General features: G+C 40.2%; 1 protein-coding gene across 1 annotated transcript; it reads right to left on the reverse strand.

The window, feature by feature from the left end:
* Positions 1-4,852: 4,852 nt before the first annotated feature.
* On the reverse strand, positions 4,853-51,950 carry LOC306846272 (zinc finger SWIM domain-containing protein 5-like). Its single transcript, XM_079379521.1, has 14 exons — positions 51,440-51,950; positions 20,712-21,068; positions 19,253-19,401; positions 18,671-18,821; positions 17,404-17,580; positions 17,130-17,306; positions 14,033-14,179; positions 13,614-13,751; positions 11,864-12,121; positions 11,112-11,247; positions 9,680-9,837; positions 9,407-9,570; positions 8,819-8,900; positions 4,853-8,415 (listed from the first exon to the last, which is right to left on the reverse strand). The coding sequence occupies exons 1-14, from the start codon at positions 51,936-51,938 to the stop codon at positions 7,553-7,555; spliced, it is 3,456 nt and encodes a 1,151-aa protein (XP_079235647.1). The 5' UTR covers positions 51,939-51,950; the 3' UTR covers positions 4,853-7,552.
* Between the last annotated feature and the right edge of the window lie 20,139 nt (positions 51,951-72,089).

A 72,089-nucleotide genomic window follows, 5' to 3' on the forward strand; every position in this document is an offset into this window, starting at 1 on the left:
TATTGGAATTACTATACATTTTTCAATCGTGTTAGTGCTTTCTGAACCCCGTTTGTGTATATGAAACTGCATAGTTTTGATACGAGCTTGCAAATCTGTCATTTGTTAGCATAACAGAATGATTACTAATTCATTTTCGGTTAAAGTTGTTTACTATCTGTTTTACAAGCAACCACAGACTGTAAATTGAAACAACATGATGGATGTTTTTCCCCACTCGCATACGGTCATTTAGTGTGAAATGGTGGCAGCTGCAGCCCTCTTTTACCCTCATCCGCCAGTGTGCGGTGTTGTCAATGCCGGATCAGTCTGGCCTTGATTGTGTGTTAGGTGCTGAAAGAAGAAACGTCCTGTAATCAATTTGCTGATTAGTGTTTTTGGATTTTTAAGCCCCTGTCGCTCGCCGCTAGTTTGTGTCCATGGAGCACAGCTGTGATTGGGGGGCTGGACCCTCTTCCTAGTGAGGCACAAGCGCATACACACACGTGCACACACTTATTCTGCGATGCCTCAAGGGGCTCCTGGCATTATTTTTAATTGCGACAATGAATCCACTAAAAAAAAAAAAAAAAGCTGAATCCCCCAAGGTCTCCTTTAGGAAGGCACAAGGGGGATGAAAGTGGGGATTTGGGCTCAATCTCTCAGCAAATCAGCAGGCCTGAAAATCCAATATGTTCCTGAAGACAGCAGGCTGTACATCATTTGTCAGGTCCTGGCACTATCACTGCTTTATCAGATGGGAGGGTTTTGGGGGGCTTGGCCTAAGATTGATTTGAAATTTTGGGGACTGTTTTCAAGTTGGTGTCAGTATCCACCAGTCCAACTTGTAAAATCGAAATGATTGATCATTAAAAATTAGTTTATTCCAGGCTGCTTTTCTTACAATGCCATGTTAACAAAACCAAAGTGTGATCATGTAAGTGAACTTTTGTTGGGAAAAAAGGTTCATTATTTGAAGCAATGTATGAGGCACAACTTGCACAGAAGTCACTTTCAATAAAAGCAGGTTTCTTTCAGGGTTGCCAGGTTTTCACAACAAAACCCACCCAATTGCTACTGAAAACTAGCCCAATCGTGTTTTGAGGTGGGTCCACAGGTAAAAACAGTGTTCCGAGGGTAACATATGTTTTTAGCGCGGTTCCCCTGGTAAAGTTTGAATTTTAGGGTCTTAATATCATGTTATTGGGGTCACTTAAACCCGCGGACCAACTCTAATTCGATGCAAAATCTGCATGGGGAAATGTTTCACCCTCAAATGACATTCCCAAATGCGTGTTACTCAGTGTATAGAACCAAATGCTTGAGTGAGTGAATAATGCAACGACTTAAAAACGTTTGTTGCCACTAATGGCATATTACCCCTATATCCCCAGTTACCGCTGCCTACTCTCTGAGCATGGGATGCTGTTAAAATTACTTCACTTGATAAAATGTGCACACAGACGAAACAACAGGAGTGCATATTAGGTGTAATGCTATAATTCTGGAAATAAAATGTAAACCATACTTTAATATACATGTGTATAATACATCCAAGTGCATCTGTTTAACTATTCAGTTGTTAAAGGGATATTGCACCCAAAAATAAAAATTGTGTCATTAACTACTCACCCTCATGTCGTTCCAAACTCGTAAGACCTTCATTCAGCTTTCTGACCCTTAAGCAACAAGGGTCCTACCACGTTCTCGTAGCGTCATAAAATTACAGTTAAGCCACTGATGTCACATGGACTATTTTGTCATTCTTGGTACCTTTCTGGAACTTGTGGTAGTTCCGCTGCTATCTGTGGAGGGTCAGAAAGCTCTCAGATTTCATCAAAATATTTTAATTTGTGTTCCGAAGATGAATGAAGGTCTTATGGGTTTTGTGAGTGCTTAATGACACAAATTTTCATTTTTGGGTGAACTATCCCTTTAATGACTTGATTTATAAAAAAAAAAAAAAAAAATTTTTTTTCACCACCTTTGTTTTATTCAATCTTCTTCAAGTGCTGGAGAGTGAGGACTGGTGGATAAATTTCCCTCTCTACTTCCTCTTCCCTTATTCCCCGTGCCATTCGCAGGGACATTTGAACTGAACATGTTCATTCCCCTCAGAATGGAATCTCACTTTAAAAGGTTAGTTCACCCAAAAATGAAAATTCTGTCATTAATTACTCACCCTCATGTCGTTCCAAACCCGTAAGACCTTTTGTTGATCTTTGGAACACAAATTGAGATATTTTTGATGAAATCCGAGAGCTTTCTGACCCTGCATATAGACAGCAACGCAACTGCCACATTCAAGGCCCAGAAAGGTAGCAAGGGCATCGTTAAAATAGTCCATGTGACATCAGTGGTTCAACCTTAATTTTATGAGGCTGCGAGAATACTTTTTTGTGTGCAAAGAAAAGAAATATAACTTTATTCAACATTTTCTTCTCTTCTGTGTCAATCTTCGTTCAGGAGAGTACTATGATGCATGTGTGTTCATTCCTCTGCTTGCAAACAAGACGCAGCGAATCCAGGTTCTCTGTCAAAACGCCGGCTTCAAAGACTGACACAGGGAAGAAGAAATATTTGAATAATGGTATTCTTGTTTTCTTTGTGCACAAAAAGTATTCTCATAGCTTCATAAAATTAAGGTTGAACTACTGATGCATTTATAACACTATAGGCTTACTTGGTATTACCTTTGCATCAAATAACAAAACACAAAAAAAACTAGTGGGAGTTTCTGGCTGTGGGAGAATCTGACATAATTTTCTCCGAATGTTATCAATCTCTCACTATTTCCCTGTCTTAAATTGAAGACAAAAACAGTACTTTTAGATTTTTGGAACTCCGCTCAGCCAAGCAAATTCGAGGACTGGAAGTAATTTGTATAATTTTACATTAACCACTGTATTGTGTACATGAATTAACAATGAATATTTATAGACATCCATAAACTTAGATTAATAAATGTAATTGTTATTTTAAAAAATGTAACCAGTTACACATACCACAGCTGTTCAACTTGATCCTTTATTCTGTTCATCTCAAAATATGTTCTTTCTTCCATAATCCACTTCAGCTCCATTCCCACTCAGCCCACCCCACCTCCCACCTAAAAAAAAGTCCCAAGCTGCCCCACCCCTCCTCATCCAGTCTTCCAACACCCCAATTACAGAGGGATTCTGGGAAAATCAGAGCAGCAGAACAAAGCTCTGCAAATCAGCTCCCCTATGAACACAATACGTGATTACGCTGACAGCAGAACCTGCCATGCAGGGTGCAAAGGACAAAGCTTCCTCTCACTGCACAAACCTGCCCAGAAGCACAACCGTTCTCAGAGTTGCCTGACAGGCTCGTGTGCTCCATGACTACGTTTAGACGTCCTCCATCTCCCGTCTCAAGATGGGTTGGGTTCCAATTAAAGAAAAGCCTCCGTAACATTGTTACACTTATAAACAATGCTTGTTTTCCCCCACCAAGCCCAACACCTACTCCTCGCTCCAATCTGACAGACTCAGCCCGCGCTGGAAGCTCACAACAAGGTGGGAATGCCAATTACTCGTCTCTCTTTTCCTGGCGTGTCACTTCTGCACTGAGCTAAGGAAATGCCTTCTCTTTGCAGCGTGTCTAACAGAGCCAACCCCATCCATATTTCAGCCGGCAGCACTGCCATGCTTGACAAACACTTACTCAGTGGTCCTCACAGGAGCGCGGCGCTGCATTGGGTCCAAGACACAATGAAGAGCAGCAGCTGTGACCCTGATGGATGGGATAGTTTGTATAAGCAGGCCCAAAGAGCATTGTTCCTGTCGACTGCATCTCTAACACAGTCGATCACTCTGACACAAGGTTTTCCTGGAGTTTATTGTGATTCAGACGCTGAGGTTCTAAAGAGGAGACAGGATGAGAGTTGGAGATGTAGTCTGAACAAGATGTGAGGTGGTATCAAGCTTTTTTTTTTTTGCATAACTGCAGTGATATTTCTGACCTCATGACACCAAAATTGGAGACGTGTGTTATAGTGGCATATGTGTTCAAAGCTAAAACAAAATACATTTTTAAATGCTTACTTCTGCTCAAGTTTTCTTAATTTTTTTCAGCATTTCTCTCCAGGGGAAATGGGGTACAAAAAAAAAAAAGATCCCCTTTCACACACTACCATTCAGATTTTAGGGTTGGTCACTAAAAAAAAATAAAAAGTATATTTCTTACTAGTTTTTAAAATAATTTTTCTATTTCGATATATTTTAAGATGTAATTTAGTCCTGTGATGGAAAAGCCATTACTCTCGTCTTCAGTGTCACATTTATTCTAATATGAATTATCAGTTTTAAAAATTTGTGGCCTTGGAATTATAAAGTTCTATCAGACATCTTTGTCAAAATTGAGTTATTCACATTCTTATTCTGTGACAGCTTATTTACATTGTGAGGTTTCTTTTGGAAGCTGTGAACATTATGGACCTTTTTTTTTTTTTTTTTTAGAAAAAAAGGGTTCTACAGAATTTACAGTATACGGAACGCAAAAACTTTGAAGCTCAATCTCTCAAAACTGCTCAGAATGCAGATAGAACCTTTTAATTCCAAGGTGGCGAATTGTGCTGTGACCACAATATATTTATTTTACAGAATACTTTGATGAATAGAAAGTTCAAAAGAACCGCATTTAATTTATTTGCAGCCCCGGTAGCAGTAAATGCTACTATTGCAAGAGTCTCATATAATGGGTTTAGCATCTACACATCTATTAATTAAAAAATATTTAAATACAAGCCCTTTAATGTGCCAATTTCCTGCTTCAAGAGGAAAACATCACAGGAATAAAAGTTGCACTTGAGCTAGCTGTATATCATATTACATTTAAAAAGAGGCAAAGACGTGTTTCACACTTTATTCATAGAAAAGCACTGAAATTCAACACAAATTATATAAAATGGTAGTAGCATTACATAAATAGTAATAAATTTTTGTTTATAGACATTAGCTCAAGAGGTTGCACAAACAAAAAGTGTTGATGAACTATACTTTTGTGGCAACAAATACTGGATACCTTTTTATAATTCAGTAGCACAAAGAGGCGACAAACACTTTCCCTTAAATTAAAACGAAACAAAATCAAACAGTAGATGAACTAGTGAACAATCTCTACCAGCGAATATTTTTTTCCTTCTAAACTCTAGGGACAGATCAAAACACTGGTACAACACATACAGACACTTAAGAGTATGGAAGAGAGAAATCAAAAGCCAGAGGAGGTTATTCTCTTTTTGCAATGCCATTGGACCAACTAGTTAGCTACAGAAAATGCTCGTTTTTTTACCTTTTTGTTTTTTTTTATTTTTGTATATTTTTATTGTTTTTTAAATCGAACAGGCAGCACTATTATCTTTCTGAAGATGCGTTTATATTAAAAAAAAAATAATAATAATCCCTAATCTGTTAGCTTTCTCTCGGGTCCGTCCACTGAGCTCCCTGATGGAGCTGGTTGAGGAACAAGGGCTGCATAATGTGACTAACACCTTGTGGTTCGAGTATGCCACAGTTGAGGCAACTATTATAAACTTTGAAAACAAACCTCTGTGAACAAAACTAACCAAAAGTGGAAACCAGCAAACCATTTAAATGAAAGTGACCAACCTTAACCAACAACATAGAGAAATCTCCTCAAGATTTAGCCATTAATGAAGCATCTATCAAAGTCTCGATTAGGCAATGGTAAGTCGCAACCTCAAAACAGACCTTATTACCCTCAAAAAGCCCCAATACAAGATAATCACGACCCTAAAGTAAGTGGACCGTGTCAAAGCGAAGGAGAATAGAATAGCGGATGCCCTTCATCCTTGTTCGGGCCAGTCGAAGGTGTAGGTCCGTTTTCTCTGTGCTGTACTCCACTGACATTGGCAACACAATGTCCTGAAACACATGCAGTGCTTTCAGAGAAGACTATAAGGCTTCAAAGTAAAGAGTTGTACATAGATCAAAGGCAAAGTCCATCCAAACTCGAAGCTCGTGCAGATTACTTTACTTACAAGATACAAACAGTTGAATTTTGGGAGAGCGCCCCCACCCCCGAGCCAAACAAGGAGAAAAGACGGAGGAAGATCGGGGTGAAGAGGGCAAATCGTGAAGTGGTTCTGCATAGTCTGTTCATAAACATTTGTCCTCTCCTTTCTTCTTTACATGCGTCCTCTTGCAAAAATGTATTACAAAAAAAATCTAATAAAATGGAGGATACAAATAAAACAGTAAATCAGAAATGTACACAGGAGCACCTGAGAAATGTTTCTGAAGTCTTTCCTCTTACTGTCGTCACATTCCCAGCCCAACAAATTCAAGTATCCCAAAAGAAAAACATACAGTTATCATAAATAATTATAACTTTACAATTTTTTGAATTGACACTTTCATATTTACAATATCTTAAATGCTTATGCTACTATTTTTTTCTGTTTTGTTTCTTTAAGTGATTCCCTGAGAACGGAGTTGAGCATCTCTTTTCTCGTTTTCCTTCAGATGGAAGCCGCGGAGTGCATTCTAAGTGTTCGGATCCACTGGGGCACTTGTGGAGGGCGGAGGTCATGGAATGTGGAAGATATTACGGTACAGTTTAAAGCCAGCTAATTCCTCGCTCTGCCAATATAGCTGTTTTTGCATCTATACAATGCATCTATACAATTCACCTAATTTGTACACAGTAAGTAATTGCTGATCCGAATGTGTCGTGTAGGGGATGGAATTTAATGAAGTGCTAGTACATATATATTATTACTGCTACTCAATCTCACATAAGTCTTTTTGTTTCTGTTTTCGTTTTTCCACTGAGAGGTAACAGATAAACATGTATGGCTGATATTGATGGGTAAATATCTCTGTTTCATTCAAACTCAGCAAGACCAGGAAACAGCACGGAAGAACCGAGCACACTGTCTTCCTCGCGCTGAATCTTCGAACAGAGATTAAGATGAGCCGCTAGAAACAAACACAGGAGAGAGGGGAGGACTCACGTCTTATGGCTCGCTCGAGTCGTGGTTAGGAGGTTCAGCAGAGTGTAAGTTTGAGGTTATGTGCCCATCTCACTCTTAAAATCAGGCCTTTTCCAGAGAGAGAGAGAGAGAGAGAGAGAGTTAAAGCTGATCCGTAAAATACGATCGAGGTATGAAAATAACACTATATGCGAGTGTTTCAGGAATGACCGTTTTGATTCGAGTGTTCAAGCCCCTTCCAAAACCAACCAAACGCCTCCCCCACGCTCAAAATTTACCACAATAATCATTTGGTTTCTCTTTATGTGCCACTTTTACATTATCACAATATCTTGATTAAACGAAATCAAGAACGAGCCAAAACAAAAACATAAATGGTCATAATTACAGTTGTTCTTCTCCCCTCCACAGGTTTGACCTGGTAGAATAATTTAGTGAACAGGAATTGTTCACAATAAAAAAAAAAACCGAGAAAAACAGATCAAAATAAACGAATAAAACTTAATTTCACCAAAGAGGACCAAAAAAAAAAAAAGAAGAATAAAATAATGCCTTAAATAAATGAAGAATGAAAGAAGAACGAGTTCCCCGAAATCAACCGAAACGTTCCCGTACCAACATCATGAGTTTCTTCTTGCCCTTATAGATCTGTTTGAGGTTGTCTATAAACTGGGCGAACTGAATGTGACCGTCTTGGGCCAAAAGAAAGGTCTCGCGTGCCTTACTAAGGAACTCGATGAACTCTCCGTAGTGGCGAGGACTGATGTGCGTGAGGCGGGAGTGGGTGGTGTTGATGTAGGCGCTGATGGTGGCGTCCAGTAGCTGTCTCAATGGGGCTTTGTCAGTGCTCATAAGCTTGCCCGAGTTACGTCTGCCAGGGATGCCGGCCAGGCCGGGGGCCGTCATTGTGCAGCGCCGCAAAATGTCCGAGAGCACCGTGGCGCAGTGAACGCTCTTGACCACCAGAGGGATGATGGCGGCCAGCTCGTTCTTACCCAGCGAGTGGCTGAGAGCACAAGCCCACAGCACGTCGTTAATGGCCGGATGCGTGTCTTGGTTGTAGGCCAGGTTCAAGTGGGTCATGGCGAGAGACGCCAGTTTGAAGGCTCGAAGGGGGTAGCCGCGGTGCTCCATGTAGCGGGCGATGGTGAAGAGCTGAGAGTAGGTCATGCCCGTGGAGGCGGCGTCGATGACAATCTGGTAAGCTGTCTCGAAGGCGATGTGGTCCTTCTCGCAGAGGGTGAGAGCGGACAGGGCACAGTTTTGGGGGTCCTTCATGGCGCACTGCAGGGCCAAGGTACGCGCGCAGCTGGCCAACTCCTCACGCTGAGGGTAGTCGAGGCTCAGGCGCAGGATGGTGTTGTGGGACATCACTGTGGCTGCCACTATGCTGGTCGCTTCGGTGGGGGTGAAGAGAGTGTACCAGCTCTGCAATATGCTAACCAAAGCTCTCAGACCTGGAATGAGACAAAAGAATCAATCAGAAAAAGTTTTGCTTGTGCTTCTACATGCATTTAGTAACCACATGATAAACTACCCAAGCCATGCAACTTATCTCCAATTTCAGGGAAACAATCGAGTTTTTGAAGGATTAAATACACATCGGGCGTCACCTTGTGAAGAGGTCAACTGTAGTCTGATTAATGTGCATACATGCTGAACAAAGCTGAGCTACAGTTGCATTATTTAGGTCACTTAGTTTGAGTTTGACAAAATGGATTTCAGTCAAACTGCAGGGTTTACATGACATTTTAAAAAGACAAAAACTATTAAAGTGCATGTCAGTGCCTTGAAATGAGTGTTAATTTAAACCTGGCAGGAAAAAAAAATTATAATAATAAAAATAAAATTGATACAGACCGACTTCAGTAGCACATGTGACTAACCAACGAACCATCTCCCGCCGCCTCCAGTTGAGTGTGGAAAGAGTCATCCTCATCACCTGCAGAGAAATGTCATATTGCATTAGACAAAAGATTAGTGTATTGGAACTAATACACGCAGTGTACATAAAAACACTGAAAACTATTAAAAATAAGAGCATTATATAAAATGAGACAATAAAAGGTTCAAATTGTAATGACAGTATTACTGAATCTTTACTGTATCAAATAAATGCAGTCTTGATGAATATGAGAAACTTATGCCAAAAGCATATTTCTAAAAAAAGCTTCTTTTTTTTCTTTTTTAATGTTAAAAATGTACACACATGCACATTAAGTTAAACATCAGAGCATCAAAAAAGGTTTTTATGCAGACAACCAGACGATAATGGGGCAAAAAAAAATAAAAATTTCACTCTGGGCTCACTGAAACATTTTTAGGGCGACCTTAATTTGATTACAACATGCATACTTGATGTAGGATCACACATTTGAACACACTCACTGATGAACGAAATAAACCAGACACCACATAAAGATAAATTTAAAGGGGAAATAGATTTACCTGAAGGCCGAGCTCCAGTGCTACATTGAGCAGTGTGATGTCAGGAGGGTTATCTGCAGGAGTAGCGATTTTAAAGGCATCCTGGGCCAGTTTGAAGATGAGGGAAGAGGAGTGGATGTGCTTCTGAATGGCCTCCAAAACAGTCCGCAATCTCAACATGTCACCTAAGACACAACACAGACTTCTCTTAGCTAAACACTGGCACAGCATAAAAGTTTGTTTAAAGTGAACCTCACATGACTTGTCACGAGCGATCGTGTGTGTAGCGCTCACCCTTAGCAGCAGTAAGCATGGTGGAGGCCAGTTCACACTGCTGAGACTCCAAGTGGCCCAGTGTGAACCAGCGTGGATATCTGCTGGGCACTATGGAGATGCCATGGTGAGGGTGTCCTACATCACCTGAGGGAGCTGTGGACTCCAGCACTGGAAGCCTGCAGTGGAACATGATTATTCTGGATTATTCACACATATAAGACTCTAGTTATTCACATAGCCTATAACAAGACTGATATATAAGCTGAACTTCTGTTGCTATGCATTGTTTTCTATACTCGGTTTACCCAGACATGATTAGCAGAATACGGTGTGCTATTTTCTGCTAGCTCTGTCTGATGACAAGTGATTAGAAATAGTCCTCTACGCTCTGCTACTCCTGCCTGAGAAAACATATTAGACCACACCACACACACACTCGCTGAAGGTGTGCAGAGGGAGCAGTGCTATTGATTGTGTATTAGTGAGGACTGTGATGAGCTAGACTCAGATAATGATGCCTCAGTGCAGATATACAGTAATAAGGTCCCACAGAGGCTTTATATGGCTGGAGTCAGTAAGGGTAACATCATGTGGCGATTCAGTCTAATGTGAGGAAATGTGCTCAATAAATAAAAGGTGAAAATGCACACATTTCAAATGAACATGATAAACATGACAAAAAATCTCCAACACTCTTTTGCAAGTTGCTGCATGATGGTGTGACTTATAAATGCAAGTTTTCTTTCCAGTTCTGATATACACTACTGTTGACAGTAGTAATGTTTAGGTTAGTATGTTTTTTTTTTTAAGAAATAAAGTTTAATTCAGCAATGATGCACTAAATTGCTCAAAACTGACACTTTTCAACATTGATGATAATAAGAGCAGCAAATCAGCATATTAGAATGACTTCTAAAGGATAATGTGACACTGAACATTAGATTATTGGCTGCAGAAAATTTAGCTTTAAATCACAAACAAATTACATTTTACAATTAATTAAAATAGAAAAAAGTTATTTGGAATTGTAATAATATTTCAGAATAATGTTTAACTGTATGTTTTATCAAACACATACAGCCTTGGTGAGCATAAGAGACTTTAAAACCATAAAAAAAAAATAAAAAAAAAATATTTGAAAGAGGAAGTCTGTGTGGGGCATTACAAAGCACTCTTCCCCCCCCCCTTTTTTTTTTAAAGGAAAAAATGAACTACTAAATTTATTTACATCACAGCCATTTGCTACTTGCTAGTAAGTTGCAGGTGTTTTAGGGAGAGGGACATTCTCATCCTAGAGAGAATTTGAGTCGACATCCTGTTTTGGACCGTTTTCCCACATAAGACAGATTGAAGCGCTAAGTGAATTTTGTAAATAATTAGGATATTAGAATATAAAAAAAAAACATAGCTAATACACATGGACTTTAGATGGAGAGAAAAAGAGTCCCACCTCATTGCACGAAGGCCCAGTTTGTACGCCAGGTCTGTGTCGTGCGGCAGGAGGGCGGTGAAGAGGTACTTGGCAAACGTGTGCATGGGAACGCTCTCTCTGTGGATGACCTCCCCCAGACCACTGAAGGGACCACCTGGACATACAGAGAGAGAAAGAGAACAGCACATCAGAACTGAGCTGTCCATCATATCAGATTGCAGGGTTGAGTCAGGCTTGATGGACAGGAGGCTGGTGAGTCAGTGAGGGCACACACAGCAAGTGAGAGAGAAATCTGAGTGGAGCGTATCGCTGGGACGGCTGGGGAGGACGATGAGAAGGCAAACAGGCGGCAAGGCCTCATGGGCTTTGACAGAGTCCGTCCTCCCTAGTAGCAGCGCAGATGTCTGCTCTAAGGTTACACCGCGTGTCAGTGGGAGGCTCAGATGCAGGGTGGCCTGTTTTGGGGAAGGGAGTTGGGGACACTGCAGAGGCCAGCTTGCAGATCTTTTTACAGGCACAGCACTCCCTCTCTCTCTCACTCTCTCACACACACACACACACACACACACACACACACATAACCAGGCTAGAGATAGAGGAGGAAAAGATAAAAGTAGACAGCGATCCACATGGGGGAAAAGGTTGTGGGAAAAGCAAGAGAACAGTAAGGGGAGGAAACAGCTCCACTCAGGGAGGAAAAGGCCTACAGGGTGATGACAAGAGCAAAAGGTTGAAAAGTAGACGTGATATTGAGAACAAAGAGTTTGTACCTTCTAAAAGGAGGATGGCTTGTTTGCGGAGTGTCTGCACTAATACGTCATCTAGCTCCATCTCTTGCAGCTTGGCCACGATCTGCTCCTCGTTCCGGCACACCTTGTCCTGGGCGTACAAGCCCTCGGGCATTAGCCGCTGCTGCCCCATACCCATCAGTGCCACCTCTAGTGCCAGCACCAGGTACGACTCCCCTCCATCTGGACATCCCCACACCGGCACATGCTGGTACACTGGAGGCTTGGGCTCACCGGAATCTATTTGACACAAAGTGGTGTTTGTCAATGTCAGTTTATAGCTTGTTGAAAATGTTCTTTTTGTAAAGAAAAAGCAATAAAGAAATAAAGCAAGTACATATAGACTACCATTCAAAAGTTTGGGGATGGTATGATTTTTAAAATGTTAAAATGTCTCTAATGCTCACTAAGGCTTTATATCAAATCAAATATACAGTAAAACTAATATTGTGAAATATTATTAATATTATTATCAAGTTACATTCCTTAACAGTGATGAAAAATTAGCTGCTTAATATTTTTGATACTTTTTTCAGAATTCTTTGATGAATAGTTAATTCAAAAGAACAGCATTTATTTGAAATTCCTGTAACAATTAAAACAAATGATAAATTACTGTTGCAATTTTTAATCAATTTAATGCATCTGCCTAGCTGAATAAAAGTATTTCTTTCAAAAATAAATAAATAAATAAAAGCTCTCACTGACCCCAATCTAAGGTAACATATAAAACACCACAGACTAAGTCATCTGTATCAATGTCTAAGGATATCTGCATAAAAACACCATCTGTTTGGTAAGAATTTAGACCCTCATCACCAGCTCTCTTAAATCCCCCTGGCAAATGTATCCTGTTGGCCAATCCTGTTTGTACAGTGAGCAACAGACAGGGATCAATGGGTTCACCGCCATTCTTGCTACACTGGAAAACAAGATCTCTACTGGTATCTCACAATCATCCCACACAAAACTATTTAACCAAGTTACGGTGTCCTATCCAGTGATTTGGTTTACAGTAAACCACCTAAGTAGTAAAGCAGAGGGGTTAGAGAGAGCATTGTTTTGGCTTTCCACACTGCTGCTGCCGCTACAGCTGCTGTTGCTAGTCCTGCTAAGCTAAGATTCTGACCTTCAGACGTTCTGATTGGATAAAAACAAGAGTCTGCCCCCATCCCAGCACATGCCAGATGTTTCCAACTGTGCAACAGAGTCAAACAAAGAGCTATGCTCTCTAGCACACATACAAACATACAGTGTAATGCACAACAGGCGCACACACAAGCCAACACGACCGCTACAGCGCTGTAGCCAAAAGGGGAGCGCTACGACGGGACAAGCGCACAGATATGCACAAACTCTTCCAAGTCACAGTACCATTTGCCAGTATTATTCAGGCACACAATGCCTCTCTGTGGGTTCCTCACCACAGGAATACAATGGCCAACACTTTCCATTGGCCTGAGCTGGGAGGGATGTATGGAATGCAAATGCTGATTGATTTTATACGTTTTACACCACTGAGTGGGCAGAATGACCTTTCTGATACAATGGCACCCCTTAACACTGCTCAGAAAAGGAAGGCAATTGTAAAGCGCGAGGAGATGGGGCTCCAGCAGACTGAATGAAGCTCTCAAAGACACAGGCCAGTTGCTGAGCGAGGAACCGAATAATGCCCAAAGCGTCTTTGAGTCGTAAAAGGACAGAAGCCCAATGACAGCCTATAATTGTGTACCTCCAGTATCCATGGTATTGTCATCCTCCACTCGACACGTCTCTGTGAGGGTGGCGAAAAGGCAGCCAATGGGGTCGAGGGGGTGGCCCACCCAGCCCTCCAGATTGGTGGTGTTGGTCATTCCCCTCTGCAGCAGTTCTGAGGACACACCAAGAGATATTTACTTGTATTAGGAACATATGCAGCATCAACATCTCAATACGTAAATTACCATGAAACAAGCACTCTTTTTAACACATGGCTATTCATAAAATTTCTGTTAAAAAATGAAAAGTCCTGCAGTTTTTTTTTTATGTCTACATATACACGTAAAAATGGTCACTCTCAAAAAGATAAGGCTTCTGATTAACAATAATGAATGTGTCATGCGTACTTTGAGTAAGGCCGTATGTTATGCAAATCAGATCAATGTGTGTTACCTTTCTTCTGATGCTTGTATATGTCTAATTGCCGTTGCTGTTGTAGCCGGAGGGTGTTGATTATGGCAACAGCCAATCGCAAGGCTTCTCTAGGGTAGCCATGCGAACGCAGAGCATCCACCCTGGCGCATGCTGTAGGCACGTGATCTGGAACGAGTCACATGACACAGTATAAACATGGTGGGGCTCCTTTCAGATGGGACGGTTTCAATTTCAGACAAAATTGTAATGGAAGCTCATGCAGTAGTGAAATCAGACAGATTACGACACACAGCAGGAAGTGTCTTACTGAGAGTGACATTTCCTCTCAGACTTAAAATGGAAGTGAAGCAGTCAGTCAAGTTTACATTATTTGGTAAAGCGATTTCCACTTTAATTAAATAATATACAACAAACACGGTTAATGTAACTATTTTAAAAGAAAAAAATATGTTTTGTTATAGCTTTTGGAGCAAGGGCGCTGCCATCTTGCAGTACCACCGCATGTGATGTCACAAGGTTGGTTCGCTCCGTTGGCCAGTAAATGTAATAAGTATATCTTTACATTATGTACACACGCTTGTTGAAATGGAGGAAGACAAATTTGAAAGGACTGTTGAGCCCATAATAAGTGCAATTGCTAATGCATTTGAGCCGATATGGCGAGGGAACCGAGCAGTACTGCCATCACGGTGGAAGAAGTTATGAACCTGCTCTGGTTTGGGGTGAAGAGCGGGTTGGAAACAAATCACGTTTACGTATTATTAATATTCGTCAAAACAGCCATGAACATAATATTCTATGCATTTGCTCAAGCAGATTAGAAAAAGGACTCAATTTGGTACTCGTGTGCAATCCGAGCGTTTTTTGCGTGTGTGTGCGCGTGTGCAAAGAAACAACGTCACAGTGGTGAGTACCGCATTGAAATCACTTTTGTGCTGACTCACTTTTGAATGTCTTAAAACTCTTTAATGTTTAAACTGACAAGGCTTAAAGGAGTCATATGATACAATTTCTTGTTTTCCTTTTCTTTAGTGTGTTATGTAACGTTTGTGCATGTATACGATCTGCAGAGTTACAAAGCTCAAAGTCTCCCACAAAAGGATTTATTCCATCTAAAAGAGAAGGCTGATCCAGACTGGGCTAAAACATCTCATTAAAACACACCCCCACATGTCTACGTCACGATGTGGAAAAATGTGTAATGCCATGACACATGACACATGTCATGAATCTGAAGGTTTTTTTATGCATGTTTATGACAACTGTCATAAGGTGTCATTCGCAAATGACATTGTTTGAGATGTCTTTGTTATGGGCTAGGGTTAGGGGTAAGGGTAGGAGTAGGGTTAGGTCAAATAATGTCATCTTTGCATTAAAATGAGCGAATGACACTTAATGACAGTTGTCATAAACATGCATAAAACCTCCTTCATATTCATGACATGTGTCATGCCATGATTATGAAGGAGTCATGTCAGTCTTATGCACACCCCTTCAAGTAAAGTTTTACCAGATTTGTTTACAACAGAACAACGCAACGCAAATGTTCGAATTTGTAGAACGCATTTTATGGTACAAGGCTGGCTGTGCACAAAGGCTATTTCTAACAAAAAAAAAGGGTCAATTCCCACTTTGCTATGACAATCTGGCACTTCTGAATCAGTGACTGTAAGTATGTTTTGTTATTGGTTTAAGTATTTGCAATTGACAGTTCAAAAGTTTTGCGCAATGTAGAGTAACGTGTCTCGTGTGTATGTGTGTGAGAGAGAGACAGGGTCACATAACAGTGGAGTCAGCTGTCTTAACCGCGGCTTGTGTACTGCAAATACAAACGAGCACCATCACTGTGTCTGTCATGCGACTCTGTTCCCTTCTCGGGCTTGAACTGATGGTAAAAGGACATTATTAACTGTCTTTATATTTACTTTTGAAAGCTGAAGCTCGTGATTATGGTAAGGGGCGTTACATTTCCGATGTGCACTTGTGGTGTTCGGCCAATCACAATGCACTGTCAGCTGGCTAATCAGAGCAGACTGCACTTGTCGGAAGGAAGGGCTTTGAAGAAAATGACGCGTTTGAGAGAGGCGGGGCATGGAGGAACTACAATAATGTACAGTATTTGAAAGATAATTAAAGCATGTCAACATATGTTACACCAAATCCACAAAATAACAATCTTTAAAATAGCATCATATGACCCCTTTAAAGCATGTGAGAATGATAAAGCAGCACTACAAGGTCTGACATAAGATGCCGTATGAACGATACTGTACGAAGCATTGTTTGTTTACATCACATTGTACCTTGCGTTATGAAAACAATGTTTGGGATACAATGATCAAAACTTTGTGATGAGGTGATGTATATGTTGATATTCATCCAAATTATGGTGAAAACCAAAACATTTGTGTGTTAAAATAACATGCGTGTTCAAAAGTAAAAGAAATGCTTATATTACTCTACTGTCCAGTGGAGCGAACCAAACCCGTGACGTCACACGTGGAGGTACTGCAAGATGGCAGCACCCTTGCTCCAAAAGCTATAACAAAACTAAAACAAATCTTTTTTTCTTTAAAACGGTTACATTAATCATGTTTATGTATTTTTTAATTAAAGTAGAAATTAATTTACTAAATAATGTAAACTTGATTGACTGCTTCACTTCCACTTTAAGGTTCCGTCACACCAAGAGCGAGAACTATGATAACTATATTAGTGTCCACACCAACCCAGCGTAACATTCTTTATATTTGAAGTGTGTGCTGCAGGTACGCCATCTGTTGATTTAAATGTTCAAGCTCATGTAGATTCTAAATGGCTGTCATTAGGGGCCAAGCACTGAAGGTGCGTAGGCACCTATTATTGTTTTTATTGTTCTTCAGCTGGAAAAGTGATTGCAACTATATTGTATCTCTGTCTCGTTATTGTTATAGCTGTGGTATGGACTTCCCTATTCTCATAGAATTTGAGTGATTATTAAAGCTTTATAGTGGTGGGGTCGTGCCTTTATTGTTAGAGTCTGCTGTAGGAAAAACTTGTATTGACTGGTTGCTCTGAACAGAATCAACATGGACAAACATAGCTTGAATTGCCTGAGAAGTATGTAAATATGTACCTAGCCACAGTGGCAGGCCCTGGGGGTTGAAGAGCAGGCTCTCTCCCTCTCTCTGGTAGGCCGGGGACATGTAGAAGTCACTACTGATGATTCTCTGCAAGTGACTATCCTGCCAGTGCAGGTCACAGGCCTCCATTGCTCTCGTGAATACCGTTCTTCTAGGCCGGGCCAGTGAGTCTACGCAGAGTAAAACATAGTAATGTGAGCAACAGACATTGAGATAAGTGGATAATTTCAGGTTAGGGTCAACTGGATCAACTGATCAGAGGCTTACCCTGAGCCAGGTTGCTCTGTGGCAGAGCGTTGGTGATGTTGGGCAGCTCGCTGCCGTAATTGCCGTCCTCTAGAGGGCAGATGTCCATGTCTCCCCATTTCTTCAGCTGTCTCAGCCAGCCACTCTTCTCTTCACTTTTACAGTGCGGGTTCAGCACGATACACACCCACAACGCACCTGCAAACCCACAGCGCACAGTCGTCTTTATAACTGAAGTGTGGCTTATAAATAAGCGAGGGAGAAACTAAAAAGGTAAAACGAGCATAAAAAGGAAAAAGAAAGGAGATTTTAGGTTGTCACTTTTCCCATTTTTTTACACTTTCTGGTTTAGCTTTGAACGCAGCTTTTAATTTGCTCCTAAATGTGAAATGGAAAATCGGCGCATTTAATAGATGAGGCTCTAGCGCATCAACGTCAAACACTGGCACTGGGGAGCATATGAAATTTGGCAGGTGTAGGGTTGTCTGGTGGGCTCGTGTAACTGGCGATGCCTTTTTGTATCTAGGTAACAGATGGCTGGCCTGTGTCTTTTTCCATTGCTGTCATGTACACGCAGCCCTGATTGGCCAAATTGCTGAGCTCCGGCCAATCAGCATGGCTGTCAACTAAAACACTGAACTGTCTTGCACATTTATTAGATGCTCACAGTGATGTGCCTGCTCTTGCAAAATCAGAATGCACGGTCAACCCATCAGGTGTGCCTTGTTTATAGCTACAACTGTTTCGAAGGAAAAGGAAGCCAGAGATGCAGTTCTCAAATGAGCCTCTTCAGGATGTGCTCTCATCAACCTCTTTAAATGGCCCAATCAATAGGAGGCAGCTTTAAAGCTCATTGAGCTGGCCCTTTCTTGCCATCCCATCCTTGCTGGTCCTCTGCATGTGCCTGCAGACTAAGTCGTGCACTGATCCACTTGCCCTGACTGAACTGCTGCAGGTCAGACGGTGCACATGCACGAATGTGCTTAAGGCTAAGGATATTGAACCAAGGAGCAGAAGAGCAAGTACTAATGATTAAGGTTTACAGAAGAGGGATGAGGATGGGGCTAATTGTGCTATGCTGCTCAAAAAATGTGATTTGGCCTAGTTGGACAGGTTCCTGGATCATTATGTGTTATTGTTGATAAAGGAACCACATCTTATTAAACAGCCATAGGTCAAACCTTCGATCTAACCCCAAAAATCTCTGATTGGTTGATAAGAATGTTGTTACAGGACAAACAAGGATGATGATTGAGAAACATGCCATACAGGTTAAGAAAAAACTCACCCAGCTCGTCCCAGAGTTGTCGGCATTTGTCGGTCATGCCTGTGCCCTGTTGTCGCCACAAAGATAGGCGCGGGTCAGCCATGAACTGCTCCGTGATGAGCGTGAGCATCCGTGCCCCATTTGAGTCGCGCATCCTCAGCATTTCCCTCACCTGCACAAAAATCCTGGTTTAACCTCAAGCATCACATGCAGGACTAACACGCACCTGTATCTAACACAAATCAGCATCATATTTTGAAGAAGAAAGCCAGTAATTAGTACATAAAGCACCATATATAGGGAAAACAGCACAAGTGTTTTAGCTGAAAGGATTATGAGATCAGAATATTTGTGTATGTGTTTATACTTTATACACTATATTCAGCATCAACATCAAATGCTGTAGTGCAGCCCTTCAAATCTTCAGATAGCAGACAGGTAAAGCAATGAACTGCGCTGGCTATTGAAAATAAGAGGCAGCTTGACATTTAATTAAAATACATTGATTTAAATGGGCCTCCTAGGATTTCATGGGCCCATAATTCACCATAATAGCACATTTCGCACTGAGCATTTCACACACAGAAAGCAAGAGCGTCTCACCTTGGCAAACATGGAGTTGAGCTGCTTGCCTGAGCCATAGTATCCTCCCTGAGAGAGGAACTGCTTGACCTGTTCCCTCACTTGCTCCTCGTCCAGGTGCCAGCAGTTCTCATCATCAATACTGGCCCCTGCTGTGGGATCCGGGGCCCCTGGGAGAGAAATACACCTGGTTAACTTTGGATACTTTCAGCAATAACGTATATCATTTATCGGCAGAAAAACAGAGAGGAAGCTTGGGTTATAACTTATAAGCTTATGCAATTCAACAATAGACGACAAAAATCTGCTTGTACACATTAACACTTTGAAAAACAGCAGCTCCTGAGCCTGCTTACTCTAAACCACAGCCGAAATCAATATCATCACTTCCTTTTGGTAGAATTTTTTTGTACCATTACAAACTGATAATACCACTGAGGTGAGTCAAATCATAGCTATCAAAGTTTGATTCTTAAAAGATTGCTTCCCATTGCCACTGTGATTTGCAAAAGAAAAAAAAAGGTAGAAAAGCCAAATGCATTAGAGGCAATCACTTTATCTGAGGAAGGTCTTACTGTATTTCCAATATGTCGATGCACTTTAGGTTTACAACCCCCCCATTGCAGAACAAAACACATCAGCACATTCAGCCCTATTGAATTCCACTTAAAGACACCATGAAGCTGCTTCATATACACACTGCACAGAGAGTTGATCTGCCTATTGGTCCCCTTTGGGTCCCCCTGTGGGTATTAAACGTATATAAACGCTATATATGGAAATGGAACGGTTGATTTTGCTTTGCTTGCACGTTTCCCTGTCCTTGGCATTTGTTATATGATAAGAAGATCCATCTTGAGTTAGAGATTAGCTCTTAAAAGGCTTGGGTGGACTTAGGGGAGCAATAATAACTTTCATACAGTAGATTATCATCAGTGTGTGACATAAGCATTGGTGTTATATACTACGTCCATATCTACAATGTACAGGATATCTATGGAGCCAGCTGTGCTGGATGTAAAGTGCTTTGAAATAAGAGCGCTTGTTGTAATGCTTTAGATTGCGGTAGACTGTAACCCTATTCAGCATAATAGTAAATTATTAGTGTACTTAATGGCTTTATAATGGCTGCAATGGGCTAGTGAGGTGCAAACTGCTATAAACAGAAGATGCTGTGTGTCCTTGTATAAGCAGGCCTCCAACGTAGGTGTCCTTTTGCACTTTTGATCCAACATCTTGGCAGGTTAACACATTCTGCACATTCCGGATTCAAAGTGTAGCCACTGATTAAACATTGATAAGTGGCTTCTGCCTGACCCCTTCATTCCTATTTAAAACAAGGTTAGAGGGCAAGAGGATGGACTTCCTGGTTTCGGAGGCTCCTTGGATAAACGACCAGGAAGAGGTGGTATTTATACAATGTGTTGAATAAAGCTTTCAAAAGGGTGGAAACATGTGACTCTTCGTTTATGCTGCTCACCATGTACTTGGTTGATCTCAGAGTTGGAGGACAGGATTTCATCTGCCAGTTTTTGGGCGGTGGGCAGCACTTCTGTGTGGTGGGCTGTGATAAGGTACTGCACCAGCTTTTGCAGCTGGTCTCTGTTCATCTGGAAGAGTGTCTCTGAGATGGGCAGCCGCAGTTTGACTTGCTCGGGTTTGCGGATGCGGTATAAGGACAGCGCCACCACGTGTGCGCAATAGAAGATGTCTCGGTTGCCACAGCCGCATGTTACTGACGTGATCTTACAGCGGTCGAAGCTGATGGCCACCTTATGTGTTGTCTCTGGCTCGGATTGCGTTGCCGGCTCTGTGACTGTGCCACTGAGGTGAAAACCTGCGTAAGAAGAAGCAGAGAGAAAAAGTTGAAGTTAATAATGACATCTGAGTAGCATATGTCTTTCAGTGGTCCTAAACAATTCTCTAGCTAACTGCGTGAACGTAAATGGATCTAGAGGTTGTAAGTCAAGATTGGTAACAGGAATGGGTAAAAGTAAATTAGGTTGCTACCACATCCACATCTGATTGTTTGACTGTACAAGAGAATAGTTTGGTAGCTAGTGGTTACCAAACCGCAAGATATGTGAGATGCTATCCAATTGCAGAGTGCTATCTCCAAATCCTAGTAGATCGTGCTACAGTAGAGCCCTATAGGAAATTGGTCCTTGACATGTCATTAAAAATCCATAACTTTACTCAAAATTTCCAAAATATATGAAGATACCTGTCTAAAGCCTTTTTTGGAGATGATTACATTAGACGATTATTTGATCTGCAACGTCCTAGAGAACCAAATAACTAAAAGCATGAAGGAAGAAAGACTGTACGCATGTCTTTGTGGCCAATAGGAGGGCTCATTCTTCACTTTGACCCTTAAATTATTAATAATGGAAGCCAAAGGAAGGGGGTTGGGGGACTAGAATTACTGTATCACTCTAAACCATTGCAATAGAGCCGTTCATCACAATGCCCAGGAAACTACATGGGTTCAGAGATCATATGAATCTCAAAGCTCTATGCACGCTTACAAGTGACAGAATCAGGATCCCATGTATCCTTGCAGAGTCAACAGCTGAAATGATTCAAGGAACAGGCTGTCGACAGGAACAGGCAGGGCAAGTCACATTCGTTACCACCCCATATGCCCAGAAATGTGTCCAGCTGATGAATAAAGCCTCCATGACGAGAACAAATTGCACCAGAGCTAGAAGGTGTCTTTACATGCGCCCACATGTATACACACATGTGCAGGGAAACAGACAACCGCACTCATCACAATTAATTCTAGGGTTCGGCTGGTGCGACAGGGGTGCCTAATAAGCATGAGCAAAGCCGGCTGTTCCCTTGCCAAATCCCACAAAAGGCTTTTCCAGACGAGTTCTTCTGAGAAGTCGGCCCCCTCCTCAGCCCTGAGATTTTGGAGAAAAGAAATCCGACGTCCAATTTACTGCCAAACCCTTTCAGGCACAGCCAACACAACAGAGCCATCTGATTAAGGGAGAGTTTATGGTGATGTCTGTTTTCATTTTGATAAAAGACAGAAAAGGAGAGGGAGTACCCCTATGTGTTGCAAATTACTTTTGGCACAATGCAGAGTTCAAAGTGAATTTGTTTAGAGAGACAAATGTCCACAGGAGTGTGTAAGAAGGGGGTGCATTTATAAGGTTCATTTTTCTTTTAAGGACTACGGACGGCAAGAATGATCAAACCGTGCATTTTCATCGTGCCACAACTGATGTTTCTTTATGAAGCTAGCGCAGCTCTGAGGCATCGATTGCAGGCGTGCTATAAGACTGATCCTGTTTGCAAAACATGACGTATGGAAGGGTTTTATGGTAATTTTTTTGGGGGCAAAAACTTCAAACGTGTTAGGCCTAATGCATGTTTGCAAGGCAAACAATGGATCATCTTGCCTACCACAACGTATGCAAAGACTGAATTGTTTTACATTTCAAAAATGCCCTAGTAAATGAGGGTGCCTTCATGTGAACCTTTGCATTATCAGATCATGCATTATCTTGGACTGCAAAAACTACAGTTGAGACTAAACAGGCCTGAATTTGAACTGGCTGTCACCATCAGTTTGCTTGATCTTTCCGACGGCCGAGTCGCATTAGTCACATGAAGGACACATCCCACCCAGTATCAAATGGAGCCGAGCGAGCCTCCCTACAATGATAATGTTTAACGGTAATGGTGGCTGAAATAAGCACATTTCCCAGCTGCTTTTAAGAGGAGTCATTCTGCTGTCCTGTGCTATCCGAGTCCACTCCGCCTGTGTTTCATCCTTTATCAGATACAAAATCGGCTTTTGATGACTTGGGGCTTTTATGTTCATAATAAAGAGTAAGAGACAAAGAAACAGGGAAATATAAAAGAGAGAGAATAAGAGTCTCATTCATGTCTACAGTACAAACAGTCACCCTTATACACTGAAATTTAATGCTCACATTTCAGGTTTTGTTTAAATATCGTAATAGTACCAATAATAACAACAACAACAACAGCAGCCTTAGTAAGAACAGCTATTACAAAATGTGCTGATCAGTGACAGTGGATTTCTGCATGACGTGTTAGGATCGGCCATGACGGGCATCTATGACGTGGTCGGTCGGTGAGGTTATGGAAGAGCAGATGAGCCCATAGGCTCATGTGACGGGTTGCATTGGCGAGAGCACGCATCTGCTACTGATGGACATGAAGAGCACTCCTTGTCTTTTTATTCTCTCTCTCATATTGCTAGCCCCCCCCCACCCTCTCCACCAGGCCTTTTGTTGCTCAGATGCAGCACTGAATGCTGCTCCACCATGCTCTCCACAACTGCTCTTTTCAGGCTAACCTCCATCATGGTACAAGGATAGATCGGACCCTCCCCCCACCTTTAGAGGCTTTTCGATCATTTTCTACCTGGGTGAGAGGAAGGGGGACAGATAAAGAGAGAAAAATGAACTGTGCTGGGAAATGGAGCAAGGATGGCTGTCATAAGCAGATGGAGTGCCGTTGTCAGTCAAAATGAGCCATGCAACGTCATCTAGAAGAAATAATGACACTGCTGTAGTTAATATCAGTCATTCTAACCACACAAAGAAACTCTTGAGCGTGTTTGCTGTGTCCGCACCAGGCACAACAGATGATTTTCTCATTTTTCAGAGGCCTGCTAAACTGTACAGAAGGTTTAAGGTCCATTCACGCCAAGAACAATAATTTTAACCATAACTATATTAGCATTAGGGTTGTGACGGTGAGGAAATTTCTCCACCGGTTAATCGACGGGTAACAACACCGATAATACTGGTATCAGCGTGGGGGGGGTTCCCTCTTTTTCTCGCTTTCCTTCGCTTTTAAATAGCCGGGTACACATTTTACTTTCACTTTAAAATTAGCGGCAATTCGGCATCAATTCAAGCAACAACAACATACAATGTCAAACTCACTTAGCCTATATATAAATCATAGAACTTTTCATAACAAAACGAATAAAAATACACCATGCTATAGGCTATGCCTAATATAAAATAACAAATAACTTCAAGTTTAAATAGGTATATTAAAAAAAATAAAATAAAATCAGCAAACAATGTGGAACCAAATAAATAGAAACGTAGCCGTTTATTAGCAAAGCGAATAAAAAAGCTTGGAGTCACGGCATACACCTTGATGTCAAATAAAACAAATAAATAAATAACACAAAGTTTAAATAAAATAAAAAACAGCAAACATTGTGGAAACAATTAAATAAGAAACAAATGTTTACAAAAACGTCCAAAATCACCTTAGATAAACGGCAAATGTCAACAGGCTTTTCAAAATCCAAAATATTGCCAAACAGGTGCTTTTGCATTTCATTTCGAAATTAAATCTTCTGCTGTCTTCTTGTCTGTCTCATCTCACTCTTCTTGTCGGTCAGCTCGACTCACTTCATGTGATAAATGAAATCTGATCTGTGATGCGACTGTCATTCGGCACGCTGCATTGAGCAGTCGCATTCAGTTTTTAATGGTAGTGTCTGTTCTCTAACTGAACGAAATGATTTTTATTACTATAAAAAAAAAAAAATTCAAAACAGTGATGGGCGGTGCGCCGCAGTGGGCAAGTTACATAACCGGTGTTAGGGCTTAACACCGGTATCACCACCAACTATCGCAGCAAGCCTAATTAGCGTCCATACCAACGCACCGTAAAACAATTATGTTGTCTGTTGGTTTAAATGCTCATTCTTTAAAGGGGTCATCGGATGCCCATTTTCCACAAGTTACGAGATGCAGCGTCTCGTTCCCTTCAGGGAACCAGGGTTACATGCGTAACCTGAGCCGTTCTTTAGGGTTTTAATGAAAAGACTATAACATACTTTGGTTAAAATTTCTCAATGGTAGTGTAAAAAAACACTGTCAATATCAGCTCTGTTTTCAGCAAGCTGTTTTTTAGTCCATGTTGCTTTAAATGCTAATCAGCTCTGCTAACCTCGCCCCTTTCTTCCGAGTAGTGACGAGCAGACTGTAAACCTCAGCCACGAAACTGGCTAACTAGCACATTATTAAGAAAAGCAATTAGCAAAGATTCATAAAAAACCCTTATACTCGCTTCTTCTGTAGGTGAGGCTGAATCACAAATGATTCGCGGGAACATAGATGCATTTAGGTAGATCGGGATCGGCTCATTCCCTTCAAAACTAAAGTAACAATCCTTACAAAAGTGTCTTCAGAGGCTCAGATGTTGGGAGTAAATGACGACTGCTATGTTCATTATTACATCCAACAACAAAACACCTCAATCGCTTAAATGGAGACAGTCTTCTCTTCCCCTGCACCGGAGTCGATACAATGGCGGACAGCTCTCAGCTCACTCAGGGCAGGTCTAAGGTAAGACGGCCTTGTCAGTCAACTATCGTGGGAGTGGTCTGTGCAGAACTATGTCATTCTGACAGGAATCTCAGAACAGCCTGATATGAGAAAGGGGATTTTAAAACAGGGATTGTCAATGTTGTTCTGGGATGTTATTCCAATAGTTAAGGTGTGGATATTGCTATTCTCATAGAATTGAAATGATTATCATAAGATGGAAGAGGTATTTTTTATGCCATTTCACCACCAAAATATACTATAAAAAGCAATAACAGACATACAATAGCCAAACTCTTAATAATGTGAACTTTAAACTGCCAGCAAAGGAAACTAGGTGAGAGACAACGTAGAAGAAACTAGAACATCAAACCAAACTCTAACGGCAGAAAAAGTGCTAAAAACAGATGTGCTTCCTTTGCTCATGCATGAGATGCAAACAAAAACCTTCAAAAGTAACTTCAAATTGATGTTCTTACACAGAGTTTGGGTGAAGTATGCGAGTACCGCATCTCTGGGAAAGGATTGCGGGCTTCCGTGTCGCCATCCATATGACAGGAGACTGTTTTCTCTCAGGAAACTACCCCAATTGGGCCGCCTCTAATCGCAGCGCCAAGCTTCGTGGCATCATCACGACACAACAGAGTCAGCTGGCCACGTTACGATTCTCTGTGTATGTGTAACAGTCAGAATTAATCCGCTGGCGATGCCCGCTAATGCACGCTCATCCAGCCTGAGCTTTCGGAGTCATTTTAGCCACTGAGCTCCAAAGGCCATCTGTTGGGGAGGGAGGCATATAGGGGGAGCTCACACCGCTGCAATGGCCACTGATCAGGGAACAGGAGAGGAGTCCCCCTCTTTCATTCATTTACTCGTAGCCTCACTCTATCCATGCCATCTGCCACCCCTCGGACACACCCACTTGAGAGCCTTTCGGCCAATCACGGCCGAGTCCCCACACACTCTTAAACCATTAACCTCTAATCAGCCGTGGAGGCCAAACGGGGTCCTGTACGGCAGGCACCGGGCCAACGCTGCATGCACTAGAGCCTCCCCCCTCCCGCCCTTTCCCTCCCCTCCTCTCCATCTTCCATCTGTCCCAGCAGCAATATGGTTAACACCGCATCAGCATCCTAGCTCCCCCCACCCATATATCTGCACACAACAGACATGCATATGCACAGGCACACACATTCAGAGCATGCACAGGGGCTTCTATCTGCCCTGATAAAGGCTTGATTGATTCATTTGTGATGTCCCTCAAACAGCAGCCCCCCCAAGTCATTTGTCACGATCACACATAATTGATTTCTGATCCACCGAATTGTGAAGCTCGAGAAAGAGGCGCGCGGGGCTCAATCAGCATCCCTTTCAGCGGGCTAGCGCCGAGCAGCAGGTCTGACGTCCATGGAATAGCAGATAAGACCCGGAGAGGAGTATGTGGTCTCCATTAGACGGAGCCATGCACATTGTGAATGAATTGAAGGGGGGAAATTAAAGCTGGGCTAATCATACAGCGCCGGGTAGTTCAAAACCAACAATTTAGCATCTGATGCAAACTAGGCCTGGCTGAAGAGCCTTTATTCTCAGATAATTCACCCGGCGAAGGCTGAAAACAAGCCGGAGAGGCGGATGAATTTGAAGGCAAACGGGGCGAAAAGGAGGAGATGAATCGCACTTTTGGACAGGCCATAAGCACAACCAGATGTCCTGCTTGAGATAAAAGCAGATGCACTTGAAGTGAAACCCATGCGGTGTGGAAAGAGAGGCGGGGGATATCCTTTCATTGTTATTTCTGTTCAAGGTTTTCTTCTATTGCATCTAAAAAAGCTGAATATGCATACATTTTCATTCGCCTGCTCAATAGGGAAAGCATGCTTCTCCAAAACCGTGTGCGGTACGCCAAGCGCACAAGATTGTAATTCTTGAGCTGTTCTTGTCTTTGTGCAGATGCTATAAAAGAAAGCAAATATGCCTCCCAAACACGTGACGCAAAAGAATGACGCTCAAAGACAATGTTGCGTTTTCTTTTGCTGGATGAATTGAAAAGATTATCAAACAATACCTGTCTCATGCAAAATAAGCCATTTTATTAAACTCCAGTCAGTATCAAGTCTCATCCAGACACTGTGCATGAATAGATAGCAGAGTTCTGGTATTGTTTTGTGAGCAGTCTGCATGTATAAGACAATCTGACAGCTAGGAAAGGTCACCGGCCTGCACATTCCCTGATCACTGATGGATTGTTTGTGAACAGCCAACCACCATCAGTCCTTGTGCATCAGCATGTGCCCTCCAAGACTTTCTGCGGCACTTTGGCCTTTTACCGCTCATTTCCCTAAATGCAGACTTGGTTGTGTTTAATATGCGAACATGTACAAACCATCTGCTGGCCTGCAATTGACAAGCTGCAGTCTGCTGGACACAATGGCTCTTTTGAGCTCTCTCCCACACTAGAAGCATAGCCTGCACCGATAGATAATGCTTTAAGAAGTTTATATTTCATGACTCATCCATTCAAAAAAAAAAAAAAAAAAATCCCCAATCAATACTAAGAAAGGAATGAAAACCGATTGACTGAGGAAACGGCTTTGCGCGTAACTCATGTAGGCCTCTCAGCGACAAGACTCTTTTTTGCTCTCCCACGGCATTCCATCTTAAACCGTTTCCTACGAGGAGGTATGACTTCAGTTTGCCCTGCAGCTGTAAAACCAGTATCAGATAAAAAAAATGGAAAAAAAAACTTCTGAGGACCAATAAGCTCACATCTGTTGTGTGCTTTGTGTTTTCATCTACAAGGTAAGAAAATGTCAATATGTACTCTGGGCTTGTCCCAGCAGCAATACCTCGCCTGCATTTCCTTCCTCTCCTGCTGCCTTCTAAACTGAACTATTCTTCCCTCTCTCTCATATAAAGCAGGGATGCACTGATATTTCAGACAAAAATGTGAACAAATCTTTAACGCCTAATAGCAGAACAAAAATTTCAAAATCATTTCATATTTGTGTTTCCTAGTTGTACAAGTCCCTATACCCTGAAGTGATCGCTCTCTTGGTTTAGCGTATTAATAAAGAATGCATTTTCCCATGTGGGGCCATTTAGTGCAACATCTCATCTAAGACATGAGAAGACTGTCTCTCATTTGAGAAGACAAAGAAACTGTTACTTAACAACCTGCCAACTTTCCTGAAAAAAAACAACTGCATATTCTTAACAAGATTTATAGTGATTTTATTAGCCAAAACTCATTTGTTACATCAATTTGAGTAAAAAAATAAATAAAAAATTACACAATACTTTTTAAAAAAACGTTGTTGGAGCGTAGATGCTATTTGGAAGGCTGCCTGAATGAAGAACAAGTGAAATCAAGTGAAAAGTGAAACTATACAACTAACAAGTTAAATTATAGTAATTAACAGGATTTGTTTCATTATTCCAAACAAAAATTAAAATGAGTGTTTAAGGCATTTAAGGCTTCCCAAATTTTGGTTTCAGTCAAGAATGATTATTTCAATTTACTGCTAAATAAAGAGGCCTTAATTGTGCTGAGAAAAGCAAACCATATTATCTTTTGAGTTTTCCATTAAATAGTGTGAAAACTCCACTTCTAATGAGCCCTTCCCTACAATGTCCTGCAGACAATGCTCATCAAACCAAACTAAGCATATGGACAAGGACAAAAAAAACAAGGGAGGGGGAATGCAAACACAATGGAATCGTTCTCGACAAGCTCTTCTGGCTTAGCTTTTGCATGCATTACGATGATGAGACCCTGAAGGTGTGCACAGCTAAGGAATCAGCTGAGGCACCAATGGCAGCATCTCTAATTACAAACGCTCCTCCAACTATCCCCCCACCTCCTCCTTAAACTGCCCATTGTCTGCAGCCTCCCTCCCTCAGTCTCTCTCAGGAGTGCCTTTTGAGCTGGCATGCACCCGTTAGCCCTGCACTGTGTTCCCCTCAGCTCTCTTAATCTGGCCCTGACCTGCTTTATTCCCCCTGCACCGGCTGCCCACTGGGCCTCTGATTCACAGGCCCCCTTTGTTGTCGACGGGTCTGTCTAGGCCTCAGGCTGGGGCCTGGCCTACCATTGTTGCCCACAAAGAACCAGCAGCAGTTAGCAGGCGTCAGCTTGGAAGCAGGGTCCTGTGCGACCACCGCTGCTGGGAGTTCGCCGGCCCAGACTGAGAGGAGAGGAGGACAGGAACGGACAGAATGTAGAGTAGGGACACTGCTGCCAGCACAAACTCCAGCACCCAAGGGGCCTGGAGTGCAATGGTGTTCTCTCAAAGCGAGACAATGTCCTTTTGTAAGTGCAGAATGGTTGCCCCTGGTGCACTGTTACCCCTTTTCCACCAAGGCAGTTCCAGTGCTGGTTCGGAGCCAGAGCCTAGTTTCAAACTGGTTCTTTGTTTTTCGACACCCAAAGCACCAGCTCCGAACCAGGAAAAGCAGTTTGTAAGTAGCACCAAAACATTGCTGGGCTAGAAGGAAGAACAGCTTGCGTCAGGGGCTGGGGGCGGGGTTACCGTGACCAACAAGACGAACAGAAACTTGGACTGCCATATTTGAAATAGCAGCTAAACGCGAACACGTTTGATTCGCCATGTTTGGATGCCGATGTAGGTTCGCAAAGCCATGAACATCAATAGCAATGCAACGTCCGCCATTGCTGATAGTTTGTTTAGGCTTGTTTGGGATGGATCGGCACTGCGCGGACCGGTCGGTGCGAGGCATCAGGGTGCTGCAGGAGCGACTGGAAAGCAGACGGCTCTTTATGCTTTTGGATCGCTCTCGCGGTGCTTTAGTGTGTTGTGTGCCGATCGATCGATCGGTCTGCGTGGCGCTGATGCACCTCGAACAAGCCTGCTGTGCCGCGCTAGTGAACCGTAACATGAAACGTATTGTGACGTAAGACCTGGCTCTGTATTGGCTCTCTAGCCTGTGGAAAAGCAACCGGTTCTTAAAGGGCTCGCCAGTCGAACCAACTAAGAACCGGCTACAGCACTGGCTCTGAACTAGCACCTGGTTCCAGCTGGTGGAAAGGGGGTATGTGACTATGCTTTTCCCAGTTTGGGGACAAACGATCAACATTAGAGAAAAGGCTAAAATTAAACATTTCTAATTAAATAATAATGATAATAAAATATTTAATAAATATATTTAAATAAAGTTTTATCACATCCTCTAATTCAATAAAGCAAGTTGATCAAGACAGAGCTGCTACTACTGCATTAAGTTCAATGTGACTGAATAAAATCACATTAAACTCATTGTTTAGTTCAGGTGTGCAAGTACACTGCCATATTAAAATAAAAAGGGAGGGACTGCTGACCACCTCCTTAAATGCCCCCTCATTTAGGAAAAACTAAAATATTCATCCCAAATAAGTAAAACCAGCTTATTTCAGACTGGGCTGTTTATAGGTTTTCATTGACATTCACATGCGCTCGCATTTAGAATAATAGGAAATGCTCTGTAAACAATACAACACAATGCACTTTGGCTGGGCTCTGTGTACAAAGAAAAGGCCTATTGCCAGATACCCATTCATGAAAACAGCCCTGAAGCTCTCAAAAGAGCAGCTCACCAATGACAACCTCTCTACAGCAAGCCAGGAGAGACACAAATGGTCAGGGCACTAACAGTTCCACAGAATCAGGTGAAATACATTGTATATTATCAATGCAGACAAACAACTATTCCATAGATGACTAATCGGAAAAAAGCATTTCAACACCTTCATATTTTCTCCAAAGCTTTGACAATGCACAATTGCTCTTCATTCAGGCTTTGTGTGACTGGACACTGACACAAGTGATTTAAAAACAGCCTTTGGCTGCTTTTAGCCAGAATATCTGAGTAGCTTTTCGACTGTTAGGATCCATTCTACAATGGCAGCTTGATTACTAAGTATGGCTCCTTTTCTTGAGAGTGTCAAAAAAGGAAAAGGCCATCTGAAAGGCACTTAAACACAAATTATGTAGATTTAAGCACTGCTTTTAGTAACCAAGGACAGCTGCATGAATATTCATAAATCACCCTCTGTTCCTGTTGGAGAGGGCAACCAAAGGAAGGTCTCTGTGAGAAAGCTGGCCAATAAGGTACTTGTGGTCTCTCAAGAAGTTCGCCAAACTCTGCAGACGTGCCCTGCTGTTCAAAAACACAACAGCAAATGTCAGAAAGCATGGAGAATTCAAAGCACGTATAGAGACGTTCAGCATTGTTGAACGAGAATAAAACTATCATGATGCAGTATCTACATGCACAGGCAACAATTACAGCTCGCACAATACAGCGTTTGTCACCTCGCTCTTTTGCCAAGGTCGTTGCCATCGCATACCTACTCAGGCCAATGACAAAACATTGTGCGACTGGGGCTGAATGCAGAGCGCAGTAAAACAAAGGGCTTTGCTTGTGCCAGCTGGACCCTTCGAAACTTGGCACCGCCACAGGCAAGCTGGAAAAACCCACCTTACCAGGTAGAGGCAAGGCCTCTGGAAGCCCTGAACATCCATCAACTCCAGAGCAGAGAAACACAAATGTGGTTTGCAGGACCAAAAAAAAACATCTCTCTCTCATTCAAATTGTGAATGTGAAGGATAAACCGGATGGAGACAGCTGGCACCTTTCTCTGGCCTGCTCCAGCAGCACTCTGATGGAAAGTGAAGGGTCTTTCTTCACCGCCTGAGATTAGAGGACCCAGCAGGGTCTAGCAGACCTTTAGACGAACCGTGGGCACTCTAGCAACAACAAACATAAAACAAACTCCTAAACCAAAGCATTCTGGCCCCTTCTCTTGACCGCCATGAGGGAGGATGAAATTCTGTACACCCCACACAAAAATGCCACTCTTTGGGGTTTCCCATTACACTGCTCGCACTCTAGCACTATCAGAGAGTTTTGTATGTTGGTGTACGATCCATAATGTTTTTTGTACTTAAGTATAGATATCTTTCCTGAGCTTTAGTAAAGTGGAAACCCAGCTGTGAAAGGTTCTTTTATCCCATGAGGTAAGCTGAGGAGGTGCTGCCCTACCAGAGGATCTGTTCAGACGGATCTCAGATAGAAAGCTTATGAAATGGAATCCCGGAAGCACATCCCACCACCAGATTAAATGTCCGTCTTTTCTCAAAATAACTGCTTTGCGGATGTGAGTATGTGCAAAGAAAATCAACAATGCTAGAACATAAAAGAGAAGGAGATGATAGTTTTATCGACCTGTTCAGTGTGACAGGCTGGAATGGAAGCAGTCAATCCAGCAATGCAGCTCATACAAACAAGGGATCCTGAGTCAGCAGGAGGCATCTGCCAAGGCCTGACGGAATCAGGCAGGGGGTGAGGGGTGGCAGGACACCCCATCTAGGGCCACGCGCCAAACATAATGACCCACACACACAACTGGCACAGCACTGGGTGGCAACAGGAGGGTTTTAATGTGCGTGCGAGGCAGAGGAGGGGTATCCAGTGGAATGCGTTACTTGAATTCCACGGGCACGCTGCCTCCTTTACTGCAGCCACAAAGAGCGGAGTGTGTGGACTTCACAGAGAGGAAAGGACAGCAGGAGGAGGGAGGGAGGGAGGAAGACATCAATGGAGAAAACCGGGCACAGAGCCAAACTCCAGTATTACAATGGAGGAGGGAGTAAAGTAAAAGAACGAGAGTAGGGAGCTGAGGGAGGAGATGTAGGAACCAGGCTTGAGGTCTCTTCCAGGGGTGATGGCAATTCTATTACCAGAGTATGGATAGAGGTCCGATGAGACTCTCTCTAGAGGATGAGCCATGGTGCTTGGATCAAATAATATCTACTTGAGCGTAAAGAACAGTTAACATTGAGAAAACGGGTAGACTCATTAAAGAATAGGTGGAAGGAGGAGGAAAATATCGATGAGGCTACCATGGATCTAACAATGTCAATAATTTGAGGTAGAAATGCAAAACATATCTCTACTATATTATCAATTTACCAGTTTCTTTTAAATCAGTAAGTCATGATGTAACAGAGGTTGCAGCAGATCTGTTCTTCCGCACATGACATGCATCCCTGAGAAATTTCAAAATGAAACATATGCATATCTGAATTTACCAGTTAACAGCACATTAAAATGATTAGCAGCTTATCTTATCGGCCGCATTGTAATGTAGTGCATCCCTAATATGCACATATTTTCTCTGACAGTAAGGAAACATCAGAGGAGCTACCTTTACACACCTGGAGTTGGAAACATCAGCAGATATTTGAAATCAAACTGGCACTTGAATATAAAAATGTGACAACAGTATCAATCGATATGCCTTCACAAACCAGTACAAGCAACGCTACAGCTACAGCTTCCCCTCTCCCAAGTGCTGATCCAGGTGCACAAAAATAAGCCCATCCAAGATCTTCCCATCGTAACTGCAGAATAACACAAAAATACAGTGTGTTACAGATGATCCTGCCAAGCCGGCTGCAGCAGACACCGTTGCAGTCTGTCTCCCAAGGCTGGGAGCAGGTGCCGGAGAGCTAGCAGCATGAGGTTCCTCTCCGTCAGGGCTTTATTTGCATGACCTCAGAGGCAAGTGGACCGAACAGCCTCACAACCTCATAAAACAAGGCAGCTCCCTAGATCTTCCCGACTGCCGCAGTGCTGAGAGAGACAAGATCGGCATGTTCAGGAAAGGCGGGGGTGACAGCCAAATGCTCAAATCCAGGTGCGAATGGTCTATGAAATTGCACAGCTACAGCCTAAAACATTAAAAACTACAAAGCAAAAGCCTTGTACTGATGCAAACAGCCTCAGCACTCTATCCCAACATGCTCCACTCCATTGTGTTTGACATGTCCAAGCAAAGTCCCATCTGTGCTGTAGCTAGGGTGTTCAACACAGCTCATTACTCTCGATCTCGCTCGTATTATGCGGACAGCACATGAGTTATGACCATGACACTGGACTCTGGACCTTAGGGTCGCGGGCATGAATCTTCATTGGGCTGCTTTTTCCTGTCCTTGAGACTAGGCTTCAGTGTTTCAGAAATGGAGCCTATAGATTGTCATTGTGAGTGCTTGCTTCAGTTAATCAGCTACATTTACAAGTTTAAGCAAGCATAGCTCCTTTAACTATTTCTTAACTTGGATTCTTTTAGCAATGTTTCTCATACATTCTGTTAGGGCTAATCCTGTTATATATGCCCTAACAATAAAGGGAATGCATGACAAGCAGGTTTTGTGGTCCGAAGGAAGCTTAAAGAAAGAAGGAAACAGTATGGGGATCGGGCATAGCAGGGATACAGACAATGAAACTGTCACTGTAGCATGGTCTGATGTGGTTTGTCTTAGCAGTATGTGTGGGGGTCCTCATTTGAGCATCTCTTTATTTAAAGTTGCCCCAGGGAAAGAGGAAGGTTTTAATCAGTGCATGAAGGCAGATTCATCAGATATGCTAATCAGAGATCTTACCTGAACAAATACCCTCAAGAGCAGTCTCATCCATCTTAATTGGGGGAGGGCTCGTTAATAATGCAAGGAAGGAGGCTTGGAAAAGAAATATTAATGGAAGAATGGGGGGGGGGGGGGGGGGGGGGGGGGCTGTCTTTTCTGTCTAATCAGCACAGACTGGGAAAAAACATTTCTCAACCAAGACAGACAAGGCAAATCTTTTGAGCATCTCAGGGCACCTGTCAAGAAGGTCTCATGGATGCTGGTACTGTTACACATTAGAACAACAGGTTCTAATGGAGCACTAGACCGAAGGAAACACAATGTTTTCCTAAAGCAAAATTTCCATAGTTGATACCAATATGGGTAATTTTGGTATCATAGCAAAAACAGCTGGAAATATTTAACCTTTTATATAATTATTGTTATCATTCAAAATGAACTAATTTAACAAGTAAATAACATTAAAAAAGCATGTGACCTTCAAATATTTGTAAGTAAACATTGCTTTAAAAAGGTCCAGTGAAAACCAACATGAAAAATAAAACTTTAAATCAAATTGTGCATGGGTTATATATCAAAGATTATAGAATACCCAAGACATGTCACTCGTATAGTTTTAAATGGGACAAATGCAACACTCAATATGGCTGCTCAATCGCAGGAAGCCCCACCTTCTGAACGAAAGAGCCAATCGCTAATCAGTAAAGTCCCCGCAGCTGCCGTTAGAAGTCCTGGTTGTTATAGAAACAGTCAGCGCTCTGAGACGCGCGCTCAGGACTGTGCATGCACACTGGCTGATCTAGCCTGAAAATTAAGCTTTTTATAATGCTATTTGAGCAAAAGAAACAATATTTATGATACAGTTGTTATCAGATTTCTTTGGTGATTCCAAATATGAAATTTAATCGTAAGCTTAGGGAATAGTATTGGAGAATTTGATGTTTCCCCATTCAAAGAGCTAGGAGCTGCACTTGGATGGCCGAGAGGCGTTTCAAAGATGGCTGCCGAGTGACATGACTTGTCTTAAAGGGAATATACAGAAATCAAACAAAGAGCACTCCCTTTATCAATGTACGTCAAAGGAAACTAAGCTACAAATGATAAATGGCCCACATTAAAATTCTACATTATTTTGTCTAAATTAATTTAAAATAAAACATTTTAAAAAAGCTACATTGTTTTAAATGCTACAAGTGAATTTAGGCATTATGCATTAAACTGTACAATATGAAAAATGGATATTAATTTTGAGATGAGGTAAATATTACATTTTAGGCTGTTGATACACGGAGCAACTTTTTGAGCAATGTCGCTTGGGCATTTTCCAACTGAGAATTTGTAACAAATTTCTATGTGAATACATTAAATCGGTCGTGGGCCCCGTGTCACACCTGGTTGCCCAGCAACATTAACCAAAGTTACCTGGCAACATTGCTCAAAAAGTTTCCCCGTGTATCATCAGCCAAACAGTGTTAAGTTATTCCATGACGATGACGACACAGGTAATCTAGATCTAAATGTAAAAAAATGGGAAAGAAAGGAGCATATTGACAAATGCGTAATGTTGGCCAATTAGGGCTGGGCGATATATCGAACGCAATTATCATGCACATCTCATCAGTAAAGCCGGTTCCATGATTAGCAGTAAATCTCCATCACCTGCTTTCAAATGGAGTGGCATTTAATACACAGAGCCGTAGATCACAGACAAGCTAGACAATATCGCATTCATTATCGAAGGCGATTAATCTGCGATAATGAAAGCGATATTGCGTAGCTTGTCAGTGAACTACGACTCTGTGTATTAAATGCCGCTCCATTTAAAAGCAGGTGATGGAGATTTACCACTTCGATATATCGCCCAGCCCTATGGCCAATGAACAATGGTCCAAATATATTGTGCATCCCTAGAATGCAAAAGATATATTTTGAGAAAGACCCGGGCAAGTCTGAAATCAAGCAGGAATACATATTCTCTGGCACAATGTATACTCTAGTGTTTTGGCGCCCTTGTGCTACAGATTACAGGACTTACTCAGAATAACCCGAGAAATGCTCTTCAGTTCCAGTGTTAAAATAAAGCATACTGTATTAGAGAACGACATCAATATGCAGGTGCACACATGCATCTGCATCACTTTCATCTGGACATCACATTGGAATACATTATTCCATGACCGAAGCAAACTGCACGCTTTGAAGTTCAACCGAAAGACAGTGTGTTGCACAAAGAGGCTTCTAGGTTTACAACTGGGGGAATTGAGAGGCAGCCGTCCATTGTGGTGATCTATTGACTTCAAAGCCGGGGTGTGTTTATGACACATGCACACACTATTTGAATCGGGCTGAACTTCGAGAGACTGTGACACCCGAGGGAGAGGAGGGAAACCCCTTCAACTCCAGCCATGCTGAAACGCAGTGAAATAAAGCAGGAACTACATGAAAGGGATAAAGAATAGAATGAGAGATCACTATTTCGACTCAAGCTGGTTTTAATTTGACAGTAGTCGAGGCCTGCAGCATCCTGGGTAAGTGATGTAACCATAAAGGTATTTTAGTACTCTACAAAAGAGGCTACAAGCTAAGCTAAATCAGCCTTTTATGATAGCAATACAAGATCTGCATTGGTAGACTTTTTTATTGATTAAAATTTAGCGCCTAAGGGTGGAGGGTGGGATTGGACAATTGAAGGGCCATGTTGACACGGTCCAATGGCTGTTTAGCCTTAGGGAGTTCCCAAGATTGGGCTTTTGTAATCAAGTGTGGCACTAACCTCCTCAGTTTACCGAGGACTGCAGAATTAGCTTCGCCATCTGAGAGGACAATGCAAGCTAGTGTTCAAGACAGGTTAGACATTGCAAATGGTGACTACAGACATGCCAGGTGCGAAATGAAGTCGCTATAAAGCGAAAGCAGCGGAACATAATCCTAACCTTTATACTGGGTACACGGAACGAAAAGAGGCCAGATCGTATGAAACTATGACACAGGTGAAGATGATGTGGTCTCCAGCCACAAGGATGCCACAAAGGAAATAGATGCCTGTACATGAACAAGCATTATGAGCTTGGCTTCCTGTGCAGGCAGCATATTGAAACCAGGTTCCTTTACAAAGCAATAGAAGTAAACACCAAGCCTTATGATTCACTGTAATGGTGTATTGTCTAGGCTAAAACACAGGGTTTTGAATGTCTGTATTTGTGCCATAGACTTTCCGGACCCCAGATGCTATGACTCAACCAGAAACCGTGAAAATAGCCTCTAATAACTGATCCTTTTCATCACAACAAGAATACAATTTTCCAATCGGTGACAAAATAAACAAGCCTGAGGTGTTAAAAGTGGACTCAATGTTGTGCACCACAGAATAGTAACGCTAAACCATCAGACCTCCTGTTCATTTCAGCGCCTGCACCAGGGCATTGTCATCCTCAGAAAGAGATGAGCATGGTGGAGTGGGGACTGAGGGGCGTCTCCCTGTTGAAACTGGAATGGTAATGAGAGACCGAGACTCCAATCAAACTGAATTATCCCAGGCAGGCCTCTTCAATCACTGGTTGATTTATCCCACTGACGTTTTCTCCCTCCCCCCCTCTTCTTCTTTTTTTCCCCATCCCTTCATGCACCCGATGAAGGATAGCTGTCATGAATATTCCTTTAAAATCCCTCTTTAAATGAAACCCCAGCCCCAAGAGGACACCTGTTTTCATCCATGAGCGCAGTGAGTGGTGATGAGACCAGGGCCACAACCATTGCCTTTCATTAGCTGGTCTTTGTGCTTTCACGTCACGGCCACAATGATCCACCATTTACAGCTGATGAAAACAAATTGTGCACCGGGTGCTTCAATACAAGCCCAGATTGGCTAGCTCAAAATACAGCAAGACAAATCCATTACTCTGTAATATCTTTAGAATGGTAATAGTTTTATAAAGAAGGTAATGCTGCACCACCGGCTCAATGTCAATATCTGAAGTCAACATGAGGGAAGGTGAGAGCAAACAAACGATTCACAAATAAAGAGCTGCAAGCATTAGCGTCATTATATAATTTAGAGCTTATGCTCTAAACAGTGTTTAAAATAAAAGTGGTACAGAAAAAAAACAGAAAATTTATTGCAGGTAGCTGCCATAGCTAATTTTTCTTTTAGTTTAAAACACGGAAATAACAAAAAATAATTAAAAACTGCGAAAGCTAGAATGAAGTTACTTAAAAAAATTAAATGAAAATGTAAAAAAATAACTAAAAGGCAAAATATTAATAAAAATTGTAATAGTAAATAATACTACAGCACTGTGGTTGCATTTTCTACAGATTGCTTTCGACCCATTGCTAGGCTGCAACTAAGTTTCTGTTCGGTTCTATCAGGATTACTTCCCAATTATACTGACAGTCCCATGTCTTTCAACCAAAGTGGAGGGCGTTCATTATACAGAGAAGTAGAAGAAAAAAAGATGTCTTTCGAACAGAATCAGATCAGATAGTGTTTAATTGCGGCTTTCATGAGTTGTGCTTTAATGCCATTGTTGCAGGCTGGTTTTATCCAGCAGATAAGGCAATGCGCTTTCAACGCTGATTTACACTTTCTGATGCCGCCTACCGTATTCTGCTGCCACAGCACAAAAAGTGCTTAGTGTTCCTTCCTTCTGAGGAGAAATTATACTAGGCAAAAAAAATTTGAATTTAAAATCAAAAGACGGCCGACAAGTTGCTTTCAAGATGCTTAAGAAGTAACTGTGGTGTACTGGCGGATGCGTTTATCTGAAAGGTATCACAGATGCCCTTGGAAAGTGCATTACTCAAGGATGACATACAAGTTAAAAACTTGATTTTGAATTTTGTAAACTTTTACTCCCTGCTCTTCTCCTTGTCTCTGATGAGCTTTATTTGTTTTCCCCAGTGACCTCTGAGAATGGCAGGAGAAGTGTCCTCTGCATTTATCTCTGGTGTAGGGCTCGGAGGACATCACCCCCACAAGACGAGCTCAGCCCGGGTCGGCGGCCCCCACTGCCTTTCTCCTGCAGCTTAACAATGGCTGCCCTCTGCCGTTCTAGGGTGGAGGGCACGCTGATCCTGTTACACCATGACAAGTACCACAATCCCCCATTGAAGAACACATATTCTCCCCCCTCTGCCTATACAAGAGCCAAGCCTATTCATCACATTCTTTTCTTTCCAGCACGTGACTTCTGCGTTGGGCCTCGGCAAAGTCAGGTGCTCGAATATGACCTGGAAACCACAGGTTGCCCACACACTACGGAGCCCGATTCGCCTACGTTCAATATGTAAGGAGCCCCGAGCGAATCAATTGATTCTTGCACCGCTGCTGTAGCCTACTATTGGGGGTTACGAGAGACTAAAACCAATTATCTGAACTGTTATTTCTGCTGAACAGTGCAGAAGTCAAACTTCTGGGTCCCACAGCACTGGTTGTGGAGGATATGGTGAATTACATTTCCAGACCGCGTCTGCGAGTTTGGCAGGGAGCTACGGTGCGGGCACCCCGGAGAGGATGTCGAGGGCTGGGGCTCTCAAGAGCGTCCAGCGCAGGGAGGAGCGCTCCAGACGTATAGCCCCGCGGCTGTTGCGCGCATTAATCATGTTTGGAATACGAGCGGATGGGAGGGGACGGGGTAGCCCCCTCTCTGCATGTTTGCATGTCTGCTGCTGCAGTAATGTGTTCACTGTCAGTCCCAGAGTCAGGGAAGACTAATGAGGTGCTTCTCTTTTTCTCGCTCGCTCTTTCACATGTCTCTCTTGCCCTCCAGAGGAGGGTGGCTGGGGAGCAGGGGATGACAGGTTGGTTATTTACTCTGCCTTTCATATTTGCCTTTTAGTTCTGTCGTTTCCCCCTCTCTCCTCCAACCATTTTCCTGCAGTCATCTGTTCACTCAGCTGCCTGCGAGAAACCGGTGCCTCTAATGGGCCATATCAGCACAGCAACTGCAGGGAAACAGAGGCCTGTCATTAGACTATATTGAAAAAGAAGCCAGTAGGCAGGGAGAGGGGGAGACGGAAAACCGTTGATATTTATATTGTGTGCACCTACCAGGGCACTAAGACCGGCATGTGACGCCTTCCTGCAAACCCTGCTTTGAAAAAAGGAGTTATCAATATTTCATCAAGAATATATTTTTAATGTTGAAAAAAAGAAGTGGTCCTGTCCGCAAGATAGGCGTACAAATGTAAGACTGTCTAATGAATAGTCCTTGTATTATTCAGTAACCAAATCATTTTTTTGTGCCTCTCAAATGCGAGTAATGATTGACAGAGAGAATGGGGATGGAAATACCTGATGCTAATCAATCATAATAGAGAGCGCGGCCATCTGCAACTGCACGAATATGCCCATTTCTTCCACCCCGACCACATGACGGAGAACATATCGTGCTAAACACCAGCAGTGATCATGAGGTGAAAGATGTTCTTGTGAAACCCAGCTCTCGGTCTCTCTGATACACTTCCTCGCATGTTGCGCTTCCTTTCTCACTGTTAACCACTTGTGCACTATTCACTTCAGTTACTTGAGGGGGAGGCAGGATGTTTCAGAGTTGATATGCTGGGGAAACGCAAGAACAAGAGTCATGTTTTACACAAGATATGCAAAGTCACGGTGCTTTGTAAGTCAAAGAGAGGTCAAAGACTTGAGTCACAAAACAACTTAAAGTCCAGAGAGATTAGGACAAAAAATACAATTTCCAAGAGTTTACTTTTGAGTAATAAATTGACCTTGCAGTCTGGTAATCACAAGAAATCTTCAATATAGTATGTTCAATAAAAGCTCAAACAAAAAGACAACCTTAAAAAGTGTCTAAACAACGTCAGTTGACTGTCTTAAGATATGCCAATGTACCTAAATGGTGTACTTTTAGTGCTCTGGCAATCTACCTTGTTGGTGTGTATTTAAGATTTGGAGGCAATTAATGTTTATTCAGGGGATCTGAGACTGACAGCCACAAATTAGCATAACTCAGCCATTCCACCCAATGGAAAAAGTGAAAACTGTAAGTGCTCATCCTCTTTTGAAAGTGCAGGGAGAAGACAAGAACAAAAGGCACCTCAGTTAGTGGTGTGAAGGTGTTTGAAGTAGAGAATTCACATACTTTGGGCTTTATGCTCAAAGACCCGTCAGCCCTTCAAATACCCCTGCCAGACCTTCTAAAGCCCACTTGAGACAAATAATTAAATGCAAAAATAATGGATGTAGGCTGTGCTAAATTGTTTAAATCTGTGTAAAGGCAGCTTGAGGTTCACTTGCTGTGCCCGCTAGATAAAAAAAAATAAAAAATTAACTGAGTATGTTATGCTTTCAGTGGTCTAAAACTAAAATTTGAGTTCTGGTATCAATTAATGGGATTTAAATCAAATCAAATCTGACCTTTGAACAAGTCAACCCAACGCCTAAGTGATCCAAACAACTGGATCCTGCTTGCAGCTGAATAAATATTCACAGTCAGGTAGACTTTTACTATCCGTGTACAAATCTAATTGTAAAGGCAGTGAAATGGCAGCAAGTAAGTTGCGATACTTGGGTCAGTGACATCTCCACAATACATATAAAAGGATAGCTAAATCTTGTTTAAAACACATCACCTAACCTAGAAAAATGAAACAACATAATAGTAAAAGTTATATGCTAACATGTTATTTATAATAATATAATATATTTTCAAGATAAAGATATTTTTACAAATAAAATAATAATTACAAATTAATATTAAAACGTCTACCATTGATGTGCTTTGGGAGTCACATTTTACAACCTAAACCGAAAAAAACAAAATCACAAATTAAAAACACCTATCACGGAAGACATTGTATTTACTAATTGCACGGTAGGGTAGGGTTGGGCGATATCGCAACAAATTCAAATCTTAAAAATTTAACTACATGATTCAAGTAACTTTTTCTTCATTAACCCTCTAGTTAAAGAAAATTCTATTCCAAGTGCACCACAAAAGAAGTTGTCAAGATGATGTAAATATTAAACAAATCACTTGTTAAATATCTTTGCAGAAAATATGCTTTAACTGCAACTACATCTTGTACAAACTTGTCTTATGGGTCATTGACATATAAGGATTTTTGACAGGCCAATTTTAAAATACAAAAAAAATAATATTTACTGTAATTGCTCAAACATTAAGAATGCTATGCACACATAAATTCATATTAAAATGTAAAATTAAGTGATTTTAGTGTTTTTTCATCTAGTTTAATTGGCCGTAGCCTTAAAAAAATGTAATGTGATGCGACCATGATTTATATTAAAATTAAATAATTTCCTTAACATGCTTAACATTTTTTTAAAATGTTCTCAGTAATTAAAGTGTTTAGAAAAAGTATTTGCATTTGAGTTTTTGTAAATAATGATCTCTTATTTTTGTTCTATAATTTCAGAGTTGCCTTCTTAAATGAAGTTAACAGACTTATTTTTCCTGCAAATTGCATAAAACCATTCACTTAAGCCTACTGTAGCAGTGATTCATATTTCAACCACAGAAATTAGATATTTGATTTTCATTTTAATACAGTTACTGCTATTATTTGTTGCACCACATGATGAGAGGTCGCTCCAAATGACAAAAATACCTTATATCATTAAAAATCTATTTAAAAAGATGTGTGGAAAGTGCAGCACGTGGCATTAACTGCAGGCATTTCTTTAGCCCCAGTTATTTCTGTACTTTGCCCAATATTGGCTGCTCAATTGCTGCTCTTTCACCGGGAGTTTAATTAACAGGCAGTCTGACATATTATAACGCAGAAAAATAAACCAGACAGAAGAGTAAATTAATGTCGGCGGGCTTGAACTTGAAAAATGGTGTGTACTGACATCTTTTCACAGTTGAAACAAGATACCTTCTGATGTTCATTCATGTTTATTTCGTGCTATGACTAATAAAGATGAAGAGATGATCCGTTCATGTGCCGCTTGAACTGAAGCGCTACAGCGATCTGTCACTACATGTTAAAGAGCCACAAAACAGTATTTGTTGTTTGAATTTCTTTAAAAAAAAAAATACAAAATTTGAAAACTGAGGCTTTGTTTCATACTAAAAGTAACCAGCTCTGTCTTGTCCGTCAGTGTCCTCTTTGCTCCGTGATGTATTTTTCAATGTGTGAGAACATGATGTGTGGCATAAAAGTGCCATGGTTTGTCAGACGTAGCAACAGTAACTAAGGGGGGTGGGTCTTTGCAAAAGGTCAATTTAGAGTAGGGGGAGGTTGCTGGCTCAGGTTCTGAGATGACAACATGAACATCTTTCTTATTGTAGAAAATGACTTCTGCAGTTTGTGCTAGACTGCAGGGTCAGAATTAACATGCTGCCTATGGTGAGCGTTTATTTTACTTTGCTTGGCAGTATAATCTGGTAGAATAGATTAAATATTTATTAATAAATAAATAATAAATTACTAATAAATGCATAATTACCAAACTAAAATTACTAGATTTAGTTAGTCTAAGTTTATATCTATAATAGAAAACCCTCTGCGTTGGTTGCACCACATGATATTTGGTCACACATATTGACCAGTTCATATTTTCAACATGAATATATTTGGATATTTTTTACAAGCACAGAATTGGTCACCTAAACAAAACAAGCTAGCTTCCCACAAAAAGTCACTATGAAATTTATGCTGAAAATAAATAATTACAGAAATAACTTATTAGTCATTGTTTTTTTGAGGTCATACCACATGATATCCAAATGTGGTAACTACATACCAGCCGGCAAAAATATGCTTACAAACCTGCTTGATGCTTCCATGGGTCCTTGGCAAATTGGTATATGATGCAAAGTCTTATCTTTGTATGGATTTCAACATAAAAGTCCCAAAATGGTAGTTTTCTTGATGGTCGCACCACATGATTTTTCATAAAATGGAAATCATGGGACAAAGTTATGACACAAATATAAATACAAATTCTTTGCAATTTTATACAGTATTACAAAATACTTTGGAAATTATGCCAAATAGTGCAGAAAATTAATCAGAATAAATTTAGAGTAATTTCAAAGATGTTTCCAAAAAAAAAAAGTTATGACAGGACAGTCGCACCACATGATATTTTGACACTTTGAATAACAGAAAAATTACAAATAACTAATTCATACATGGGAGAGGCCCTTCATATATATGGCATCTTTTTTATTCATTTAAACCCATTTTTAACTGAGAAAATGCAATCGGACAGAAAATTTAGGCGTCACGTCATTGACCCTTATACATATTATATGTTCAGAAATAATGAGGAAAATGCTTTAAAAAATCTAAAAAGTCAAGGTAATTCAAATTCAAAATGACTGAAGGTATAACACCAGTAGACTATTATTAACTATAATGTTCTGTAAAAATAACAGCGGCTTTCAGCCCGTCACCATGATGCAAACACGAAATATCAGACATACATTAGTATTTACAGGTTTTTATTCTCTTGTGCTGTTTTTCCATTGTTTTTTCTATGTAAACATGGACACGTTTGACTGTTGCACTCGCATCTCTTGCAGTGTCTCATGCATGGCACTACATTCTAAAAATGCGGTGCTCAAGTTAAAAGAAGTTCACTCATCTTCTTGCATGTTTTTCCTATTCCACTGCCTGCGTCGCATCTTTGTCAACACAAAAGCGCATTCTGTGTAAATTGCGCCTAGCAATATGAGCGCGTCACACATGAGCAGTTAATCGCATGCGCTGACATGCCATTGGATCTTTCTTTTCTCTTTACTTTTATCATTACATTGTCAAAGTGTCCAATTCTAACGTTTGGTAACATTTCTTTTCAAAATTGTGAATACTCGATTTCTAAAAAATAAAATCGTGGCAAAACATTAATTACGAATTGATAGATATAATTGGAAAAAAAATTTACACCCAGCCCTATTGCTCGGTTATTGTATTTTTTAAAAACATAATTTATAGGAGAAATAGTGTCATGTCAATGACCCATTATGCTACATGAGCATAACAAAAAAAAATTAAATTCTAATCACAAGGTTGTTGTTGTTTTTTTCTATACTAGCAAGAATATGCTACTTTGTGAACAAGATCACAAGGAATCAACCCGTGACTGAGCTTTGGGCAGAAACCAACTAAATAAAAAGTAAAGGTTGCTGAAACAGACAGGTACAAATCAATAGCACAAGATGAAGCTATTCAATATGCAGAATTAAATAATGGAGAAAAAATGGCTTTAGAATCAATACAATCATGCAGAGACCTTTAAAGCACACAGCGCTAATGGTGGGGCCTTCAGTGCACCCGTGTGATTGGTGGCTGGCATCGAGTCAAGCTAAAAACAGGAACTGCAATGGAAGGGTTTGTATGGCTAGAATAAACACACGTATGAAGTGATGGCTTTAAAAAGTCCACAGCCTCCCATGTGACATTTGCATAGAGGTTTGCACATTGCTAACTGCCACTGACTGGGGCCTCTTTCTTTCACCCTCTGGCAGGATATTTGACCTCATCTCCAATACACATTATCCTTCCTCTCTCGTCCAGACTGAGAAAATTAAGTTTCCATGTGAACTGGCCACAAAAACTCCCCGCACACAAAATCTCAGCTGGATGAAAGGCCTTCTATGGGGGAGGATAGCTGCCTGAGTGCTGCTCGAGTTTCCTGCACTCCGAGTTTAGTGTTACAGCCCCAGATGTAAGGATTTTCCTCCACATCCTTACAAATTGAAGGTAGGGGCCGTCCTCTATTTTCTGCCTGCCTAAACATAGCATGTCATAGTATATGATTCCATTTCCTCTGTACAATCTCACCTCCAAACCAATTTTCCCCCTTCCTCTGTACTCGCTTGGCTGATTTGCCTTCTCCTTTCTCTCTTTTTGTTTCCTCTGGAATTCTCTTACATTTGTTAGGCAATTACAGCCAAATGAGGCCCTATTAGGCATGTCTGGAGGCCCCTTCTTTAAAGAGGAGCAACTCTCAGCGGCCTCTATCTCCGACAATGACACCCAAACAGAGAAGCAGGCAGGAGGGAGGAAAAAGAGAGAGAAAAGGGGCATGTCCCTCTCAGCGATAAAGTAAAAAAAAAAAAAGAAAAGAAAAATGTTTACAGCACTTCCAAAAGCATTGAAACATGTGTATCTTGTGTAAATCAGAGCTTTAAAGGCTTGCCAGCCATACTCCACTCCTCCCAGTGCATAAAAGCATAAAAGTTCCATTAAAGCGACTACTTCATGACGAAATATCGACAAAATAATCAGCCGCCTGTGTGCAGAGATCAAAGAGGTAAATCTTCTATCATAAGGGACCTTTAACAGCCAGCACTTTTAAACTAGGATTGTGAGGGGCAATAATGCATAATGAGTGAATGCAACTCACTGAGTTCCAATAAAACGCAGATAAGCTGCAGCAGGGAGACGAAGCTCGCTGCAAGCCCAGCTGCACGTGGGTAGGGTATGGACGGGAACCTTGCCCCTGGCACAAAATCGGAGCTCCATTTTGCAGGAGCAGAGATACTGAACTAAACCAATTGCCCCAAACACAGCTGTGAAGCAGACAGGGCCGAGTCCGAGAAGTGCATCGCTGATAAACTAAAATAGGAGAGTATGAGGCAGGTTGCAGCAAAATGCAAAGAGGGCAAGGTCGCAATTGATTTTCAGAGCCTGGGCGGGTGCCAGATCCACTGAGGGAATAAAAACACTCATCACACTGTCTGAAAAACACATATAGCATAGTGATACACAGGCTTTTCTATGGGTGTACTTTCAAAACACCAACTGAATGTGGGACTGCATCACTTTTTTTTTTTTTTTTATCAAGTCTGAGCTCAGCATTCGGAAACGAGGACCTGATCAAAGTCTCTGACAGGTCTTTTGTCCTGGAATGCGGCGAGTTGTTTTTCCACCTTGCTCCAGTCGCCGCTGATTAGCTGACAAGGCGGCTAACCACCCTCTCCCCTATTTCCAAATTAATTTCCCTCCTTTGATAAAGACAAAGGGTGGGGGGGAAGTGTTTAATGGCCGTGTCCTTCAAAACTAAGAGTGCTAATAAGTGTGAAAAGGAGATTTGTTTAAGTGATTTTCTTTGAGACTTGCAGGCATGGAATTAATTACCTTGATTAAATATTGTCTGTACGGCTGATGAAAGATAGAGTAGAATTAGCGGTCCCTTGTTGAACTTGTATGGTGCTGAATGAGATGTGTCCCGATTACAAAGACCAAAATGATGGCAACACTCAAAGGAGACAAAGAGCTAAAAACAGGCCTAGTGGCTGCCATCCTCCAAACTCAAACAAACGGATTTCAATCCATCTTCCACAATGACTTTCTATAACACTGTAATATATGTGTACTAAAACCAAAGGACTGAGAAAGACCTATTTCCCAAAGTGAACAGTACTGTGTCCAATGGCAAAAGGATTTCGTTGAGTTGAGTCTCCAAAACAACCTGAAGCCTTCGGAGTCATTTGGCAGAAGAGTAACATAACGCAATTCAATGCTTGCCTAGGTTTTACATAGGCACTAAGGGGACTAAACAACCTCTCAGTGGCTCTTCCAACCATAATCCCACCGAACTTTTGCCTCCTAACCACAGAAGAAGGTTTTCTAAAGGCTTCACATCACAGCTTTGTGCTTCATTGCGAAAAGCTATACTCTTAACCACCCTCCCACCCACCAAACACACACAACGACAACCCCCCCACCCTTCTGTGAATGGGGGGAGTTTTCTACAGCTGGGTAACAAAGCATGACCCAATAATCCTCAAGGCTGACTCAAAGCTAGAGCCTCCTCTCTAAGGACTTTATAAGACAGAGGCTGTAGGCCGGGGTGGGGTGGCTGGGCTGAATTACACAAACGATAATTAATCATTTTTATCAAATCGGTTTCCTGTAATAAGCTCTCCATCCCTTTATATTTAGGGCAAAAAATCTAACCATTCATACGCTAACGATGAATTTAACATCTACCACATCCTCAGGCTTTGGTGTTGCACTATGGCTTCTGGAAAGTGTACAAATTATGCTGTGAAATTTCTGGCAAACTTCGGAGTAAGCCTGGCTTACCGTGAGTAAGCATCTGTGTATGAATCTTTGCGAGCTTGCATTTTGCCGAACATACTGAATAAACCTTAAAAGCGGTTTACACTGTTACGGTGTCTTTGAGAGTTTTAAACAGGTCTAAAAGAAACGGTGGCATTGATGAGTCAATGGTACAACAAAAACGGAGACAAAAAGAGTTTATTCAAGCATACACGGGTGGAACTTGTAGTTGTACTGGTGAGAAAAGAAAAAAAACACACACCCACACTGCACGTTTTTGAGACTGTTCATGGTTAAGGACACAAGTAATGAACTCCCCTATCAGATGCATGCATGTCCAGTTCTCAGTTTCTGTATCCATCAAAACTAAAAAAACACAATCTACACACACAGAGCAAAACAGAATGCAATTAAACCTGCTTTATCTCAGTTTATCAAGTGGTGACGTCCCCTTACTGTCAGATGCCTGATCTATCAAGGATCTACACTATCCATTGTTTCTTTTACAATCCAAAAGACTGTGCTTATTCACACTTAAAAGGTTAATGTTTAAAAACTCAATCTTAGCAGTACTTAGGCAACACTGTGATTTTTGGTCACCTGCTTATTATCAGAATTAAACTTATAAAGTTGAACTACTTCATGGAACACTATTAAAACCATGTATGCAGAATAACACAAAATTAAGACGAAGGGACTGTGCCTTTAAAAAAAGGCAGTGAAAACGGCCAAGTATACAAACTTTTGAGGATATTCTCGAATATACGGTAACTTTAAAAACACAACATATCTTTAACTAGATCTATTTAACGTGAAAAAGGGGCTACACTGACTCGTGAAGGGAGCTTTTCAAGGTTGCTAAATAAGTGCCCATGTTATTTCATTAAAGTTAGGTTATCACGTTTCCACTAACACTGGCCTTTTAAAGGGACACAGTGGATCTTTGTGAGAATAAATGAATAATGGCTTCTTTATTGAATTAGTTATATGTATACTTTCACTACTCTCATAACACCTACAATTATTGGAGATGTGGGGCTTCCTGTAACTCCTATTTCAAGAAAAGAAAGCTAACATTATAGGAAAATTGTTACGGGTCTACTAAATGACAGATTTTTTATTTGCTTTATACTGTTAGTATGTGCTTATAGCCTAAATATTTAATATTGTGAAAGGTTTTGTTGATCTTAACTAAAGCCTTAAGCATTACAAATGTCATATTGGGTCTTAAAAGTGAGATGCAATTTTACGACATGAAACGAGCACTTCTTTTATAATTTTGTGCTTTGGAAGCATACAAAGGTCTGTGCGTATTTTTAAAAATGACTTTTCCTTTTCTTTCACGATAGTATTTTACCAGCATGTTTACTGAAGTGGAGCGAGTGGGGGAGGAAAATGTATAGACATTTGGGCAGCCATTGAAACTGCCTTCGTGCTCTAAATACCAAAGCCTTTTCAAGTTAGTTTGGCCATTTTTTAGATTTAGTTCGTTTAAATGAAGCTTGAAAGTGCTGTGACGGTTCTTTATGGTTTAGAAAAGCATTTTTACACACCGAAAAAAAAAACTGCCATTCGGCGAATACAGAAGAGCTAGCCCGATGTGAGGGGGGTATTGAGCTATTGTGCTGTAGCCTCTACGAGGACAACCCAACGACACATTTAGCCGAATAGTACATTTTTTACTCATGTTAACGCTTACATCAACAAAGGGTCTTCGAAATAAAACAACAGAGGGCTAGATAAAGTCTAGGAACGCGTTTTATCCTTCGTTTTACTACAGCAAATACGAGTCCTTTGTCTTGACTAACCAGCAAATAAACAAAAGATATGGGAGTTGGATTCAAGCGGATTACCCTGGACTTAATTATATCAAGAGACCCAACAACCGTCAAGCAACCACACACACTCGGAGAAAAGCTAATAATTCGCCGAAGACAACTTTAAACTGGAATATTAGCAACAAAATAGCAGCGCTGTGTGCTACAACAGAGATTCAACGTGACCAGCAGGATAGTCTTTTCTTCCTCGCGACCTGGAAAAAATGTTCCGTTTCGACAGACCTCACTGTGTTCCTTCAAACATACACTATTTACTATCAGTTTTAGTCTTTTCTGTAACTTATAAGGCATATAAGTGTTTTATCAAGTGTTACGTGAACATAACAGCTACCGATTCCAATGAATTCCGCATTAAAGCCATTGCAACGTAACATACCCAACGGGAAGCCCTTTAATTTTTAAAACATGAGCTCCGTTTCTTTCGCAATACTGCAGGCATTTAAACGCTCCCTTACTGGCAGAGTGAGAAATCGACATGTAGAAACAAATTAGTTTCTAAACGAGACCACTTCCATTTTTCTCAAGAAACTTCGTTTGCTGGAAAAGTGAAACAAATATTTCTGATGTAACTTTCAACCTACTCTGGACGGTTAAAGCGGCACTTACCGACTTGTAAGACGTTGTCCACACAACCGGTTTCCAAAAGCCGGATTCCTCTGCGGAAAGGCAGTCCCTCTCCGGTACCCCCTGTCCCTGCGGTGCCTGTTGTGTTTGTAACCCCTCCGGGGACTGTACCAGATCCAACGGACGCGCTCGAGCCCACTACCGGACCCTCTTCACCCGCCACTCGGCACTGAAACGACGAATACATACATATTTCCCTTTCGTTCCTCGGGAACGACCAGTACACGATACGGCGCTGAACCGGTTCGGGGATCCGCTCGAAGCGCTCCTCCACCCTCTCGAAGGCCCATTTCTCCGCTACGGCCTTCGCGGCGCAGTCCAGTAGAGACTCCGGGCAACGGAAGCGAGAGTTCGGGAATCCCGGGCCAGGCCCCGGACCCGGTCCTCGAGGAGCGGGACGCAAACACGGACGCTTGCTGGCCGGGGGCAAGGAGAGGTGAAGCGGCGGCTGAGGCAATAGTTCTCCACGTCCCTCCGCCATGACAACCAAATAAACACTGAAGTGAGGACCGTGGCTCTAGAAGCGCACAACGGGAGGGTCGTCACTTCACGTACGTCACAACCAATAACAAACGCGCTTCAGCCAATCGCGAGGTCGCGCTGCACCGAGGTGATGCGCATGTGTGCGCCGAAGGGACAGGCACGGTGTTGATCGGTGGACAGTTTGTTACAAACTCAACTCGTGCACTCTGAATCTGATCTGCTGCGGTGTGTTTTGTTTTTAAACATCTTCCGTTGGCTCAATAAGCAGCAGAAGCGCAGAGAACCGAGCGCTTGTTTTTAAAAGGGCACCAATTCGTGTCAGCGGAACGATACAATCTGCATTCTCTGAATGTGCGAGATGCATGTTTTACCCATCAAGCGTCGTAAAAATGCGGAGAACTCTCCAGCTGCCCTTTGAGTTTGGTGGGACTGAAAGTTTGAAATGTTTTTATCATAATGTAACTCTTCACAGATGTCTACTACCCACCCTGGTGGCCAAGTATGTAATGTCAGTTGATTGGTGCTGTCAAGGTCCATCTAATCATGATTAGAAATGTATGTTCCTGTCATAACTCATGTAGATATATATTAGAAACGTGTATTTCTTTTATGTATTGCGCCCTGCGGAATTATTATTATTTTTTTCTCTCCTGAGGTAGGCTATAGGGGAAAAAACTGTAATGAGCTTAGGACTGCATTCACAAAACATTAGAACAATGTCATTTTAAATTCAACGGATGCAGAAATTTGCAGTCTACTTTTACAATACTGCTCAAAAGTTTGGGATCAGTAAGATTAAAAAAACATTTAATTAAAAAATGAATTATTATGAATTTTTAATGAATACAATCAGCAAGGACATTAAATTAGTCAAAGTCTGTCATTAAAGACATTTAATGTGACAATAGAAAAAAAACTATTGCAAATAATTATTCTTTTGAAAAAAAATTATTGTTTCTATAAAATAGTAGTGCAACTGTTTTCAACATAGATAATAGGAAATGTTTATTCAGCAGCAAATCAGAATATTACAATGATTTTTGAAGGATCATGTGACACTTAAGATTATGCTGAAAATTCAGCTTTGCATCACAAGAATGGAAATACAATAAATTTTACATTGTATTAAAATAGAAAACAGTTAATAATATTTTACAGTACTGCTGTTTTATATTGTAAAATATTATTAAATAAATGCACTTAATGAGCATAAGCAACTTCTTTATAAAACAATCAACATCAAACTTTTAAACAGTATTGTGTACATTTAATAATTAGAAAATAATCTTCACAGGTAGTAAAGTTAGTACATATTTCATTCTAATAGCATATAGCACATTTGTCATATTTGAGTAATAAAATTGTACATAATTATATGTGCAACAAATTTTCTGCAATCATGACTATAATGTTTTGCTCAGAAAGAAGGTAAGCATTTTTGTTCTTTAAATCTTGAAGATAAAATGAATACAATCAAATTTTCACACATGCTTTGAATGTTAGAAATGTTTAAATTGATTTATTGTAATATCTGCTGGCCAAAACATTATACCTGACAATCGTTTTAAATTGTTTTGTGTTTCATAATTATTTTACTGTTTAAAAGTAATGGCAGATTCTGATGTGAAAGCTTTCCTACTTCCGATAACACGGTTGCATTAGCGAACTCTGCACTGTTTTTCCTGGGCGTGTGTCTATACATAAATTGAAATTCAAAAAGAAAAGCTCCCTGAGAAGTATTCACTGGAGTAAAGTCTCTACAACAGTGCAAACATATTTTGTAACAGACATAAATCTTCATTATATAACATTCCACTTTTTACCTCACACTTCTAACTTCATTTTGCATGTCTATTTCTCACCCTATTAGCCCCCCCCCCCCCCCCCCCCCCCCTCCCTCACACACACACACTCAAGAAACTTCACCTCCTGCCCTGTTGTCTTCTCCCACCTCTTAGCAGCTCTAGGCCAATTATGTGTTTTATTGTTAATTTTGAAATCATTTCACTTAATTGTTAAAAAAAAAAAAAAAATCCTATGGGATCTGCTAGACAAAGGCCATTAAGAGTGCAGATGATACTAATGTTGCCCACATTTATTGCAACTCTCTTGACTGCACACCACGATGGCTCGAGGGCCGATGTCAACTTGGTGATATTTGTATGTTGTCTAACTCTGCTGACATGCACTTCGTAAGGTGTCATGTTAACATTACAACCCAGGAATGACAGAATTAAGGAAAAAATCACATTTTTCAACCAAATTGAAACTTGACATCTTGTCCATGTATTTATACGAGGGCATGTTTTTCGTATTTGGTTCTAAACACTGAGAATGTTTGTAAGATTGTTTGTTTATATGTTTATTTGTCTGCTGCCTCTTAGGGAACCAGAACAGCAGGTGTGGGGAGAAGTAATGACAGGACTCCATTTTACTGGCTGTCACATCCCAGCATGCTCGCCACTGTCCAGTCGAGTGCACCGACTGAAAGATGACAAGCTGACAGCTCACCACACAGGATACCAGGCGTCTAATGACATTCTGCGAGTACTCTGTGTGTATGTGTATATGTATATGCATGACAGTCTGGAAGAGGGAGTCTTGTCACTTCTGGTGCTTTTCAAAGTACCATGGGCTCCCAGTGTACGGAAATGTCCTTGAGGGCAGAGACATGGTTTTTTACGGACAGCACCCCACATGCCAACCACGTTGGTTATTATGGAGGCGAATCGAAGGCAATGTTTTTCTGCTATCGGGTATTTTTATCAAACATTTTCATTCTAAGTCAGCGCAGTTGTGTTACAGTACTGATTACATCTGATTCAAGTGCTTCCCAACCTGATCGCACCATGATTTTTTTCAGGATCGTTCGTCTGGGGGAATGTTGGCACATCAACACAAATCGAACAATGGACCGAAATATAATGGCACTGGACGCTACCAGTTTCCAAGGCAACAATTGTGACATATTTGGGGGAGACAAGACAGGTAATTGGAAAAAGATTGATGGGGTACAAGAGAGTGGAAAAACCCTATCAAAGGAGGTCTCACTGGGAATAACAACAATACAATAAAGGGTCTTGCATCCTTCCGAGCCATCGGCGGCCTCCTGTCCATCTATTTTCAGGCCCAATTCAATGGCTTCAACACATCTGTCAGTCTTCCGTCACGTGAAAGTGTACAAAAAGATACATATTGCTAAACGAAGCGCCATCAAAAATTATTCATCTTCAAGGAATATCTTAAAATTCCCTGTTTGTTTCTTTACAGAATTGCATTTCTCCATTTCACTGAAAAACCTGTCAACTGGATAACTGTAAATTACTGTATCATACACTAAGATTTAGTATCACATTATATGTAGTTTTTATTGTAAAATTCTGTCTAATGTATGGTTTTTCCAAGTAAAAATATAAATTACCATATAATTTACAGTGAAAAACAGTAAAACATGGTTGTCACATGACGTATACATAACCAAACCAAACCCAATGGCCAGACAAAACTAGCCCAATGACCCTAGGCCAAACATCAAAATATGCCAGCCCCATACCTAAAATACATATTTTACATTAATGTTATGCAATAGGCACAATTCCAACTTGAAAATCACTATATAGTAGTAATAAACAAAGTCTGTTTTAATAATGGAGCATTAAAACAGACTGGGCAAAATAGCCAGCAGTTTTATCATTGGTGGAATATAAAATATTTCAATACAAGCATCTCAGTCAGTATATAATTCATGGAATAATTTAAACCTTTAACCCACAAGAAAAAAAAAGAAAAGGGAAGGGAAAGGGGTTAAAAGTAGCCCAAATCAACTGGAAAACCGTGGACCTGGCATTATTATTGGACTATTGCATTGGACTATTGCATTATTTTAGTGTCATATGTGGTACCCTTATCATGTTTGGTCTTAGTGTGCACTGCATATAGAGTACTGGTCATGTTTCATGGACAGTCTGCTTGCGATGAATTGTAAATAATCATGGTTTTTATTTATTTATTTTTAGTACCACCTGTATTATTATGGTGGTTATGAGAAGATTTTAAGATAAAAAGCTAATTCAAGTAGGTATGGTATATATACACAGTTGTCAAAATATACCGGTTATCCTGTAATCCCAGAAATATCGTCACCATATTTTCTAAAGTGAATTTCTGGCAACCTCAACTGCCATATTTGTACTGAATATTTTTTTACAACAGAATATTTTTACAATGCACTTTTCTGTTCATTTCATGTTGCTTCTTCTTCTTCTAGGCTCTGTTTGGACTTGGCAAACTCAAGCGGGGTGTTTCTCAGCCTGACACAGTGTCTAAGAATGCACAGAAGCCTCTAGGGTTAATGGTTGAGACATTTTCAGCATAACCAAACAAAACAACAAGAGCGTATGTGTGTATCAGAAGGTTTTGACTGCCTTCCCCTCTTCGTACGCGATGATGTCAGCAAGATCAGGGCAGGTTGTGGCTCTTTGCCGTGCGGCAGTTGGAGAGGGGAACAATGGCGGTGTTGATAGAGAACCCAGCTCCACCTGTAGGGCCTGATTTTTATCTTTGCGGCGGCCCCCTCCCCCAGGCCCTTCTTGTCATCGCTCTTTGCAGTGTTCATTAAATGGAGTCAGACTTTAGCAAGAGAGGAGAGCCCAAGTCATCCATGTGAGAAAAAAAGAGAATTACCTAAGCGTTTTGTCTCACAGAGTGTGGCTCAGCTAATGTCTTGAAGGCATGCTGATCTCTTCACAAAACCTTCTCCCCACACAATAGATAAGACAGCATGTAGTTTGGCATGCAAAACGTATAAAGCCCAGCCTCTTTGTTGCCTGTGGTGAGAGGCTTTCAGTCTCATTTGGTCTGTTTGATTGGGCTGATAAGATGCCTGTCAGGGTCAGGTCAGACTGAACATTTGTTGTGCTGACAGTGTGATGATTGAGACATTGGTGTCAATTAGGTGTTTGTGTATTGGGCCTGGCATAACTGCTATTACTTGAGCATGCCGGCTTCCTCCCACAAGTGTACCAGCGTCACCTCCTTTATGCCTCTTTGTCTGTGTATTCCTTCACTTGGCCTCACAGGAGCTAAATTTATGACCAGGTCTGTCCTCGTCCACTCAACCCCCCGTCACTGGCCGCTTCTTCGGTGTTCACACCAGAAGTGACAGAAGCTCTTAGCCCCTCTTCACACATCCTCACCCTCTTTCCGCCACTGTGCCGTGTCCTCTCTCTCTCTCTCTTTCCCTCATTCACCTTCTTCCTCCTCCAGCCCTTACTCTTTGTTGTGGCCTAAAGCTATTTAAGGGTGCAGGATGGAGCTGGTCTCATGAGAGGGCCCAGGACAAATAGAAGGAGTGTTTACTGTGGAGGCACTGATATGTCCTTTGGGGCTGTGCTGAGCATGCAGCTGCAGGAAAAAGCATGGATGAAGGCCTTTATGTCACCCCCTTTCACCTGTCCACAGGAATCCTCCAGACAGGAGTGTGTAAAGCACTTGAGTATACTAACAAAGTACAGTTACTCAAGTATTAGTTGGGGGAAATTGGACTTTACCCAAGGGCTGTTGAAATAATTGTACTCAATCAGGTTTCTAAGAAAACAAGAATCTTGGAACAAAATGCATCACAATTTCCACAAAAATATTAATCAGCACAACTTGTTCTAAAACTGATAATAACAAGAAATGTTTCTTGAGAAGAAAATCAACATATTTGAATGATTCCTGAAGGATCATGTGACACTGGAGTAATGGCTGCTGAAAATTCAGCTTTGCCATCACATGAATAAATTATATTAAAAAATATCTCAAAATAGAAACCAGTTATTTTAATTTGTAAAAATATTTCACAATATAACTGTTTTTACTGTATGCTTTTGCAGTGTTGGTGAGCGTAAGAATCTTACTGACCCCAAACTGTGTATATATACGATTTGTTTTACTGTACTAGGTTTTATTTGAAATAATTTCATTGTGTTTTGTAAATGGCTCAATTTTTTTTATTTATTTAAAATTAACCTGTATTTATCATGTATTCTTAAAAATGTCTTGAGTCCTTTTACCCAAAGCAATGCAATTATAATTTTCGTAACCATTGTTGAAAACTTGTATGTAAAATGCAAATAACAATATTCAAACAAATATAAAATTAAACATTTAATAATTGAACACCTGGTAAGTCCTAGAGCAGGCGTTTTGATTATTTGCACAACATTTGATGATTGCTTTGCAAGGGACTCCTTCATGAAACATCAAGACAGATACTGTATATATTTTAATGCATAAAGACACATTTAAACATTTTTTACTCTGAAAAAATTAAGCATAATATTATAAAGACTTCATATTTTTGCAAAGTTAGAATGATTAAATATGTTACATTATTTTATTTTGTATTATATTTAATATTATATTTAAAATATTTTAAAGATAATCATTTTTAGTAACATTGACATTTATTTGTGTAGTGTTTTTCAATAAATAATAACCCTTATGACTACAGTGACAGCATAAAAATACAATATGGAAATTAGTTTTTTATTCTTACTGAAATAATCACATTAAAAGTAAACTCGTTTTAATTTCAGTTACTTTTAATTGAGTAAAATGTTCCCTAGTAAAAAATAAACATACTCAAATGTAGTTAATGTATGCTACAAATACATTTACTTATTTCTGTGCTTAATAAACATACCCTGCAACTGTACTTTTGGTATACTAATCTGGTATACTTAAAGTCTGCTAAATTGGAACAACTAATTTTTTTTTAATAATTGTTCAAAAGTAATGCTTTAGTCTAACTAAAGATATACTGAAGTATATTTGATTAGTCTAAAGTAGAACTATTGCAAGTATACTTGAGGTACACTTTAAATATCTTGCATTTAAAGACCAAATAAAGTTTAATTATAATTTTTATATCAGTAAGTCTGATATGTGAGGAGATATGTTAATAGGTTTGAACTATACTTAGTATGAAATAAATGTATTTTAAATATATTACTTTTTTACTAGGGTTGACACTGTACACTCATACTTCAGTACAGTTTCTCTTATAAACTCCTAACCCCAGTGTTCAATAACTACTTATGGAAATGAGCTCAAATGGTGCCAATATATTTCCATTTTCTCTTTAATCAGTTGTCCTAAATCATGTTTTTCTACAACAATCACATTCATGTGAATTGTACAGTCTGTCTCCCTCTGTAGTAATCAAGCTTCGAGACAGGAAACAGTCAGTGGAAATGGCCAGGCTCCTAAATGAGCCTCTCCACCAAATAGTCTGTATGGCTTCAAAACAGCACGGACAGAAAGCACTGTGTTGTCTGTCTCACGCTCATGTAGTGTGATTGCTCCGATGTTTCTAATGGTGTTAGGGATTGATTTTACGCACAGCAGGCCTCTAGGCCTCGCTCGCCTCCATGCAGTCCAAGAGGCTTATGTGACTAGCGCGATAGGCTACAGGGAGGTGGGTGCTCATCCCGATAACCGTGATGTGTGTATTTGAGCACAGCAGATGCCCCAGGTCTACATTATACCTCATTTGCATGTTCAAATAAGTCAAAATCCACAATAGAATAAATATCACCAAAAGGGCAAAGCTTTAGATGAATGACAATGAGATCAGGTTGCTGAAGATTAGATATTACTTTGGAATGTCACCCTGATCCGTGAAGCTTGTCTCTATGGATACCAGTCGTCTAGATACATTGCAGATATGGAACCATGAAAGTGAACTTACAACAACAGTGACATATATGGCGGATATTGCCATTGTCTTTGTTCTTTTGATTTGTCTGCCTAAATTCATTCTTCTGCTAACAATGCAGGTTTCTTGTTCCTGTCTGTATTTTTAATTGCGTCCTCTCAGCATCCCTACACAGGACACTAGACATTGTTTCTGGGGCACCATTTGCACATGGCAGGGTAGCTACTGGAAAATATAAATTAATATGCTTTAATAACATTTAATTAATATTATTATTTTATTTAGTATTTTAAACAGTTTTGGAATATGTATATATTATATGTGACCCTGGACGACAAAACTGGTCATAAGGGTCAATATTTAGAAATTAATATTTATACACCTTCTGAAAGCTGAATAAATAAACTTTCCATTGATGTATGGTTTGTTAGGACAATATTTGGCCGAGCTTCAACTATTTGAAAATCTGGAATCTGAGGGTGCAAAAAAATCTAAATATTGAGAAAATCGCCTTTAAAGTTGTCCAAATTAAGTCCTTAGCAAATGCATATTACTAATCAAAACTTACGTTTTGATGTATTTACCGTAGAAAATTTACAAAATATATTCATGATCTTTACTTAATATCCTAATGCTTTTTGGCATACAAGAAAAATCTATAATTTTGACCCATACAATATATTGTTGACATATGCTACAAATATACCCGTGGGTCATATATATACATACATAGATTTATTTTGCCTTTATTATAATATGCTTATCGTAATTTTTAATCAATTTTAATCTGTGAGTGATTCGTTCATACATTTTTCAATATTAAAAAAACAAAAACGTTTTATTTGGTTTTATATTGAAAAAACAGTGAACGAAGGATAGATTAATTTATATATCCACAGCTGTGCTATGATCCAAACTGTGTGTTTATTGCTTTTCTGTATCCATTTAAACTAATTTTAAAGGCTGAAGTGCTTGGTTTTTGGTTTGTCTGATAAGGTATGCACATCTCTGACTTCTGTGGCAGCCATTGTTGAACCTTTGATACCTCCAGTTGATACCTCCAGCTCTCTGCTGTCTTTTCAGTGAGGTCTCACCCTGCAGAGAGGCTGCTCTTCACTACTGCATGACTGAAACAGTTTGACAGGAGAGAGAGTCTGGGTGTAGTCAGACTAGAGCGATGGATACAGAGACACATTCTGCTCCTCCTACAGTGCATCATGCAACATTTTATGCAGCTCTATTTTTGGAAAGTAAACATTTTTTATAGAATTTACACCACAAATAATTTTAGGATTCTGTTTGATGTGTTGCAGAACTGAAGAATTGGTTCTCTTTCAATTCAAGAGTGTGAATTGCAATGAAATTGGCCACACCCACAGGACGTTGAACTGGAATTTTGAATGACAGGAAGAGGAATTTACTGGGTTGTAATTGAAAGAAATTCAACATAGGTAATGCATTCGGTGTTCTTACTCTGGTCCAAAATGCAATTTCAAAACTTTCAAAGGGCGGTTTTATGAGGCCAAAAATGTTTATCAATCTTTGCTTTTGCATTTTAAAAAAGAAAATCACAATTTTATGAATTCCTTTAAATTTTCTTAAATTTACTTTGTTGCATTCAAATTTTAATTGCAGTTCTGCCTCCTGATTAGTTCACATCAGAATTAAAATTTCCTGATACAGTCGAAATGAAATTAAGGTTTTTCAAGAAAAACATTCCAGGATTTTCCACCATATAGTGGACTTCAACAGGGACCAACGGGTTGAAGTTCCGAATTGCAGTTCCAATGCAGCTTCAAAGGGCTCTATGCGATCCCAGCTGAGAAATAAGGGTCTTATCTAGTGAAATGATTGGATTTTCCAAAAAATATAAAAATGTATATACTTTTTAACCACAAGTGCTCATTTTGCACTAGCTCTGCCATGCGTGTCCTTGACTTTTTTTTTGACATTTTAAACAATAAACTGATACAAAGACATAAATATGTCATTCAACATACAACAACTTTTGAATGGGCCTCCTTCTCCACAATTTTAAACACTACGGTACTTCCGCCTTTGTCACACGTGACCTTTCCAACGTGAATACATAATGCGTGAAGTTGTGGACGTGCACCGCAGAGCTAGTGCAAGATGAGCATTTGTGGTTAAAAAGTATATAATTATTTATTTTTATTTTTTTGTTGCACTAGATAAGACACTTATTCCTTGGCAGGGATCGTGTAGAGCCCTTTGAAGCGGCATTGAAACTGCAATTTGGACCTTCAATCCGTTGATCCCCACTGAAGTCTACTATATGGAGAGAAATCCTGAAATGTTTTCCTCAAAAACCTTAATTTCATTTCAACTGAAGAAAAAGACATTAACATCTCGAATGACATAGGGATGAGTAAATTATCAAGACATTTTAAATCTCAAGTGAACTAATCCTGTAATTCAAATTCATTTCAAATTTAGGAATTCAATTCTGAATGCCACACAAACCTGGTCACAGTGTTTTTTTAACATAGTTTTCCAATCATGGGGATTTAACAACATCTGAGAAAAGGTCAATTTTTCAAACAACAAAGAGTTTGGTTGCTTTTTAACTTTGATCACTCTCCTTCTGTTTTCAAGTCCACCATTTGCAATCATTTAGTGGCAAAATTAGAAAACACTAATTAACAAAAAAAAAAAAAAAGTCCCCTCATCACTGCCTGCTCATTGTGACTAAAGAGCCAGTAGGCAACACAACTAGCCTTTCATTCTCCAGGCTAGTGGAGTTCTTTGCAAACACAATTAAGCTGTGGAATCATGTTTAATTACTTTCCTGTTGTATCCAGTTCTTTAAGGATTCCCTCACAAACAACAGTTTTAAATACAGGCACCTGCCGGGCTGCTCATTTTCCCACACCTGGTCCTGCAGAAATGTCAACATAAAAGCAGCTCCACCCAGCATTCAGGGTCACGGTCTGGTCTCTGGATCTCACCATACCTGCTAGAGCACCGCCCCACTTAACATCAAGCACTCTGAAAGCGCAGTAAATTAAAGATCATAAATCATGCACTATTCATAAGAGTCTCCATCCGGCCCTTTCACTGCCTGCAACCCTTCTCCCCCTCTAATGGCATTGAGCATTCGCAGGCCTCCGAAGCGCTCCATCCCATCCTGTCCTTTTGACTGAGCATAGTGTTCTGGACCACTGCATTAAAAGCTGATACCCTGAGCAAAGCCAAATGCTCTCCATCAACCATCATCTCACGAGACCATTGTCTGCTAGAGGAATCACCAGATGGTCTGCACCATATCGGCCTAGGTATCAGTTTTACACCAGGGGAGAGATACATTATATAGCGGTGTGGTTTTCTTGTTCTGTCTGGGTCTGACGTGTGAGCTTACTTGGTTCAAGCTATATCGGGCTCAGATATTTGGAGGGAGATTGGAAAGAGAAGCAGCGAGAATGGTGGAAATGTAATTCACCATTACATAGGTCATGGCCCGCATAATCTGGTGCACTCTCACTAATGACTGATAACATGAGGCAGGCAAGGTGTGTCAGCCCTCATCAGTCTTTCTAATTAGAGATGTGAGCACACATCTTTCAGAAGCCCTCCCTCCTGAACGCCATTAAACGTGCACACATATACACTTACATGCACTTCAGCCCTGCTGTTGTGAAAGACCCAAAAGGAAATGCCTTGACTTGGTGTAACTGCTCCATTCATCATCATCTCTTTTCTTCACTATAGACTTTTGCAAGATGGGTTTCCAGAATTACTGATGTCCATCTATCTCAGCATCCTGCCAAGACCACTCAGTTCACTTCCAGATACACACTATTATGGTGAAGGGCTGCAGGGTGAAATGTGGACTCATCTCCTTAATTGAGAAAGGAAAGAAAAAAAGGTAATTATTTATGCTATTTAATTCTCTTCATAAAGCCACTCCACAATGGATGCAACAGGGGAGGTGTAAAGTGTGGTACAATATTTTAATCGCTGCTGAGAGCATGCAAAAAAGGACAGATATGATTGAATTGATCCAATTAATTCAGGTAGTTTGTCACTTGTCTGATATAAAATTATAATCAGAGGTGGCACTTAACATTTTTCCTATATCAGTGAGGAAAACGATAAACAATGTCCTGAATTGGTTTGACAAAATGTTACTTATTTACACAATATATTTGTAAATAAAGCTTTATAAAATTAAGATTATTGTAAATGACAGTACAGACATTTATAATACTGCAGTTTATATATATATATTTCAAATAAATGCTGTTGTTTTTAACTTCGATTCATCAAAGAATCCTGAAAAAAAAAAAAAAAAAAAAAAAAAAAAAAAAAAAAAAAAAACTGTATGATGGTTTCCAGAGAAAATTAATGAATGAATAACCTTTTCAACACTGATAATAATAAATGTTTCTTAAGCACAAAATCAGCATCTCTGAATGATTTTTGAAGGGTCATCTGACAACAAAGGCTCGCAGTAATGGCTGCTGAAAATTCAGCCTCATATCACAGGAATATATGACATTTTAAAAATGTTTAAATAGAATAAATTATTTCAAACTATTTCTGTTTTAACTGTATTTTTGATCCAATAAATGTAGCCTTGGTGAGCATAAAAGATTTTCAAACAAATATTACTAACCTCAAACTTTGTGTGTGTGCGCGTTATATAAATATAGTTTCATTGTTTGAGATCATTATATGCAGCCTGCTACCTTTACTAGGATAACTCTGCTAAAACATCCTAAGTTTTCCATGAGTACTTTGTTCATGAGAGGTGCATTGTCCATCTTCATGTGGACAGTGTCTCTCTTTATATGATCGTAGGCATAGGCAGCCTTGAGACTGATTATACTAGCACTGGCAGGCACAGCTGTTTTATCACACACCGTTCATGACCTGTTCTCTGCCTCCCCTCCTCAGGCCTCTTCTAGTGTAAGGGTAAACCAAGTGCCAGACTGACAAATGGAGATCTCCTCTAACAATAAACAGAGGGATGTGTGGACAGAGGAACCAAGCCGCCGACCAGAAGATAGAGAGCACAGGCGCATTTAGAGGAGGTTACCGGCAGTGTAGTCATTTCACGCTTTTCAAGAGATTTTAACAGATCTGTTTACAAAGCAGAGGAGAAATGATTGGGCTCACTGCGTTTCCAATCACGGACAATTAAAAAAGCTCTCAGTTAGAAAGTCACAATAAAAGAAATCTAAATACCTCTGAAAAGACGGTACGTTTTGTCCCTGCAAATTTCTCTGCGGAATTTAATGCATTTCACAGTTTGTTTATTAGCGCGCCAGCCATGTGGAATGCAGAGTAATGGCACCACTGAGGGAACACATTGCAGGGACCATTAGCTAACTGGAGCAGCTCAGACACTGAGTTTAGAGAGATGTCCAAAGTGTGACACACACACACATCTACTGTGCACACACACACTTGCCAATGGAAACACTTCTTACCCTTTTACTGTTTTGATGAGTCACACCGGTGTTTATTTTGCAATATTCATACTAGCTGAAAATATAAAGCGTCTATTTGGCTATCAAAACCTTTTTAAATAACTCAATTTAACAGATATGTTGTCTGAAAAGCTAATGTTGGAATGGGAAATCATAGGAAATGTTTACTTTTACTTCAATTATCAACTTTCTGTCACAGACTGATGAGGCACAATTTCAGGAAGACGATGGCGATCAAACAAAAGGTATTTTTATAAGTAAATCCAAAAGACAGGCAATAATATCAACTTACATAGACAAGAACGGACGAAGACTAAGGGAGAACGGAGGAAGTTATAAGGACTTATAAAGCATGAACCAAACAAAGGAGACTAATGAGATAATTAAGACAACAGGTGAACTAAATGACTAATTAAACAGAATGGGGAAAACTAGGTCACAGGGGAAAACGAAAACCAGACATATAACACTTTCTCAATATGTCTGAATTTCATCTTACAATTTTGAGAATATAGAACATAAAGCTATCTGCCCCCAGTGATAAACAAATTAAAGAATCAAATCATATGAAAAAAAGTATATGTCATTAGAGTCTACATGATGACACTAGAAAAATATGGCTGTTTATTTTCTCAAAAAAAAAAAACAATCTTTAAAGAATATCTAGGAAGCAATTACTAATTAATTACCGCAATATTGATTTCTTGCTAGAAATGATATCAGAAGTTGAAAAAGTCATTTAAAAACATATTACAGACAAACTGCCCATGAACCAAACCTTTCAGATACCATTTAATGTTTTTGCTAAACTGTCATGGAATTCGAACACACAGGATAGCGGGACATCACAGGCAGTGAAACATATATCTATGCTGCTTTCAAAAATCAATCAGTTGAAGGTATCTCAGACCAGACGTGCCTTGTTGCCTTTGTGAGTACAGTGTAGAGCTGACAGGAAGCGAAGTGGGAGCGAGATGATCAGGAAAGGTCCTTGAGCCAGGATTCGAACTTGGGACGCCCGAAGTGCAATGGCGCTATATGTTGGTGCACTGCTCACGAGGCTATTGGCATCGGCTAAACAGCATTTTTCAAACTGTTTTGTAAAATTTGTTCTTGAGAATTTGTGTCACACTGCAGGACCACTGAAATAAACTAGTGAAATTGAAAACTTGATTAAAAGTAGTAAGAAACCTCACATTGTTCAAAACACACACATATCCTTTTTATATAAATTATACAATTATAACAAAGAGTAACCTTAAATGATGTTAAAATGTAAAACAAATAGTCTAAATAAAATGTAATTTAGCCAACTACCCCAGACCATTCACCCATTTGCTGAAAGTACTGCCGCCGCTTTATTGTGTAAACAGTTCCTAGAAACAAGGGGTGACGCATCTTACCCCGAACTCCCCAACTCAATAAAAAGAAAAGAATCATGTGTCCAAATGTGACAGTGATGTGACTCTTAAAACTTGTCCAACAGTTTAACGGAGGCCAAGAGCAATGGCATATAGTGGAAAACATCCCGAAAAAGTCTTGAATGGAGGATAATAATTTCCGTGCCCCTCAATAGAGGAATAGTCTGGAATAAAGCAACCTCTTTCTTGGCAGTGTTGTGACACACACACACACACACACACACACGTAGGGCTCCAGATCTGTGCTGTCACTAATAATTATGAGAGGGGATGAGCCCTGAATTCAGAATGGGGTTAGATTGATAGCGCTGGATTCTAGAAGTGACTCCCCAGCTTTTGATTTCAAAGTGTTCGCTCCTCCGCTCAGCCTCACTTCTGAGATGAAGGTGAAAGCAGTGATGTCACCAATCAACAGCAACAATAATTTGGCACCAAGCACCGCAACAGGTGCCATGACAACCAGCTGTCACGATGGAGGAAGAGAACGGTTGCCAAATAGACAAGAGCACTATAAATGTACGCTGTAGCCAATGACACCAGCCAGCCTTCAAATCAGAAGGACGGGACTGCGGCGTGTGACGGTGCTCTTTGTTTTTGGAGTATGTTCAAGTACTCCTTTCGAACAAGCATGTCACTTTGGCTTTTCCCCAACATACTTTATGCCCACCTCCAAACTGCCATACATAAAGGAAGATGGGCACTTACATTCTCCAAATGGCTTTAGAAAGGCTCACTTTTCTGGGAAACAAAACGATGGAGAGGCGAAGTGAATTTCATGTCGTTTACTGTGAACAATGCTCAGAGACTAAGAGCTCTGAAGGTTCTGAGGGCTGTTTCGACATGCTAAAACAGAAGGATGATTAACATGCACTGCGATAAGAGGCTAGAAAACAGTTTTGAATTTCAAGTAGTTCCACACTTATTTCTGAAGTGGTAAATATCGACGTATTAGTGCACATTTTGAAAAGCGAACGCTGTGTGGATTCAATAGGAAATAAAAGGAAGAGGAAGATTATCAGTCATGTCTGAACTTCTCACCTCTTACAAGCTCTGGATTCTTTCAAGTTCTTCACCGCAGCTCCAGTATGTTCCGCTCTGAAAGTCATGCCTCCAAAGTGTATAGCTTTAGAGGTAAATCCCTCTCAGACAGCTTCCTGCCACTGTCAAACCTCCTGTGCTTACACCTCAGACTAGAAAGGTGAGCAAGGCGTTTGATGTCCATGACAGATGTTTTGTCACGTCCTTTTTTTAGAGGAATGTTTCAGCAAAAATTGAAAATCCTGCCAACGTTTACACACCATGTAATTCCAAACCTGTGGCAGTTTCTTCTGCAGAACACAAAAGAAGATATTCTAAAGAATGTTGTTGGACCCCATTCACTTTCATTTTGTGGGGGAAAAAAAACATTTTTCTATATCTTCTTTTATGTTCTGCAGAAGAAATAACGTCATACAGGTTAAGACATGATGACAGAATTTTCATTTTAGGTGAACTATTCATTTAAAGGACTTAAGGTGCGGTCACAAAAATGGACTAAAGGTGCAAAAAATTCAATTTTCTATCTTCAATAGTGTAGTGATGTATGAAGCACTTCTCACACAGAAGCCACTTTCAAATCAAGCAGCGTTCTGTTGATCAGTGAGCAGATTTGTGTGACCAAATTGAACTTGAATCCGTTCTCAAATTTGCTTTGGGTTGTTTTTCCTCCCTCACATGAAATTTTAGATTGCATGAACTCCTATTGAAATGACTGGATTTTGTCCACAAAAAGTTCCTGAACAATGGCAAATGTGACCAAATCATTTACTCAGCATCATGTCGTTCCAAACCTGTATGGTTTCTTCTTCTGTTGAACACAAAAGAAGATATATTTTTTTAAATGTTGGTAAGCAAACAGTTGACAGCAGCCATGTTTTTGCATAGTACAGAAAAAACGTCAATGGCTACCGTCAATTGTTCGGTCAACAAAATATCTTTGTGTTCAACAGAAGAAAGAAACTCTGGTTTTGGGTGAACTTTCCCTTTAATACTGCATTCCAATTTGCATACTATCTGTCCTAAACAGTATTCAAAATTAGAGTTAGTGTGTCCCAAATCATACTACGTTGAAACTGCATGCCAAAAGTCCCCAGGTGGTCAACCATTGCAGGTAGATTTCTGAAATGTAGATCTGTGCAGCTAAGATTGCCTGCATTTAGTCATTTTGTTGTATATTTTTGTCAATTTTATAGTTAGTAGTTTTTTATATGACTAAATAACTTCATTTTCATTCATTTTGTCATTCATTTGTCTTGTTATTCAGTTAATGTGAAATGAGTGAATCTAAAATGATAACAAGCATTTTCATTACTTTGCATTTTCAGTTTTAGTTTTAGTTAACTATAAAAACCCTGTCTGCGACAACACTCTTTAAAAAACAGAAGGAAGAATTGTTGAGTGGCATAAGTTAAATGAACTGGAGTGAAAAGGAGTGTGTGTATAAGGACGTTATCTGTGACAAGATGTTTGACATGCCATTTCACCTAGACACAATTATGGAAGTATGTCCTGTCCCAAAACTTGTCTACTCTTCTGCTACACAAGTAAAATTAAACACTTTTTCGTCACAAAAAGAATGCATACATTAGGACATTGTAGGCAAGGTGAGTATGCACTTATTATGTTCAGTGAAGAATGTTTTAAAAACAAAGCATCCACTGGATGAGCACTTCAGAATCTCAGCAGATGCATTATGTCATCCAGGTTTTGTCTGCCTACTGCATCATGAATATTCGGACATCCTACTCATTTGACATGCTTTTTGCATACTGTACAGGAAAATGCATATGGTTCCTCGGCGTTGCAGCTATTTCTCTTTCTCTAAGTTATTTTGCATGTTCTCACTGGCCTTGACCACCTGGCAACACTTAGTCCTCCCCCTTTTTGTTTACATACCCTATCACGTCTCCTCTGTTCCATACACTCTCCCTTTCTTCCTCTTCTTTTACAGCTCCCCCCTAGACCTGCACTTCTCCGCTGCTTTCGATCCCTCTCTCCGTGTCTCTATCCCACACTATCCTGCTGTTGCTCCAGATATTAAAACAAATCAGCCATGAAATAAGCTCCTTCCTCTGTCCTTAGTGGAGCTGTCGGAGCTCATTCCTGTCTACATCAGACACTTTCACCCGCCCACTGTCTCTGTGCAAATCTGCCTCCTCCACCCTTAACTTCCCCAACAGACTGGCCAACGCTGTTGGTGTTTCACCCCTTGGCTTAATCTGATCTCTTCCCCTCCTTCCTCGCATTAGCTTTATGGTGCATGCAACATATTAGCTCTGTTCCAAAACCTACTCAACTGCCACCGTAGGCAGCGTTTTAAGGCCTCATTGGGGTGCAAAGACGAAATAGCTGTTCCAAAAGGTAGGTGCCTTATGCACCCTTCCCATAATGCACTGCAACAATATTGCAGAAAAAGAAGAGAAAATATTCATAATTTAACATAATTTAACTTATATCAATATAAATGCTTCAATAATCCATAATTCATTTTGTTAATGAGATAAATGCTTCGTAAACAACATTTGTGCATGCATGTTTTATGTATATTCATGTAAATAAAGTCACAATAATAAAGGCTGTTTCAAAAGGTAGGCGACTTGATTATGTGACCTCCCATAATGCATTGCAGCAAATTTGCAGCTAAAGAAAGAGGAATGTTGATTATAAAAATGCTATTAATTAATTCCTTAAAAAAGCATAAATAAAAATAAACATATACTGTGTGTGTATATATATACATATATATATATATATATATATATATATATATATATATATATATATATATATATATACACACACACACACACACACACACATACCGAATTCCGGAAATGTTGGGATGTTTTTTTATTTTATTTGAATAAAATGAAAACTAAAAGACTTTTAAAATCACATGAGCCAATATTTTATTGACAATAGAACATAGATAACATAATTGTTTAAACAGAGAAATTTTACACTTTTATTCACTAAATGAGCTCATTTCAAATTTGATGCCTGCTACAGGTCTCAAAATAGTTGGGATGGGGGCAAGTTTACCATGGTGTAGCATCTCCTCTTCTTTTCAAAACAGTTTAAAGACGTCTGTGCATCGAGGTTATGAGTTTCTGGAGTTTTGGTGTTGGAATTTGGTCCCATTCTTGTCTGATATAGGTTTCATTAAAATCATTAAACGAAAAATGCGTCAAAGATGACCACAAACTCTTCAGCAGCTGGAAACCTATATCAGGCAAGAATTTTTATTAATTGTTCTTTGTTCATTTTTCATTTAAATAAATACTTTATCCAAAATGTTACCTACATTCTATGCATATTTGTGACCCTGGACCCATCTTAACCCATTTGTGCCCAAATTTTTCTGAATGGTTTTGTTCATATAGTTGTATTAAAAGTGTCTTATGTGAACATGTTCTGCATTTATTTTCCCCAGGTTTTTTTTTTTTCTTCTTGAAAATTGTATTTGAATGGGCAATTATGTTGTATGCACACCTCAATGTCAAATTTGAATAGGAGGAGAACATTTGGAATCTAACTCAAAATAACTGCTTTCAAAAGACCAATCTTTATTCATAAACAAATATTTTATGTATAAAAGTCGAAGAACATTTGATGCAAACCCCAAAAAGCTACATCTAGCTTATAGTCTGTGGGGTAAAACGCCCCGGGGGTGCAATGGGTTATTAGTTATTCTGTTCTGAACATCAAATCCTTTGTTTTTCCATCAAATGTATTCTAATTTGTTGGTTGAATAAAAATATTTGGATTTTATATTTAAAAATTAGCATTGTTAAAAGTTAGCATCAGGTAGCTAATTAGCTAGCCAGTTAGCATCAGCTAACAAAACGTTTCAAATAGGCCATTATAATTTTATAATTCATAATTATTGATTATATTCTTTTTAATTTTAAGCTAAAACTGCCTTTACTCTGATTTTGCTGTAGGCTAAATGTTTAAAGCAAATTGCTTTGTCAGACTGGGGGGCATTTTACCCCACAAATTTACGAATTAAATTTTTGTTCAAATTCTAATAACACGGAAACTCTTCATACTTCATTTATAATATGTCATTGTCATTAAAACTATGATAACTTTTCTGAACACATTTAACTTGTTTCACAGAAAAAAAATTACACAGTCCTTGAGGAGGAGGGGGGGGGGGGTGCTTCCCCCCACTCTACCCTACCTATAATGCTAACGATATAGGCACTAACAGAATCCCTAATCATGTTAGCATCATGTTAACAACATGCTAACAACATGTTAATTGTGTTAGCATTATGCTAACATGTTAACACACGTAAATTGTTCAAACAAAATTAGCATGATTAGCATGTTGCTAGCATAATGTTAACATGTTTTAAACAAGCTGTTAATGTGATTAGCATGATGCTAACAACATACTAACATGATTAACATGTTGCTAGCATGATGCTAACATGTTTTTAACAAGAAGGTAACATGAATAGCAACAGTATACCCCATTTCCCCATGATCTATGTTATGTACTTACTATAGTTGCCGTTTGGACTTTT

The sequence above is a fragment of the Barbus barbus genome (genome assembly GCF_936440315.1).
Source record: "Barbus barbus genome assembly, chromosome: 26".
Classification (NCBI taxonomy): domain Eukaryota; kingdom Metazoa; phylum Chordata; class Actinopteri; order Cypriniformes; family Cyprinidae; genus Barbus; species Barbus barbus.

Coding starts and splice junctions, on each gene's coding strand:
- LOC306846272 (XM_079379521.1), bottom strand. CDS start 51,938: ATGGCGGAGGGACGTGGAGAACTATTGCCTCAGCCGCCGCTTCACCTC. Junction 21,069..51,439: donor GGACAACGTCTTACAAGTCG/GTAAGTGCCGCT, acceptor CTTCTTACGCAG/GTTTTCACCTCAGTGGCACA. Junction 19,402..20,711: donor TGAGATCAACCAAGTACATG/GTGAGCAGCATA, acceptor TTTCTCTCCCAG/GGGCCCCGGATCCCACAGCA.